The sequence below is a fragment of the Xenopus laevis genome, chromosome 4L (assembly GCF_017654675.1).
Source record: "Xenopus laevis strain J_2021 chromosome 4L, Xenopus_laevis_v10.1, whole genome shotgun sequence".
NCBI lineage: Eukaryota > Metazoa > Chordata > Amphibia > Anura > Pipidae > Xenopus > Xenopus laevis.
Window position 1 is genome coordinate 125,735,141 of NC_054377.1, and position 72,089 is coordinate 125,807,229.

The 72,089-nt window shown below is 41.5% G+C and overlaps 1 protein-coding gene across 1 annotated transcript; it reads left to right on the forward strand.

Annotated features, from left to right (window-relative positions):
* Positions 1–2,830: 2,830 nt before the first annotated feature.
* On the forward strand, positions 2,831–48,157 carry LOC108714594 (sodium-coupled neutral amino acid transporter 3). The gene is made up of 16 exons (XM_018258961.2): positions 2,831–3,098; positions 27,456–27,573; positions 28,705–28,783; positions 28,961–29,076; positions 34,613–34,686; positions 36,072–36,164; positions 36,558–36,639; positions 38,878–38,960; positions 40,163–40,221; positions 40,521–40,697; positions 40,846–40,925; positions 43,022–43,122; positions 44,371–44,495; positions 44,981–45,125; positions 45,363–45,466; positions 45,581–48,157. The coding sequence occupies exons 2-16, from the start codon at positions 27,491–27,493 to the stop codon at positions 45,683–45,685; spliced, it is 1,506 nt and encodes a 501-aa protein (XP_018114450.1). The 5' UTR covers positions 2,831–3,098; positions 27,456–27,490; the 3' UTR covers positions 45,686–48,157.
* The last annotated feature ends 23,932 nt before the right edge of the window (positions 48,158–72,089 follow it).

Consider the following 72,089-nt stretch of genomic DNA (forward strand, 5'->3'; position numbering starts at 1 on the left):
CACACAAGGCAACCTCCTTCTATTTTTGGAGGTGTATGATGTAAGGGCAAATACTTGTTCTTGACACTTGATGACCCCCTTTAAATATCTCAAACAATAACAAAACCTTTTCCATTCCATAACAGTGTTCCTCGGTCTCAGTCTGCAAATATTTCTATTTAAAGGTAAAAATACTCCCTTTATTCTCCCTTTATATTGGCTCTTGTGTTATCATAACCTTCTTTTTTTTGTTGCTCCATGTTCAGTAGGTCAGTGGGTGGATTTTAAAAAAAGGCTGGGGCCTCCCGAAGCCAATTAATTAAATAATAAATTAATTAATAAAAACACTATAAAAAACATGAGGGAGCATTTTACATACTGTATGGTACTGTTGTATATCCTGAGAAGAGAAAAATCACCGGCACAATAGGATATTTCTAGCAGGAAACCCTTGCTCGTTTATTTGCAGATGCAACGTTTCGGGGCGTAACCCCCCGAAACGTTGCATCCGCAAATAAACGAGCAAGGGTTTCCCTGCTAGAAATATCCTGTTGTGCTGGTGATTTTTCTCTTCCCTAACTGTTGTGGAGGCTGTCAATACCTTCTTCATCAAGCACCAGATGTCACGAGATTCGGATGGCCAGGGTGTGCAAGGTGACCCCCCTTTTTCTTCCTATTGTATATCCTACCACATGGTCTGGGACATTATATATGGAATTGCCACTGTATGTATATAGTGTTGCCACTTTTTCTGGAAAAAAATACTGGCCTTCCTATATATTTTTCCCCCCCTTTTAATAACATTGGAATCAACCATCACTTTTACCGCCCAGGCCGGTAAAATACCGGCTAGGTGGCAACCCTGTATGTATACAATATGGTCTGGAACATTATATATAGAATTGGCACTGTATTTATGCTACCACATGGTCTGGGACATTATATATAGAATTGGCACTGTATTTATGCTACCACCTGGTCTGGGAAATTATATATAGAATTGGCACTGTATTTATGCTAAAACCTGGTCTGGGACATTATATATAGAATTGACACTGTATTTATGCTACCACATGGTCTGGGACATTTTATATAGAATTGGCACTGTATTTATGCTACCACCCGGTCTGGGACATTATATATAGAATTGGTACTGTATTTATGCTACCACATGGTTTGGGACATTATATATAGAATTGATACTGTATTTATGCTACCACATGGTCTGGGACATTATATATAGAATTGGTACTGTATTTATGCTACCACATGGTCTGGGATGTATGAAATTAGCACTGAATTTATCCTGCCCTGTTGTCCACATACAGGGCCGGATTTCCTGCCTGGTCGCCCCTAGGCTGCACCCCTATGCCGCGCGCCCGCACTCCCCACAAGCACATGTGCCAGTGCACTGGGGAGTTGCACGTGTTACCACACCTGTTTTGCTGTATTTTTACTGTGATGTGTTCTTGGGCATTATTTATGAAACTGGTAATACATTTATCCTGCCTGTTATTCTGAGAAGCATTGCCACTGGCAATTTCATGGCTAAAGAGCACTGTCGGTTGGACATACTGACTGGGGAATGTGGGCATAATACACTCTGGAAGAAGCTGTGAGGAATAAAGGAATTTGTTTGGACCCCCAGGGCCGGTAATCAGAGTGGGCACGTGCCTAAGGTGTAAAGCTGGTGGGCGCCAGGCACATGCCTTCTTTGCCTCCCACCCCAGTCCGGTCCCCTCTCACCGATCTGGCCACACTTTCTCCACCTCACTTTAACCCCAACTTCTCCTTTGTGTAACCCCCCAATTTCTCTACCTTACTGTAATCCCAACATCTCCAGCATGTATCCCCCTCACTTGAACCCCAATTTCTACCTCATGCAGTCCCGGACTGGCAATCTGTGAGTTACGGCAAATGCCAGAGGAGCTGCTGTAAGTTGCCATAGACAGTCACTATTTATTGGGCTGGTGGGAGGCTACTTGGTCCTCTGTGTACTTGGAATGCCAGGGCCTATTGTGAATCCCAGTCCGGACCTGCCCTCATGTAACCCCTGACGTTAGCCCCAATTTTTCCCTCTCACATTAGCCACACTTTCTCCTCCTCACTTTAACCCCAACTTCTCCCCTATGTAACCCCTCACTTTAGCCCCAAGTTCTTTTTCACTTTAATCCCAACATTTTATTGATGGACTTTGTCTTTTTTCAACCCAATTTAATTATTTCCCTCATGCATCCCGACTTTAACCCCAATTTAACCCACTGCTGTTAGCCCCAATTTCCCCCCTCACTTTAGCCACATCTTCTCCCTCATGTAACTCCTGACATTAGCTACACTTTCTCCCCCTCACTTTAACCCCAACTTCTCCCTTATGTAACCCCTCAAGTTAGCCACACTTTCTCCACCTCACTTTAATCCCAACATTTTGCTCATGTCATGTAACCCCTCACTTTAGCCCCAATTTCTCACTTTAATCCCCACATTTCCCTCATGTTTCTCCAGACTTTAACCCCAATTTCTCCATCATGTAACCCCCTGAAGTTAGCCCCACCCCCAATTCTTCCCTCTCACTTTAGCCCCGACTTCTCCCTCATGTAACCCCCTCAGTTTAGCCCCAATTTCTCTCTCACTTTAATCCCAACATTTCCCTCATGTCATGTAGTATCCCCTCACTTTAACCCCAATTTCTCCTTCATTTAACCCACTGACGTTAGCCCCAACTTTCCCTCTCACTTTAGCCCCAACTTGTCCCTCATGTATGGCTCTCAGTTCTGAGCTTCGTCACCTCCCCCATCACCCGCCACCCCTGTCGGAGGGAGGGACCAGTCTTAGAGCAGCCTCAGACCTTATAACCCGATACACTAGGGAGAGAAGGATAGAGTGGAGTAGAAGAGAAAGCAGAGAAGGCCAGCAAGTAGTGGCACCGTGTCTGCTGCCGGATCATTAGAGCCAGTGGCCGCCTCACTTACACATCTCCCACTTACCCAAGGGCTGCTCCACCTGCCCTAAGTTGCCATCAGCTCTCTGTCCCCTGCTGTCTGCGACCCTCCGGCTGCTCGGTGCCCGGCCGCGTGGTGAAGAACAACTCTGCGCTCAGGATCCCCCACAAACACACAAACGTAAGTGCAAATCTGCGGGGAACATCCTTGTGTTTAATTACTAGCCATGTGCCGAATTACTAGCCATGTGCCCGGGGCTCCTAGAGAAGTGCCAACAAGTGTCTACCTGAAGGGGTTACACTGTATGTTTTACACGTGCCCTATTGCCCTATTTCAATGCCAGGGGTCTGCTCCTCCTACTCCCGAGTGTGTTTGGGCCACAAGGCTAGCACTCGAAGTTTGCTTAGAATTGTAAGTACTGGAGGGCTACACTGGTACCTTCCTACTCGCCTATGAGTCCTACTACTGCTGAGTCTGCCACTGGGACCCGGATGGTACCAGGATATTGTATGTTGTGGCACTTATTCACCCCTCCTGATCACTATATAGAATACACTAGTAGTTACACTATACAGTATTAAAAGACGGCACAATACATTATGTATAATACAGTGTGTACAGTATATAGTACAATATATATATAATACAGGCTGTATAATGGACCTTTGCAAACCTAGATCTCCATAAAGAGAACTCAGGTCCTGTAGATCAGATTGTATGGACCAGTTTCTTTGCGGCTGTTTGGGACCTCCCGTGTAGATTGCAAGCTCTGTTGAGCAGGGCCCTCTTTGCCTCTTGCATCCCTTAGTAGTATTTGTGTATGTTATCTGTATGTTTGACACATACACCCATCTCTGTTATAGATTTGGCACTTTATTAATATGTGTTAATAACAAAAATCAGTGGGGCCTGTGTTTCAGTGTGTCGCTGGCCAATAGTTGACGTCCATGGATTCCCTTTTTGGTTTTGCTGGGGCTCTTATTAAATGCCAAATCCTTTTCTTTTGTCCGTGTGCTCCATTGTCTTGAACAGATGCCACTAAATCGTTGAGTCAGGATCGTTGACCAATAGGAGATATTTGGTTTGTACCATTCATTTTATTCATGTACTTGAAATAATGACAACATCAGATACAATGGCATCTGTGCGTCCCAAAGTTCCCTGGGATATAACTTTTAGCATTATACAGCAGCAATGCCAACCCAAAGGCTCCCCACTGCTGGTAGACTCCAGCGGGCACTGTCTGGCTAAGGCTGCAGGGATGATAAATTGATTAAAGGTGTATTTGGAAACCAATTTTATCTGAATGTATTAGAATTTTATTTTGCTTTAAAAATGTGTTATTTAAAACCTAGCCAGCCAGGAATACAACATATAACAATATAAATACATAAAATGATTCAGGTAGGTGGTCAATTAAAATCACAGTACAGTAATAGGAATTTTCCAAATCTCTTAGGTTGTATTGAATGATTCCCCCAGTCTTGCAACAACAATTATGTAGAGCAAAATTGGTGTGAGTTACAGTTCTCCAACTTGGGAGTATTACAGTGTGAGTTATGGTTCTCAAATTTGATAATCAAGTAATCCAAATTGGTAATTTGGTAATCCAAATTGGAGAACTATAACTCCCACCGTAATAGTCCCAAATTGGAGAACTGTAACTCACACCAATTTTGCTCTACATAATTGTTGTTGCAAGACTGGGGGAATCATTTAATCTAAACCGCGTTCCCATTAACATTAATTAGAAATGTTCAATTGTTTGTGATATTCTTTGTAAATGTAATTGCGAATGCAAGCAGTAATCCATGCAGTTCTTTTCTGTTCACTGGTTCTGACTCTGGAAACAATGTAGCAGCAGTCTGGCTTCTGCTACATTGTTTCAAGAGTCAGATCCAGCAGTGCAGACAACAGACAAAGCCAGAGGGGTAATCCTTTCAGTAGCAACTGCTTTCATAAATAATTTTAGAACCATTTTAATTGTCCAAATTTAAGGGGCACATTTACTAAGGGTCGAAAAAAACATTGAAATTCGACCATCGAATTGCAGTAGTATGATATTCAAAGTTGAAGTCAAAGTTTTTTTTTTTTTTTGATATGGCCATATGCTATTGAAGTAAAATTTTCCAAAAAAAAACTTTGACTTCTAAAAACTTAGCCAAATGTTGGCTATGGGTTCTAGGAGGTCCCCCATAGGCTAACATAGCAATTCGGCAGGATTAAGGGGGCGAAGTGTCGAAGTCAAAGTTTTTTAAAGAGACAGTAATTAGATTTTCGAATGGTTGAATATTCTAAGTTTTTCAATTCGAATTGAAGTAGAATTTGGCCTATTCAAAGGTTGAAGTACCCAAAAATTACTTCGAAATTCTAAGTTTTTGTATTCGAAAATTCACTTTGACCCTTAGTAAATGTTCCACCAATTTTCTTATCAACTATATATTGGATTATATTAACCCTATAAATTTGTAACTGATATGCATTTAACATAGCCCCGTTCACTGCATTTTTATGTTTTTTTTCTGCTGATCTGCTAAGCTGACTTTATATGAAATCAGGGGGGAGCCAGGAAAAATATTTATTCATTACAACTATGTACTATAAAAAATGGCATTTTTTTCAATGACATAAATAGAAGCCCCTCTGCTTTTCCTTTTCATGTCAATCCCTTTTTATTTGCTCCAGATTAAAAAAAAAAAAAAAAAAAAAAAAAGAGTGGCAGTCATGTAAGGAATGCACAGGGCAATAGTCACACAAATTAATCCTGTAGGGATTAGGAAAGTAAGGGCTGTGCCAAGGTTCTCATCTTCTTTAATGTCTATATTTCTTTATGGCTGGTTATAAAAAAGATTCCACAAATTTATTTAAATGTATCATGATTTTGGTACCTGTTACGGGTATGGAAGCTGCTATCTAGAATGCTCGGGACCTGCGGTTTTCCGGATAAGGAATCTTTCTATAATTTTGATCTCCATACTTTTACTAAAAAAACATTTAAACAGTAATTAAACCCAATAGTATTGTTTTGCTCACAATAAGGATTAATTATATCTTAGTTTGGATCAAGTACAAGGTACTGTTTTATTATTACAGAGAAAAAAATCTTATTGACCCGTGTGTGGGGCTCTCCGACGGGCTTCCCCGATCGATATCTGGCCGAAAGTCGGACAGACGTAGATCGGACAGGACTAAAAATCCCGTTGGATCGCAGTTGCATCTGATCCGACCGCCCGCCACCCGTCATTATGATCCGATCGTTGGGCCCTAGGGCCCATGATCGGATCAGCCCAAAATCGCCCACCTCAAGTTGGGCATATCGGGGAGAGACATCGCCAAACGAGCGGATCTCTCAGTGTATGGCCACCTTAAAAATGTGAATTGCAGGTATGAGATCCGTTATCCGGAAACGCGTTATCCAGTAAACTCTGAATTACAGGGAGGCCGTCTCCCATAGACTCCATTTTATCCAAATGTTTAAAAATAATTTCCTTATTCACTGTAATAATAAAACAGTACCTTCTACTTGATCCAAACTAAGATATAATTAATATTTATTGGAAGCAAAACCAGCTTTGGGTTTATTTAATGTTAAAACGATTTTCTAGTAGATTTAAGGTACAAAGATCCAAATTACAGAAAGATCCGTTATCGGAAAACCCCAGGCCCCAAGCATTCTGGATAACAGGGTCCATACCTGTATTTGTTTAAAATGGACTGTAATTCAGATCTGTCTGGATCATGGGTCTGTATAGCGGATCCCATATCTGTACAATGTAAATACATGTGTCTATGCAGAATTGAATTTATTTTAAGTTAAATCAATATAGCAGTCCTTTTCTTGTTTGCCTGTATCTGCGAGGGGATGCTGGGAGTTGTAGTATGTACTGAAAGGCAATCCTGAACTACATCATACTGCAGTCCCTTCCCAGAATAGGGGTGAATGTGTGAGGTTCAATACAGATTCTTTACTTTCTGACTACATAGGCTGATACCCCCCAAAGAGCAGAGAGGCAGTCATCCCATGATCATTCTCCACCCCTGCACTAGGAGCATATAAACCTGCCTGCATATAGAGTATAGGAGGAAACTCACACAGGTAGAGCATTGCACACACACACACCTTGCAGATAGAGCTTAGGTTAGAACCAAACTCAGGACCCTAAGGGTTAGTTCACACGAGGAGATTCGGGGGAGACTAATCGCCTCTTCTTCTGGGTGACAATCTCCCCGAACTGCCTCCTCATGTCTTCCCATCCGCTATAATGAAAAGTCGCCTGCGATTAGTTGCCAGGCGACAAAATCTCCTCGAATCTCCTTGTGTGAACTAACCCTAACACTTTGGGGCAGATTTATTAAGGGTCAAATTGAAAAATCCAATTTTATATTTGTTTCTGGTCAAAACTGTCAAATTCGACTGGGGAATTTTAATTTAATTCTTAATTTAAAAAAAATGTAATTAGATTTTCGAGATTCGTCATACACTGGCCCTTTAAGAATTCGACTATTCACCACCTAAAACCCGTTGACTCGGATGTATAAGTCAATGCGAGAGCTCCAATTTGAAGATGTTTGTAGTCTTCCTGACATTCGAGTTTTTTTCGGAGAAAAAAATTGAATCGAGCTTGGTCGAATTCGAAACAAATTCGATTGGAGTTTTCGGGTCGGTAAAATTTGTCCGAGTTTTGGATATTACATTTTTTTATTAAATAAATAACCCCCCAATCGAATTTCGAGTAAAATATAATTCATGTGAACTCACATTAGATCGAACCTTGATAAATGTGCCTCTTCAAGTCAGCCGTACTAAACCACTGAGCCACCATAGTTGGACTACAAATCTCAGTATTTAAAAACGAAGGTTAGTGCTACTGCCACATAAAAATAAATAAATGTGGTACCACTTAATGAAAAAGTATTAAATCAAAAATGCCAATTGAAGTAAAGAATGAAGGAGAAAACACTCACAGTTCACCTCAGTCCCAAGGTGCAAAGTCAAATTTACTGTGTCCAAAACGGAATGTGAGGGTCTCCAAAAAAAACGAAAACAAATGTAAAAAAGTAGAAAATTTATTAGGACATGATACCTAACGCGTTTCGTGCCTATTGGGGCACTTACTTACTCAGTATTTGCCAACAAACTATAGCTGTCAGGGTTTGCTGGGAATGGTAGTGCAACAATTGCTGAAAGGCCACATGGTTCTACAGTAGATAAACAATGGGACTTTGTATAGCATGTTTGGTCCAAGAGCAAATTACTATTAATAGAGACTTACTGCGAGCTGTTTGTCCAAATTATTGTATTTCCATCAGTATATTCCTTTACTGTTAGAGGGTTGCTATGGCGTCTCTAATGGACTCCCTTCTTTCATAAAATAAACACTATTAGGTGCTCATCCACATAACATGAGCGATTATATTATCATCATTGATATATTTAACTTCCATTTACTTCTTTTAGCCTCTCGTCTAGGGCTGGGATATTACAGGCATGAACCATTTGTAAATAGGGGGGGGGAAGTCTAATCTTATTGAATTTCCCCCATAAATTGCAGCCATTATTCCACCATATTAATAAATACATACAATATAAATCTACAATTCTATAGCAATTTAAGTGCACCTTAGAAACCTATGCCCATATGCTTTCCGGAGCATTTCTACAAACAAAAGTCCAAGTTAAATCTCATTATAAAGGTGTTTGCTTGGGGAGCAGCTAGCCATTCATTTCTATTAAAGGAGCAGTGGTTAGATGGACTGGACTGACAGTGGGGCGGGATTACAATTTAACAGGGAAAAAGCATAATATTTGATTGAAAAAAAAATTGCCTAGAATCAATTTTTGGCCCGTGCGTTTTATTTTAAAACTATAAGACTAAAGTGAAAAGAAATTAAGTATGTTCTGGTTAAGAGGCTAACAGTTTATTTGATTGACAATCTACTGTGTTGTATGGGTATGCAAGGTACAGGTATGGGACCTGTTATCCAGATTTGTTGTGACCTGGGGTTTTCTGTCATTTGGATCTTCATACCTTAAGTCTACTACAAAATCATGTAAACATTAGATATCCCCAATAGGCTGGTTTTGCTTCCAATAAGGATTAATTATATCTTAGTTTGGATCAAGTACAAGCTGCTGTTTTATTATTACAGAGACAAAGGAAATCATTTTAGAAATGTGGATTATTTGTATTTGTTTTTCCAGCACTGGTTGCTGTGGGCCTTCCCTTGAAAGCTGGCCAAATATGTGGTGCTAATCAGGACACTCTTTATCAAATCTGAAGATTTTAATCTTTGGAGATAGAACAACCACTCGTTCAAATATTGTATGGAGATTGTTTGGAGACCGTCTGGATAGGAAACCTGCCCCCAGTGGAGGCCACATGACTGGTCTCCATTGTGATCTAATCATTGGCCCAAGGGCTGAAGATCTGTATCACTTAGTGGCAACTTGGCCACATAGAGATAGTGGCTAAAATTATTACTATTAAAGGACATCAAGAAGAACTGTGGCTTCTCCCACTTTCTCCATCTGCCGATATATCATTCACCCGCAAACAAGTCGTCGGTCACTTTTGTTTTGTTTTGCAAGATCACCATGGATCTGTGATGAAATTCCCAGCATTTGATAATCTCAGTTATTGTTGTTGTCGCTTTCTGCTTGTTAGAAGATGTTTGCCTCCTAATTAATAAACAACCTGGTACTTTAGAAAATGCTACTGTTTAGCAAACCTGATAACTCAGTTCTTGCTTGCCATACCTCTGAACCGCTTTATGCACTCATTCCATATAAATTGTCGCTGATGACTTTTAGTGCATGACTTTTTTCATTACTTTATTTTTCATAAAAATGTTAATTTCTAGATTAATGTCCTAGTGAAAAAAGAATAACGACTTCCGCATCAGTTAGAGTTCTGAATGGGGTATGACGTCTCTTTAACCACTGCAAGATTGTGAGTCGGCTCATTAGGCTACAGTCGCTTTGCCCTTCTTGGTTGAATGGTACATATTGGAAGCAATTGGGCAGGTTGGATTAAAGCAGAGTAGCAATTCTGTAAGTACTAAAACGGTGTGAGTCCTTCTGTGTCATGTGTAAGAGATTATTTTAAGGGAGAGCTAGTTGTATTGGAAGTCATAGATCAACAAATCATTATGGAGCTTCTCTGGAAAGTCCTTCTTGATTTGGACAGAACCCATGTGATGGTAATTGTCATGTCATGGGGTTCCATTACTATTGGATCTGACCCTCCAGACTGCCTAGGCAGTTTCCTTGTGACTCCATGCAATATATAGACGATGGTGGTGACTGCACTTTTCTTGAGGTCATTTGTGGTCATTCATTTCTATAGACCAGGGGTCCCCAACCCTTTTTTACCCATGAGCAGCATTCAAACGTAAAAGGATTTGGAGAGCAATGCAAGCAGGAAACATGTTACTGGGTGGTGCAAAATAAGGTCTGTGATTGCCCATTTGGTATCCCCTATGTGGACTGTCAACCTAAAACCTACATTTTGGTAGTACACCTGTTTTTTATACAACCAAAACTTGCCTCCAAGCCTAGAACTCAAAAATAAGCACCTGCTTTGAGACCACTGGGAGCAACATCCAAGAGATCGGAGGGCGACATGTTGCTCACGAGCCACTGGTTGGGGATCATTGCTATAGACCAACTATTTGGATCAGTACTGCTGCCATGTACTTGGTACTTGTTACTTTTAGATCTGTAGTTCCTAAATTATGTGGCGGACCCTATTCCCAGTTGACCTGGTGCAGTGGCATTGGGACTTAGCTTTCAATATTTAGGGTGAATGCCACTTTGCTCTCCTAGATATACCTGAAATCCCAGGGAGAAGATAAGGTAGGATAATAAATGGGGTGAAAACATATTTGGTGTCCTAGATATTCCTTGAACTATGCTAAATGATTGATACACCAATGTTTTCCTGCATCCAGAGCAATTTTCCAACCCCTACATAAAGGTTGAATCTCCAAGGAGGGCTTAAATTGAAAACAAACATTGCCTTTAGAAGTTTGATCACTGACCACTGCATAGAGAGTTTAGGTTACAGAAAACCCCTCATTACATGTGTATGTGAATTAGCAACCCCATTTCTACATGTCTATACTGCATGCATGAAAGGTATTAATACCCCTGCTGGGTAGAGTAATATTAATCCTGCTGCAGGTTGTTAAGTGGTTCTGTTAATTTTGCTTTTGTTGGGGGTGGGGGCTTATGTTCAGGGCCTTTGAAAAGTTTAATTTATTTTAAATCCATAGGAATTGCTAAACCAGAACAGTATGTGACTCCTGCAGAGGTGGAATGGGCCACTATATAATCCAAAATTCAGTGCAAAAGAGCAGTATTCGTACATTCTATACCGGCTTGGAATCTGTCAGATCATGATTATATATATTGACAGCTGTTTGGGTGGGTTACGCACAGCCCCCCTACAGTCCGTGCCACAGCATGCCGAGCAATGGGAGGCATCTCCTCCTCTTCAGAGAAATAAATGCTGATCTCTCTGGTACTATAGGGACATGTTCTTTTCAGAACCATAATATTACTTATTATTATTTCAAGATCATTAGAACTGACCCTGACATGTAAAAGCAATACTTACGGTACCTTAGGCTCCAGCATAAATAGGGCTTTATTTTATGTACAGGGCCACCCTCTGTTTATATGCGGTGGGACACAAGTTAAACATACAGAAGAGAAGGCGATACTTTTAAAAATAAATATCGCTTGGAGGGAAGTCCTGCAGTTCTGACTGCGAAGGAATGATGGGCCTTAACTCCATGGACTGAGTGAAACACTCTGAAATAAATTATATGGGCTGAAGGTTAGTGGGAGATTATCTAATGCTCATTATTATTGTCCACAAAAGGGATTAACAAGAGATAAGTGCTGATTAAGCTTCACCTCTATGCAAACATATGATTTCTGCCTATGTCTGCTCCTGGCACTTGATTTATGACACATGTAGTTGATCAGCTGGTAGCAGATTATACTGCTACATCTATAGTCACTTTGTGACATAAGCAAATATGCAGCTTTAGGCCAGGAATAAATCCTTTGTGGTTCTTCACATGTTTTTGACCAATATCATGAGCTAGGATGGTGGAAGTTGGAGTTTGGCCTAAATGCTGTGACCTTGTACTTAGCCACAATGTCTGTGTGGCCAAGGGAAAGACTGAAACACTTGTTGAAGAACGCAACTGCTTTCCCAGAAAGACTTGATAGTTGATGAGAAGATGTCTCCTAAGCCATTAGGGACTGCAGCCCCTTGTCCTTGATCCATCTTCCCAGCAATTATAAATTTAGCTTTGAGTCTGCCTGGGGAGTCAGAAGGTGCTGCCCTTGCCTTCCTTCTGCAGATGCCTCCTGCTTACCACCATCAGCTTTGACTGGTGTCTCACCAAACAAGCATCTAGGGAACAGAGTCATCTGTGTGACTCTAGACTAAAACAACTGCTATCCCAAAACCCAGAATAAACCCCAAGGTCCCGGACACGGCTCACACTTCTGCCTATAGCAGCTGCCTTTGGCTTCGGGAGGAGCCCTCCGCTACTCAGACGCCGCCAGGATTTAACGTGAGAGGACCAAGGGGGAAGCTATAGGCAGGCGAGGGAACCATAATGTATAACTGAAACTGAGAACAAGGAGCAGGGTCAAGGGACAGGTCAATACCAAACAGACAATACGGTACCAAATCAGGAGCAGAAGCGTAGTCGAGGTCACAGGCCGGGGTCAAACCAAACAGGAATGCGGTACACAATCAGAATCCAAAGAGTGGTCAAGAACAGACTATTTTCAGTACAGGTAATGGTCAGAAACAGGCAGGATTATAACACCGAAGACCTATATTGGGCAATGATTCAGTACAGAGCAGGGGTTTTTATAGGGAGCCTAATGGCTTACACTGATCACACGGGGCCAGATTGATAACAAGTGAACCAAGCCATGCCTATTTGCAATTACTAGTATACTATATATGGGAGTGAACCAGTGACTTAGCTGTCTACTCACATAGAGCAGTGGTAAAGCCCAAAAAACACCAGGTCCCTGGTTCAACTCCAGGCAGGTTATTACACACACATAGGCTGACCAGTGGTCAATAATATCAAGGCCTAAGGAGAACATTCTCTTCCCTTTTGGCAGGAATTATTTAAGGTGTGTATCATAATAAACATGCCACAGTTTATAGCCTTACAGGCTTCAGATATTTCTTTGTCACCCACAGTAGCAATTTCTGACATGTAGATAACTGATTACGCATTAAACAGTAGAAGAAGTAGAAGTTGACAGCAGATATGCGACACAGGAATTCTATTCAGCCTACTTTCTTTACCTGTCACCCATGCCATTGTATACTCATCTTATGTACAACAGGTTCTCTTATCAGGCAAGGTGAATACATTCTTACAGGGCAGGAGACTCCAAACATATAATGGTAGTGTCCAGCTTGTAGCCCTCCAAATGGGAGATGTGGGAGTTATAATTCAGTATCAGGTAGGGGGACAGGCCTGACAGTCTGGGGTACAGGTAGTCGCTTTTACTAATGGCAGACAAAGAAAAAATTGCAAATATTCCAGAATTATATAATTATTGGATACAGTGCAAATATTTGCTCCCACACTAAGGCTGAAGGGTTGAAGTAATCTTGGCTGGAAGTAGGGGCAGGCAGCAGAGACGCCTACAAAGGGGATTCATTAAGTGGAAGTACAATGCACAGATTGGCACCCTTTCTTTGGGTGCCAGTTCCATGGCCACCTCTGAAGATTATTCAGGCAAAGTACTTGAACCTGTTTGTTTTGTGCAAGTGCATTTGTGTCATTATGGGCACCACGTGGCTGTGGCATTCACTTACACAGGGCCGTATGCATGCAATTAGTTGCAGTTAAACCCATGCAGAAACAGCTTTTAAAGAGAACCATGAATTATAGCCTTGATCTGAGGGTGTTAAATAAAGAAGTCCCTTAGCCGAGAGGGTTGCACACTGGGCCTTGCCCATGATTACAAGTATAGGTATGGGATCTGTTATCCAGAATGTTTGGGACCTGGGGTTTTCTAGATTACAGAACTTTCATAATTTGGATCTTCAGATATTAAAGGAGAACCAAACCCTTAATTTTAAAAACCCCTACCCTACATGGACCCCCCTCCCTGCTCCCCCCTAGCCTAGGTGTTACCCCCAGTAATTGCCCCTTCCTCTTTACTTACCCATCTGTGCAGATTCTGTGCATCGGAGTTCATGTTAGCCATCTTCTTCTCTTCGGTAATCTTCGGGTCTTCTTCCGGTGCTTCAGCAATTTCCATCGCTTTTGGCGTATGTGCAGTTGTCGCAAACTGGAAGATTGCTCTAACTGCACATGTGCCGATACGCCGATCTCTTCCCGAAGATTACCTAAGAGAAGAAGATGGCGCCTGTGAACTCCGCTGCACAGAAGTAAGTAAAGAGGTATGGGCATTTCCCGGGGGTAACACCTAGGCTGGGGGAGCAGGGAGGGGGTCTATGTAGAGTAGGGTTTTTTTTATAATTAAGGGTTTGGTTCTCCTTTAAGACTACTAGAATATCATGTAAACATTAAATAAACCCAATAGGCTGGTTTTGCTTCCAATAAGGATTAATTATAGCTTAGTTTGGATCAAGTACAAGGTACTGTTTTATTACTACAGAGAAAAAGGAAATCGTTTTTAAAAATATGGATTATTTGCTTATAATGGAGTCTATGGGAGACAGCCATCTGTAATTCTGAGCTTTCCGCATAATGGCTCCCATACTGTATTAGACACAAGGATACAATGCTAATAGACACTAGAGTGACAAGGCATAAGCGATGTCCGTCACTGAGCCTGACTTCTGAAAATGAGGCCCATGATCCTTAGTGATGTATAGTCCCGCTCCATAGCCTGTCTAGTTCCCTTTTGTAGCTGCTGAAGATTCTGAAAGTGCTTTTCAGCTTCAGCAGAGCAGGACACTTGCTCTTTTTAAACTTTAGTTCCAGCATTAGGCTTGCCAGCTGGCGTCCAGTTCGGCACACACTTCTCTGTACAGGTATTTCTGCGGCACAGCTTCCCTAATCCCATCACTCCCGGCATCATAACAGGTGGACTGGAACAGAGGGTGGAAAATTTTAATGTATTGCTATAGAGGCTGAACTCAGAGCTCCCTGCATAACTGGTTTATTAAGAACACGTGAGTTTCTGTTAGAGCCAGACTGCTCTGTATTAGCAGTACCTGGTGCAAACTAGATTTTGTGCTGAAACATTTATTATGTAACATAAGACTGTGCAACCTGTTGCCCTGCAGCAGTCGGTGAGAAGTGGGACTTTAATAAAGTTGAAGGGTTACAAATTGGGTAGTACTGATATACAGTAATAGTAGGCAATGATTACAAATTGTACAAATTCCCCACAGTCAGTTACGCAAAAAATCCAATGCATACAAGGAACTTCCATTAAAATTCACTCCTTCAACCTCCATATAGTTGCACTTGCCACCTTCTGCATTCTGTACCAAATCGGGTTCTGCTGTGTCTATTAATACAGGGAAAGCTGGAGCTTCCAAACCAGGCCGTAGCTCCAGGGTTCCTTCAGCACCCTGTATCAATAGGGGTGACACAGAGGTGCCAAAATATAGGGTGCATACTTCACTGTCATGCTGAGAGCTGGAAATGACACCAACTGCACTTAGAACATTTTCTGTGCATTTGCAGCTGAAGCAGTGCATCAACTGTAATTCTGGGGAAAACACTGCTTTGTAGGTAAAAAAAATTGGCAATTGCACATCAGAAAATTGCACTATACACTCTGCGGGTATGGAGTTGAATGTGTTCATGTCCTACTGCCCCCATCTTGTCCCCACTTTCCCTCACCCATTCCTCCTATAACCGCTGCTCTGCGGGCCCTTGGACAGTTGGACTGTATGAACCCATTGAACCCAGCTTCTGATCTCTCCCAGGCCAGCTAAGAGTTTGGAGTTGGGTAACCTTCTCACACTCAACATTCCTAAAACGTGTTATCTTTAATGCAAATATTGTGATACTATCTGTGCTCTCCCTGCAGAAGGGGCTTCGCTAGTGAAAGCAGCGGGATGTTCTGTGCCCTGTGGCTTGAGCTTGGGCTCCTTGCCATGACGTTTGCACGTGTTCAGTGCACAATGTAGTGTCATGCTGTGTCACCACTCTCGGCATCCAGAGACATGAATATTAATGAGTCACAGGAGGTTCTGCAACACGGACACGACTAACCGATGCATGCTTTTTAAGTTAAATGGCACTTTTCTCCCATGTGAAAGAGTATTTTTTTTATATTATTAGAGATTTTTAAAATTTTTATGTCTTAGATCACGTGCAGCTGAGTTCTTGCACTGGGAAGTCAGAGCTTGGCTACTCTACAGTAGCCTGACATCAGGACACTCTGAGCAGCTTCTTTTTCTGCAGAACAGGGAGTGACATGGGGCACAGGCAGAGTCAATCAGAACCCAATGCAAAGCATATACAGTATACAGTGTCGGACTGGGACACCAGGGGCCCACCAAAAACCCTTAGACCAGGAGCCCACCCAAAAACCTTTAGACCAGGGGCCTACTCTTAAGTATTATTTTCTTCCTTTCCTTACTCAACCTCTATTGCCCTATTCTCTTTTCTTTACATACTATAACCTATTATTCCATCTATTTAGCCTCTTTGTTTTCATAGAAATAGGGAATGGCCATGAAATAAGCCAAATGTTTAGAATAGAAGCAGGAGGGCCCACTGACACTTGGGCCCACCGGGAGTTTTCCTGGTATCCCAGTGGGCCAGTCCGACACTGCATGTATAGTCAGCGAAAACCCCTCTGCGACTCCTAATATCCTTATAATAGGGTTCATCTGAATAATCAGCTGCACATCTAGAAAGACCATTATTTAAATGCAGTCAGTGCTGAGTACTTGTATTAGTAATGTGAGCTGAGTTCAGAGTGAGGATACATCATCAGCAAAGGGGGTTTAACAGGTGCAGGGCAGACAAGGCTTAGCCAGGTCTACATGTTTCTAGAAGATGGAATTTGCTGTATTATAAGGAATGGAAGCTGTTGGTCATTATTAAGTTCTTGCAAGGACAGGCCATGCACACTGTGATTCCCCTGTTCTATACATGCTGCACCCCAAAAGTTCAGGCAGTATATATAAAGAAACAGTACTAGTGCTCTCATGTGTAGTACTGGAAAATGCCTACACAGTGTTCTGGCCACAAACTGATTTTTGATGAATACACCCCTCTCTCCAGACTGGCTTGATGAATAGGTTATAGATGAGATTCTGTGTAGGGTTCCCATCATTTCTCATAGACTCGGTCTATGTTACTATCACTCCTTAGTGGAAAAAGCCAAGTATTCCCATAAACAGAGGGGACATTATAGCATGAGAAGCATTAACTCCATCCACCTTGATCCCTGTGTACCGACATGTAGTACTGGATAATGGACTGATAAAGGAACAGTTCAGTGTACAAATAAAAAACTGGGTAAATTGTATGCTCAAAATAAAAACTGTTTCTAATATATAAAAATAAAATGTATAAAGGTGGAAGAGACTATTTTGTTTTGTGACAAAAAGTCACGCAGTTTCGCTCCCCGTCCCTAATTTGCAGATGATTCAGTTTGGTTGGGCAGAAGGATTCGGCCGAATCCTGCTGAAAAAGGCCAAATCCTGGCCGAATCCCGAACCGAATCTTGGATTCGATGCATCCCTAAACAGAACATAACACAACTTGGTTTTCAACTCTCTAACTCTGAGTTAGTCAGCGACTTGAAGGGGGGACCCCATGGGACATAACTGTTGTTTTGCAATTTATCCTCAGCATTCAGCTCAGATTCAAAAGAAACAGATATGAACCATGTGCCCTCCCCTCAAGTCTCTAATTGGTTACTGCCTGGTAGTGGAAACCAAGAGAGCTGCAAAGCAGGAAGTAGTGTTCTGTTATGTTAGACATCCAGTCACTGCAATCTTTATACATTACAATTTTGGCTAACTATATTGAAAACATTTTCTATTTACCCAGTTTTTAACTTTACACTGAACAATTCCTTTAATGCATTCTCGGGATTAGTTGTGGATACCTGCCCAAATCAGGCTAAACTTTCATGGGCTTAACGGGACAGTTATACTAAAATATGGGTTACTTCTTAAGTAAGTGCGCATAGTAAAAATTCTGTGGATCCCCAAGGAAGCTGTAGCCCCCCTAGATGGACGGCCCTCCTTTAGAGAAGTCACTGCTCTTGGCAGGGGAGGTAAATATGATTTGTTTTCATAAATGACCAAGGAAATATAAAGGTATATTTAGAAATGCATACATAGAATAGAGGCTACACATATCTGTGAGCAGAACACTCCTCTATACTCTGGTTACAATGCTTCACTGCAGACTTGTGTGTGTGGGGGTGTGTGGAAAGGGACGTTCCAACCTTTATCCTATAAATACATAATGGGGCTAGCACTGGGCAGAGAAACCAGAATTCCACTCCCACCTATAGTCATGCAGGGGGTTAAGCTAGATCACCGACTGTGTGTGCTGTGGGGGTAGGGGCCCGGATTGTATCCTAAGGATATTGTGTGTCTGTGCACATGAACCTGCGTCGCTGCGTCATTGCAGGGAAATGGCAACAGATACTTTCTTTTATGCTTCTGTTTATATATAACTACACACTGCTAGTTGCTGGATTAAATATGTTCCTGGGTTACACGCCCTCTTTCCACAGCACTCAACTAACTAAATGCCTGTAAGGGCAAGCAATGCAGATGGAAAGAACTCCCCCAGTTAAGGTTGCCACAGACTTTCTGAAGGAAAATAAGTGCAATATTTTATAAATATGATGTATGGCAAATAGGTAAAGATCGGGGTATGAGCAAATGCATTTGATCTGGGCTACCATTACCATACATGGGTGGTGACACAGGCTAAGATTCGGGGGGGTTAGTCGCCCAGCGACTAATCACCTCTTCTTCGGGCGACTAATCTCCCCTAAATGCCTTCCCGCCGGCTAGAATGTAAATCGCCTGTGGGATGGCACACTGAACGCTTCATTTTCCGAAGTTTCCTCATGAGGTAACTTCAGGTGACTTCGGAAAATGAAGTGCTCCGAGTGCCATCCCACTGGCGATTTACATTCTAGCCAGCGGGAAGGAAATTAGTGGCCCGAAGAAGAGGAGATTTGTTGCTGGGCAACTAATCTCCCCGGAACCTTAGCGTGTGTCACCACCCTAAACGGGTGCTTCAACTTTTAATAAGTAATAGAATGACCAGTTCTAAGCAACTTTTCAACTGAAGTTTTTTTATAGGGATGCACAGACTCCAGGATTCGGCCAGGATTCGTCCTTTTTCAGCAGGATTCGGATGAATCCTTGTGCCTGACTGAACTGAATCTGAATCCCAATTTGCGTTTTCCGAAGTCGTCCGAATCTTCCGGCGACAATGGAAAACGCATCTCCTTGGATCTGCTCATGTGGCCTGACCCTAACGGATCCCATACCTGTAGTTAATTTTATCAAAGCATCAGTAGCTGTATTTTTTTTTAACCTGGTGTCTGTGCTTCTTGAGTCCCTAACCTACTAAATCCACTTAATTGCTCCCTAGTGTCCTCTCATCGTAAATCCCTGTGCTGTTACTAATACAATGTTTCTGACTGCGCACTGATTGGAGGAAATGTTTGCTGTCTGGCCACAGTGGGAATCATTCTGTAAACTCAGTGCGGCTATATCACAGCTATATTTGCTTTTATTATTTACACAAAAGGAAGCAAAACATTGTGGTGTGCAAAGAACATGATACATATATGCCAATAACAAATACAGGTATTCCTGTAGATGGCTGACGTTAGACCTGCACGTGCTAATGCGTATTTTAGCTTTTCTTGTGTTTAAGTGATAACAGACAGTGCAGGCAGGGTGTCAGGGTTCACTCATTTCTCACAGGAGAGACTTATGAGCTTATTAAGTTCCAGTAACAGGTAAAGAACTGGCAGGACCTGGTGTTACAGGTAGCAAGGAGTAGTCATGCGGAGCCAGTAGCAGCTCCGTGTTGGCGAGTTTTCCGGATACAATAGGATTTTTATCTGATCACACGGCTTCTATGTACAAACAGGTTTAAGAGGAGGAGAAGGTCAGCATTAGTTCAGGGGCGCAGGGTGATAACTGTCGCAACTGGCCAGAGGCTGGAACATGGCGTTCTCTTGGCAAAAGTAACATTGCAACGGTTTTGCTTTTAGATGAAATTTTTCCAGTTCCATTATCAGTATGATGTCAAGTCCAGCCACAGACTGAACAAAGACTGGCGCAACACCGTCTGTGTGTACTCACAACGATGTAACCGCACAAGATCATGTGCTTAGGAACGGAGAAATTAAATACAAAATGTGAAATAATTCAAGTTCAGTTCAACATCGGGCACCTATAATAAAAAATAAATAAATAAACCAGACACAAATGATAAGCTGTTGGTAAAGGCACCACTTCTGTTATTTAACTAGGGATGCACCACTATTTTGGATTCGGCTGAATCCCTCCTGAAAGATTCAGCCGAACCTAATCCTAATTTGCATATAATTAGGGGTGGGCCGAATCGTAATTTGCATATGCAAATTAGAGGTGGAAACTTCTTACTTCCTTGTTTTGGGACAAAAAGTAACTCGATTTCCCTTGTCACCCCTAATTTGCATATGCAAATTAGGAATTGCATTTGGTTCGGCCGGGCAGAATGATTTTCAACACTCGGATGAAAAGGATCGACCTGAAAACTCGAATCTAGTTCGAATTCAATTTGATTTTTTTCTCTTGAAAAAAACTTGAACGTCAGGAAAGCTGCAAACAACTCCAAATTGATCCCAGGACGTCTTCCATAGACGAGAGCATGATAAATCTTGAAAATCAAATTACATTTTTTTAAAAAAACTTTAATCAAATTTTTACAATTCCCTAGTCGAATTTGACAGTTTTGGCCATAAAAAAGCTCGAGAATTCGGAATTTGAGATTTGAATTTTCACTTCAACCCTTGATAAATCTGCCCCTCAGTTTCCAAGGGCTACGGATATGAAAAGTGACAAGTGGGCTCTGCGTGACTGACAGTCGTGTCACTTTATATCTTGCTGGCAGAGTTGAAGCTGGAAAGAGAGGGATCAGTTCAACATAATATTACTGCCCCGCTCATAGAGAAAGAAAGAAATGTTACCTGCTGCATCACCATTAAAGATACATACGCAGAATGGCCATGGAATTTGATTAAATTACCCAGGGGGAACCCAAACAGCTTGTCTGCCTGATGATGGGCACACACATGCGTCAGAATTTCCATTACATATGATGAGTATCTATATGACTCCAGGGACTGTGCTGGGCACACTTACATACAGCCAGCTGATGCATCTTGCACCCAGGGCATGACAGTTATTGTGCTAGTATTATTATTACTACATTTATTTATAAAGTATTCCACAGTGCTGTATATAAGGGTACATAATTAAAAAACAGACAGATAGAGGTCCGAATTTATCTCATTATCTTCTGAAAACGACTCAGATGAATCCGCATGGGTTTTTTCCCCTTATTTATCAATACATCTTCCCAAAAATTTCCTGTGCGGGAAAAAGCCCTAAAAATTCGGATTGTCTGAATTTTTCGAATTTTCCGCACTAAAACAGATTTTTGCTCAAAAACCACAACATCTTTGGATTATAGCACGAAACCCAATGCAGATCAAGATATCTTCGGGATTCTCCCATTGACTTATATGCAACCTCAGCAGCTCTGAGATGCCAGATTTTCAGATTCAGACTTTTTCCATCCTCAGGGTATAATAAATCCCAAAAAATTCAAGGGTTTTTTTCCACAAAAAATTTGAATTTTATGGTAAAAAAAATCCCAAGTTTTTCGGGTTTTTACAATCTATTGTATAGCTGTACCCCCCCCCCCCCTTATTCCTGGGGCCCTAAAAAGCAATAATAGCAGCTATTGAGTAAATGACAGAGACTCCCAAAAGTCTGTTTATTCAAGACTCCAGAGGAACAAGTGGCTCTGCTGAATTGCTTCACAAGTATTCTATACTTTTTTGGGTTTAAATGCATTCAATAAACTTTAACCATTAGAATGAATGGAATAGGAAGCAAGATTAAGGACAATGGCACAGAGTGTATTGATCACTAATTGGGTAGAACTTTGGTGTTACTAAGGGTCGGTTTGCTCTCGTGATACTCGCCTTACTCGTGCATACAAGGAAAAAATGCCAAGGGCACTAGCAAAAAGTTGAAGGTATGTTCGCCTGTTTCATCTCACACTCCAAAAACATAGTTGCAAGTTAATTGGCTCCTGATAAACTGACTGTGTGTGAAAGTGGGACCTTAGATTGTAAACTCCACTGAAGCAGGGACTGATGTGTAATCTCTGTAAAGAATATGTTGGTGCCATGTAAGGAAATACAAGCAAGCACACCCATATGTTTAACCTTCTGTACAGGCTTAAAATCAGAGCAAATAACACAAAGATGCAGTGACCCCATAATTATAGGCTCAGAAACTATGTGCTAACAAAGGGGGTGCATGTTAGTCACGTTCGGAGCAGAGGGAGTGGATAATGGGGGAGGGAGACAGAGGAGCTTTGTCCGTTCTGCCAAGCCTTTCAGTGGATTAAGTATGTGGTGGGGGTGAGAAGCTCACCCCATTCTTTGTATCAGTTTAGGAGCAGATTTAATCTTCTGGAGGTAACAATGCAAAAAAGGCAACGGAAAGCAAACATGGCTGTTAATTGAGGAAATGATTGGCGATGGTTCTGACAGTTGGGGTTGTGGTACCCACAGTCAGGGATAATTGCAGGGGGTCCACAAACTAGTGTGTCTGAATTGGCAAATAGCTGTATCTTCATTTATATAGCACTAAAGTGTAAGCAGCATTTTTACAATACTGTACAAGTGTGAACAACATAGATGAAAATAAATATACACAGTAACAAAGGTTAAGTAACACATACTAAGAGACACAGGAGGAAGGAGGTCACTGTCCCGTAGAGCTTACAATCTTAACTTATGCACCTGGCACATTTCCTGGCATTTGCCCTGCTATGGAAGAGCCCTGACAATTCTGCTAGACAAGGGTTATAAACAGTCCCCGTTTGCACAAGTAAGATTCAGTACACATTGATATCCGCATGTAACCTCTGCCCACAAACATTTGCCCCAATTTCTGGTACTGCTCCACTTCAATAATCCAATGAAATCAGCAGCACTCCGGTATTGTTTAAAAAGTGAAGAACTTTACTTAAAGTGTTCATCAGTACATACCCAAACATTGTACTGTGCTAAAGAACTGAACTAAAGAAAGCGTAGATGAACCGGTGCCCATTACCTCTTCTCTGTATTTATATTGTACATGGCAAATTAGGGATTTGTAAAATTTGAACACCGGTTGTCATTGTACCATTAGTTGCATGAACAGGCGTATAATGCCATGTCTCCATGATTAATTATTGCTGTGTGACATTAACATTTGAGATGTTATCTTATTAGTATATTTGGTTTGGTGACTCTTATCAGTCCTATCCCAAACCCTTTCCAAAAAACCTTTATTATTAAGGTGTGCCTGCATGGATGGGCCGGTATAGAACTAATCACAACAGGAATCAAACTTAGGTCTCTGAGCTTCCTTATGTCACGGTCGGCACCCAACACCAGAACAAAACACCAGGCACCCTGGTCTCGGCTCGTGCTTCACCAGTAGTGTGACCGCCTTTGGGCCTCGGGAGGAGCCCTCGGCTTACTTGGATGTCACCTGGACTTAAACGAGAGGTGCAAGATGAGGGTTCTGGATAAGCAGAGGGGCACGACAGTAAAGCAAAGTCTTTGGACAGAAGATCGTAGTACAAGGCGTTTAGGCAAAAGAGTAGTCAGATCAGGCTGGGTCGAGGCAGGCAGAGAATAAACGTTATCAGGCAGGCAAGGGTCAAACCAGGAAGTCAATCAGAGGGTTAATCAGAGGAGGTAGTCGGTAATCAGGCAAGGGTCAGAATCCAGAAGTCAGAATAGTCAAATAGCCAGGCAGGGGTCAAAAACAGGAATCAAACAGGTTCAGAAAATAGCACAAGGCTCAGAAGCACCAGGAAACAAAATCCTATCACGGGCAATGTGAAAAATCCAAACTGTGCCTTTAATACTTTTAAATTTCGCGCCACTGCGCGCTGACGTCACACGATTCACCATTTGCGGCCCAGAGGAGCAACGTGGCGGGCGTCCCTGCCGAGGGGGCTGCAGGCGTCCCTGCAGACCCCCTCCCGCTAGACCACCAGGTAAGGTTGTTACACCTTACCTCAAAGCTTCTTACCTGCCTAAATCAGCAGCGGTGGCAAAGTTCTGTTTGCACTTCCCAACACATTCTCGCCATGAAGTAGGACAGTTCACAGTTTGCTGTCAGAAGGATCAGTTGATAGATTATATAGATTATAGTACACACCCAAGGGCTGGGATACAGTAAAACATTTGGTTCTCTAGTTAAATAAATTCTGTGCAAAATAAACACAATATCACATCAGTGCCATACAGTACATATAATTGATAAACCTCTTAGATCTTTTTTGTTTTCGTAAGAAACATACGCTACATTTTCGGTGTTAGGGCAGGCTAATGTGCCATGACTCAAAGGTAAAACATTAATTAAAACAAAACGAACTACCCAAATAAACCATCCAAAGCCGGAATTGCAAGGGGTGAGGGGAAGTTAGATCACGTTTCATGACATGTCCCACACACTGTATAGTAAAGCTGGCCATAGATGTTGAGATTTTTAAAAGATCCGATCGTCATCGTGAGACCACGATTATCTCAGAACGATCGTACGAATTGTCGATCAACTAAAAAGACCAATTTGCCAGGAAAACAAAGGGGAGCTGCCTGCTTGGCCCTGCAAACATAGATAGATTGCACTGGGACCGACAAAGATTTTTTAACCTGGCCGATCAATTTCCTGACAGATGTCGGACGAAAAATCGTAAGATGTTCGATCGTTGGTATCCCACTAAACGCACGATAATTTCGAAGGATTGGTCGGACTTCGCTAAAATCGGTCATTCGGCAAGCGAAATCTTTCATTACTAATTGCAAATGCCCAAAGTTCAGGCCATAGGCTCTGCTTTGGCTGTCAAATTTACTTTTTTTTTTTTTTTACTTTAACATTTACAGCCAGAACTGGAAGACGAGACACAAAGGGGTTGGGAATGCAGGGTGGCACATATCAACATTCAAATTTTTGCCACGATTAGAACAGATTAAACATGGTCTGATCCTAGCCTAAAGGCCCCCATACACAGGCCAATGAAAGCTGCCGACAGACCGAGTCCGTAGTTTATTGGCTCATGTGTGGGGCCGTTCGACAGGCTTCCCCGATCGATATCTGGCCAAAAGTTATAAAAAATCCCGTCAGGACCTCGGCCACATCTGTTCGATAATGCAGACCCGCGATCTGACCTCCTGTATCGCCTCCATTCTGATCCGATCATTGGGCCCTCAATGTGGGTAGAGTGGCCACCTGACTGGTATTTTACTGCCTTGGCCGGTAATGATGGCTGAACCCAATGTTGTTAATAGGGAACAAAGATAAATATATAGGAAGGTCTGTATTTTTTTCCAGAAAAGGTGGCAATGCTAAATGTGGGCATATGAGGGAGAGATCTGCTCGTTTGACGACATCACCAAACAAGAGGATCTCCCTGTGTATGGACACCTTAAAGGGAGCCACGTAATCTACTAGTTAGGTAACTAGCTTTCTACTCTTCTGAACTCCTTATACTGCCACCCGTATGTCTTACCCTGAGCTGTGTGCCCAGGTGCTGCCAGTCAAGAACAAGAGTTGTAAGAAAAAAAAGAGGACTAAGGAATGGTGGTGACTAAAGACCAGCGTTTTCTCAAGATTCAAAACCTGTTGAATGTGATTTTACCAAGGGGAAGCAGAAGACCATATATTGAAAACTAAGTTGTAAATATTCACAGACCCCACAAAAAGCGTCTGGCAACCACTGGTGGACTGGAACTAGGTACATCATGTGCTAAATTCGATGTATACATGTCATCAGTTTTCCTTTCAGTCAACTTGACAGAGTGACAGAACAAAAAAATATTGTTCACAGAAAAAAAGGATGTTTATTGGGAATGTAGCCTGTAATGCTGATTTTGCCATTTGGGTTACGAGGTGAGAATAGCCCTGTAAAGTCTTATTGCCCCTGGGTGAGAGTTCCTGGCTACTGAATGGTTTTCTTTACAATAGGGCAAAGTCTACTTCCTACCTCTAACCTACACACAAACCCACACTGTGCTCAAAGGAATATGGGAGCAATATTCACCCGGAAAGGCAACACATAGATTACATTATATTAGCACATGTAATATGCCTGTAATAAAGCAGATATATATATATATATATATATATATATATTATAAGTGATGTGCGGGTCAGGGTTTCCCTGACCCGCACCCGACCCTAACCCTCCCTGCTACAGCCTGCCCGCACCAGCGCTTCCAGGGTCCTTTTATAGACCCACCAATGACTTCACAATGACGTCACAAAAGGGGAGGGGCGAGCAGACGCGAGACTAAAAAAACGGAACCCTGAAGTCGGATGCCGGCATTTGAAGGTGGCGGTCAGGGAGAGCTCAACCTGCACCCACCCGCGAGGAGCACTGTGAGGTTGACCCGAACCCGCCCCACCCACGGGTCCCACGGGTATCGGGTCAGCCCGCACATCACTAATATATATATATATTTTTATTGTGAGATTCAGGTAAGCAGGGTTCATAAGCACAGCACTGTTTTAGCACATAAACGATAGTTGAATGCCACCTTTATGAGGTTTTATGCAGCTTGGCTGGATTTATTACAAACAAAATGAGCAGCCCTCAACATAGGAATAGCAGTTCCGCTTTAATCCCAGAATGGTGTAATAGAAAACAAAAAAATGCTCAGCACTTATAGCATTAGGAGAACTATATCCCCAAAGTCCTCTGTTAAAGTTTCAACACTCAGTCTGGCCATAGACGTGCAAATATATCGTTATGTCCGACAAACAGTCGGATTCTCTAAATGTGTAACTGTTTTAAAAAAAGCGACTGCCTATGACACATGAAACACGTCAGGATTTTAATATGGGAAATACCGGTTTTATCACTACACTTGGCTCTGTGGAGTGCGCACTTTTGATGGTGTCCGTCTCACATTAACTTGCTATCTTCCTAGCTCAATTCAATCCTCCCTTCTCCCACTCAGTTTACTTACTTTATCTTATTTATTTTCTGGGATTGGGACAAAAAGCAGCAAAGGCACAGAGCTTGGATAGAAATGTCTACTCATTTGCAGCATATTCATAAATGGCACAAATACAGACATGGGGTCCATGCCATACTTTTAGACTATAAACTCTTACAAGAGCCAGTTCTTATATGTGTATGTACCTTGTCTTTCATGCTCTTGCTTGTTTGCTTCTGAATACTGAAAATGAATTAATTTGTTTTTGTACATTTTTATTGCAGTGAGGGGAGTCTGATTGTGCTGTAGTACCATAGCGATGGAATTTCCTAAACAAACAGAAATGGTAGATATGGGTCTGAATGGAAAAAGGGGTTTAGGAACAGAAACCCCAGAACCCAGGTAAAGACAAAGTGCTGAAACTCATGATCCTGCTTTGTTTTTGTTTTTCACCCCAGTTCCATGTTTGTGACTCCATCATATTTATATGGTTTAAATACTTTACACTCCCATGTTGGTAAATTAGTTTTTTCGTAACTGCTTAAATACAACTGTCCCATATATGTGCCACCCTGCATTCCCATGTTTGTATCCACCAACTGTCCCATATATGTGCCACCCTACATTCCCTACATCCTCCAGCTGTCCCATATATGTGCAACCCTACATTCCCATGTTTGCATCCTCCTACTGTCCCATATATGTGCCACCCTACATTCCCTACATCCTCCAGCTGTCCGCATATATGTGCCACCTTGCATTTCCATGTTTGCATCCTCCTACTGTCCCATATGTGCCACCCTACATTCCCATGCTTGTATCCACCAACTGTCCCATATGTGCCACCCTACATTCCCATGTTTGTATCCACCAACTGTCCCATATATGTGCCACCCTACATTCCCTACATCCTCCAGCTGTCCTATATATGTGCCACCCTACATTCCCATGTTTGCATCCTCCTACTGACCCATATATGTGCCACCCTACATTCCCATGTTTGTATCCACCAACTGTCCCATATGTGCCACCCTACATTCCCATGTTTGTATCCACCAACTGTCCCATATGTGCCACCCTACATTGCCATGTTTGTATCCACCAACTGTCCCATATGTGCCACCCTACATTCCCATGTTTGTATCCACCAACTGTCCCATATGTGCCACCCTACATTCCCATGTTTGTATCCACCAACTGTCCCATATATGTGCCACCCTACATTCCCATCTTTGCATCCTCCTACTGACCCATATATGTGCCACCCTACATTCCCATGTTTGTGTCCACCAACTGTCCTATATGTGCCACCCATGTTTGCATCCTCCTACTTTGTGCCACCCTACATTCCCTGCATCCTCCAGCTGTCCCCATATATGTTCCACCCTAAAATCCAATGTTTGCGAGTTGTGAGTTTCTACACTCCATATGTAATCCCATTTACCCTTCCATTATGGAATTCTAATGCCAGTTGCCCGCTCTGTGTTTTCATGTGCTGCCCATTTCCATAATAATTATTATTATTTTCCACAGTTTTGGCGGAAATGACAATCAAGAACTGGAGGAGTTCTTGCCGCACGCCCCGGGGAAAGAGAAGCCTCGATTCACCGACGTAAGTGAAATATATATGACTAATTACAAGAGGTACAATAATTACTGTGCCCACAATAAATATCTCCATGCCATTAAATGCTTTTTGGGTGAGGGATACCTTATTGCACCCATAAACCTGGGACAACTCTGGATTGGGGATTTGTGTGGCATTCATTGTTTTTTTATGTCTTTGCAGTTCGAGGGAACAACATCCTTTGGAATGTCAGTGTTTAACCTCAGCAATGCAATCATGGGCAGCGGCATCCTGGGACTGGCATATGCTATGGCCAATACTGGGGTTGTCCTTTTCCTGTGAGTACCAGTAAATCATGGATGTATGCCAGAAAGAATGAGGAAGAGTGGGGTAAAAGAAAGTCTGTCCCCGATGTAATATCTCTGCCATCCAAAATCTCCAAGGCCAGTGAGCATCCTCCTAGAAGCGCTGCACCCCTTTAATCTGTAATAGCAGATGTAATAACACCGATCTCTTTCACTAACCGATACTGGTTCTTCAGCTGTCTTTCCCCAGAATAACAACTTCCTCACACTGCTTTACCAAGTACTACTGTTACCATTCATAAGTAGCGCGTAAAGCACAAAAATAGTTTTGCTACACATGGACACACAGCTATCCCTTTCTTTCATCTTCCAGAAACATTCCAATGCCTTATAACTTATAATTTAAGCAGTAATGTAGCAACAGGAGACAAGGCTTGCATTGTGTAATAATTCATATCAACCAATCAACAGGTGGTATTTACCTGTTTGCCAGAAAGCAAACAACTGATGGTTGCTATGGACTACTATGCACCATGTGACGTTTCAGAGTTAGGTCTCTTGCCATGTTGATGTATAAATATTTATTTTATCTAATTTATCTGTTGCCAGAATTTGAGTATCTTCAGTTAGTAAGAACAATGTGTAACAGTTAGTTGTTGCTACCAGCCATTTTTAACTACAGTATCGTGAGCGCTATATCACTTACTCCCCCTGATCTAGAAATTCTTTTGTCTCTGATGGGTTTCTCCTTTATGCTCTGGAGGCTGGACCTGTAGTACATTAACCCACCACACCTTCTTGTTAGCTTCTGACCTATTTAACACCACTCGAAATTCCATCAATATGCTGTTAAATTTTGCCTCCTCAGTCAAGCAGAGCCTCTAATCTTCCAACATGTGGCTTGCGGAAGAGTGTTTCAGATACCATATGCAGAGTAGGAAGATAATAAAGTGGGTACACTGCATTTTTTAAAAACCATAATAAAGGGGTGGTTCATCTTTACATTAACTTATAGTAGGAATGCACCGAATTTACTATTTTGGATTCGGCTGAATACCAAATCCTAATTTGCATATGCAAATTAAGGGTTGGAAGGGGAAAACATTTTTTACTTCCTTGTTTTGTGATGAAAAGTCATGCGATTTCCCTCCCGCCCCTAGTTTGCATATGCAAATTAGGATTCGGTTCAGCTGGGCAGAAGGATCTATCCGAATCCTGCTGAAAAAAGGTTGAATCCCGAACTGAATCCTGGATTCGGTGCATCCCTAATGAATATAGAATGGTCAGTTCTAAGCAACTTTTCAATTGACCTTCATTTTTTCTTTTTCATAGGTTTTTTTTTTAATTATTTGCCTTATTCTACATTTTCCCAGCTTTCAAATGGGGGTCACTGACCCCATCTAAAAACAAATGCTCTGTAAAGCTACAAATGTATTGCTATAGCTACCTTTGATTGCTCGTTTTTCTTTCAGGTCCTCTTCTATTCATATTCCAGTCTCTTAATCAAATCAATGCATGGTTGCTAGGGTAATTTGGCAACCAAATTGCTGAAACTGGAAACTGCTGAATAAAAAGCTGAATGACTCTTAACCACATATAATAAAAAAGGAAAACCAATTGCAAATTGTCTCAGAAGATCACTCTCTACATCATACTAAAAGTTTATTTAAAGTTGAACAACTCCGGCATGTATCAAGCTGTTCATTGTAACTTGTGTTTATAAGGTAGGTTGTAAAGAACTGCCAGCCAAGGAAGGAGGAACCTGAGCCATTGAGTAGCTAATGATTATGGTTAGAGTAGAGCAGCACCAAGCCATTGATATGTAGAAGGTCATGTTACACTACTGAGAATGGAAGGTGGCACCTCTGTTTGAGAAATTGATAGTTTTGCTATTATTGGGTTTGATGAAGGATGTAGTATAATGATGTTTGTGCTGAGTAAGAGGTTGAATATTGCCAATTTAGGGGCTACCAGGACTATAGGCTTGTATTTCCATTTCTCTGGAAGAGACCGGCTCTGGTTATTTATAATCAGGGGACACTAACCTTTCTGATGACAGAGCTGAGTAAATTAGAAACAACTGGCTCAGTCATGAACATTAGAATAGGTCAGACATTAGTATGCATGAGAGGGCTGGCACTGCCACCAAGCATTAGGGACAAGCTGCTAGTTGTGTGTATCCAAGGGGGCTTGGCACGTCTCTCGAGTATAATAAAGTTTCATTGCTGATTATTCAGGTGGCCTCACACTGCCGCTTATAAACAAGGGCCTTGGCTCTAATGTCCCATGGGTGAAACATTGCCCTGCTTCTGAGTATAAAGGGAAATTCGGATGCTTAAAGGGGTTGTTCACCTTTGAGTTAACTGTTAGTATGATGCAGAGAGTGGTATTCTGAGACAATTTGCAATTGGTTTTCATTTTTTATTATTTGTGGTTTTTGAGTTATTTAGCTTTTAATTCAGCAGCTCTTCAGTTTGCAGTGTCATCAGTCTGGTTGCTAGGGTCCAAATGACCCTAGCAACCATGCATTCATGTGAATAGGAGACTGGAATATAATAAGGAGAGACCTGAATAGAAAGAGGAGTAAAAAAAAAAGTAGCAATAACAATACATTTGTAGCCTTACAGAGCATTTGCAGACTTGCCCCAGTCCATTATGAGTAGCTCCCACCTAACTTTGATTGGTCTAGAGCAGGGATCCCCAACCTTTTGAACGCGTGAGCAACTTTCAGAAAGGAGTTGGGGAGCAACGCTAGCATGAAATGTTCTTGGGGTGCCAAATAAGGGCTGTGATTGGCCATTTGGTAGCCCCTATGTGGATTGGCAACCTAAATTGAGGCTCTGTTTAGCAGTACACCTGGTTTTAATACAACCAAAACTTTCCTCCAATCCTGAAATTCAAAAATAAGCTCCTGCTTTGAGGCCACTGGGAGCAACATCCAAGGGGTTGGAGAGCAACATGTTACTCACAAGCTACTGGTTGGGGATCACTGGTCTAGAGTGTTTAGAATACTATATACAGGTATGAAACCTATTATGCAGACTGCTTTGGACCTGCAGTTTTCTGGATATCCGATCTTTCCGTACTTTGGATCTTTATCCCTTAAGTGTATTAAAAATCATTTAAACATTAAATAAACCCAATAGGTTGCTCTTAGTTTGGATCAAATACAAGGTATGGCTTTATTATTACAGGTATGGGATTCGTTATCCGGAAACCTGTTATCCAGAAAGCTCTGAATTATGTAAAGGCTCCCATATGCTCCAAATTTTTTAAAATTATTTCCTTTTTCTCTGCAAAAATAAAAAGTACCTTGTACTTGATCCAAACTAAGGTAGAATTAATCCTAATTGGAAGCAAAACAATCCTATTGGGTTTATTTAATGTTTGCATGATTTTATAGTAGAGTTAAAGTATGACGATCCAAATTACAGAAAGATCTGTTATCCAGCTTACCACAGGTCCCGAGCATTCTGGATAACAGGTCCGATACCTGTACAGAGAAAAAGGACATCATTTTAAAAAAATTTGGATAAAGTGGAGTTTATGGGAGGTGTCCTTTCCTTATTTCAGAGCTGTCTGGATGACGGGTTTCCAGATAACAGATTCCCTACCTGTACTTTATGCAGCAGATTAGGTATAACAGGCAGCAAGCATGTGTGCAGCAGTTTTGCATGTGCTCTTTAAAATTTACTTGCATTAGTAAATGCACCATTTAGTTAGCAGGTTCACATACAAATGGTGTCAATAGTGTCCTTTTCTTTTTCCAGAGTTACTTCAAGCGGAAATACAGTGGGTCTAATTACTAACCCCTATATGTAATAAAAGATATGAAGTTTGCCCAGGTGCAGTAAATTATAGTAACCAATAAGATTTTTGCTTTTAAACAGGTGACCAGTAAATTCTACCTGCTGATTGGTTGCTATGGGTTACTGCTCCTGGGCAGCCTTTTATTACATATGGAGGTTATGTATGTATTTGTGGTCGAAGAATTCAGTCATTTGACATACAGTGATGTAGTGTTTATCGATGCAGCTCTTTCATATACTGTAGAATGGTGGGAACCACAGTAACTGGTTTTGTTTACTAGGTTTCTTTATGTCTGTGAGTGTTACATGTGGCCTGTAGAAAGGGATTGGCTGGCCTGTGGGGTGGGCACAGATAATTCTTTGTATACTTGTCCTCCCCTTACATCCCAGCTGTCTGTTCCCAGGCCTTAGGTGAAAATAACTGTATTTGTCTGCAGCCTGTACATACTGTGTTAACATAATGTGACTTCTTAAGTTTAATATATACGCACAAACAGATGAAGTGCACAACCAAAAGTCCATGAAGAAACCTGGATGCCTGAAAATTATAATAAATATTCAAGTGACGACACTCCCAATGAATTTTGCAACGAGTCAGCAAGATGAAGCAAAGTGAAGATTTATTAATCCTACGTTTCGGTTCCTAACTGGAACCTTCATCAGGGAGAACCAAAACGTAGTATTAATAAATCTTCATCTTGCTGACTCGTTGCAAAATTCATTGGAGTGCCGTCCTGAATATATATATATATATATATATATATATATATATATATATATATATATATATATATATATATATATATATAGAGAGAGAGAGAGAGATATATATATATATATATATATATATATATATATATATATATATATATATATATATATATATATATAAAAAACAAGGGAAAGTTGTGCTCACCACTAGTTTTTAAAATCATTAGGCGGGGGTGCAATGAGGCTGTGACCACAAAATACATATAGACAAATACAAGAGTCCTCTGCACTCAACCCATTATCAATATATTTAAGACAGCGACATTTTGTGCATACAGCTACTGAAAAATGCCTTACTCTTTAAACAAAACAGGGATTGTTTAGCTTTTTGTTAAGATGGCCAACTATGTCAAAGTCATCCCATATCTGGCCAGTCCTATGCTCAATTTTCATCTGATTCATTAAGAATTCTATTGCTTCATTATACATTTTACAAAGGGACTAAGTTTTACCTGCAACTTACTTGCTGCTTTCAAAGTAAAACTCCCAAACTTGGCTGCCCTTTTATTAGACACCAGTGGGATCACCTGACTATAGCTGGGAAGGGTGGGAGCAACAACATGGAGCTGGTCACTGCTCCTGTATAAACTATAACAAACTCTTGTATTTGACTATGTATTTTGTGGTCACAGCCTCATTGCACCCCAGCCTAATGGTTTTAAAAATTAGGTGGGGGCAGTGACCCCATTTGAAAAGCTGGAAAGAGTCAGAAAATTAAGTCAAATAATTTAGAAAATATAAAAAATGTAAAGCCAATTGAAAAGTTGCTTAGAATTAGCCCCTGTAGAGAGGATGTGCGGGTGCAGCAGGGGCCCCTTGAGGGGTGCAGGTGGGCCATGCATCCACCAGTCTTACCCTGGTGCAGAAAGAAGGATGTGAGGGTTACCTTACAGCACGAATATCAAACTTGCATCCTTTCAGCTGCTGTGAACTACAACTGCTTTGTCTGCAGGGAGTTTTCATATGTGACATCTCTCTTATTCCCACAGTTTCCTCCTGACTGCTGTGGCACTGCTGTCCAGCTACTCCATCCACCTACTGCTGAAATCATCCGGAATTGTGGGTAAGTGGGACAGAGAGACCCAGGCAGCACTCACAGATCATCCCCATTATAAATTGGCACAGTATTTCCAAAATACAATGATGACAATCACACTCAAACAACACACACTGGGATCAGTGTCATCAGTGGCCAGTATATTTTTTGGAATATGGAAGGAAAACCAGGTTACATTTATGAAAACCATATAGACAATGCTCTGCAAGGATAACAATTTATTGTTATTGCTACTTTATATTACTCATTTTTCTTTTGGGGCCCTCTCCTATTCATATTCTAGTCTCTTATTAAAATCAGTTCATAGTTGCTAGGATAATTTGTAGGGATGCACCAAATCCAGTATTCGGTTCGGGATTCGGCCAGGATTCTGCCTTTTTCAGCAGGATTCGGCCAAATCCTTGTGCCTGGCTGAACCGAATCCTAATTTGCATATGTAAATTGTGGGCAGGTCCCGTGACTTTTTGTCACAAAACAAGGAAGTAAACCAATTTTTTTCCACTTTTTCCTTTCCCGCCCCCGATTTTAAAATAGTGGATTCGGTGCATCCTTAATAATTTGGACCCTAGTAACCAGATTGCTGAAATTGCAAACTGGAGAGCTGCTGAATAAAAAGCTAAATAACTCAAAAACCACAATTAATAGAAAATGAAAACCAATTGCAAATTGTCTCAGAATATCACTCTCTACATATACTAAAAGTTAATTTAAAGGTGACCAACTGCTTTAAAGGAAAACTTAAACTTAACAGAACAAGAACACAAAAAAATGAAAGTGATTTAAAAGAATGACAATATAATGCAGTGAGACCTGCACTGGTACAACTGGTGTGTTTGCTTTAGAAACACGACTATAATTTATATAAACAAGCTGCTGTGTGCCATTCAAGCACAGGAGACATAGATGATGTTCTGAAGAATCTCATTATATACTACAGAACTCACCTGTCATTTGCTGGGTACCCTTTTCTCCTTTCTTCCAGCTTGAATGGCTGCCCCCATGGCTATACAGCGTTTTTTTATATAAAATATAGTAGTCTTTATGAAACAAATATTATTTTTATTTCTTTAAAAACATTTTAATTTTTTGGTGGTACTATTCCTTTAACAAAGAAGTAGGTTGGAAATGCTACACGTTGGGATTCTGTTTCAGCCCAAAGGTTTTAGGGTTAAGTTATAATTTAAAAGGTATTCGAGTGATAATGGCACTGGCTTTATTATGCCAGTAGATTCCCTTTTTCATGATCATAATGTATTAGAATGGCACAGACAGAGATTTTCCTTCAAGAAAGGAATTGCCAGTCTTTTGCTACTAATTCAGTGCCCAGGTGCATACGATATTCAGCTGTGCCAATTTGTTCTGTCTGTTCACCTAGCGTCTGTCTCTTGTAGGTATCCGTGCCTATGAGCAGCTGGGGCATAAGGCGTTTGGGACTCCAGGAAAGATGGCTGCTGGTATTGCTATAACACTGCAGAATATTGGAGGTGAATATAGTCTCTTATTGCTATGAAGCAGTGATCCCCAACAAGTAGCTCGTGGGCAACATGTTGCTCAGCAACCCCTTGGATGTTGCTCTCGGTGTCCTCAAAGCAAGTGCTTATTTTTAAATTCCTGGCTTGGAAGCAAGTTTTATTTGCATAAAAACTAAGTATAGTGCCAAGTAGAGCCTGTAGGTTGTCAGTCCACATAGGGTCTAACAAATAGCCAATCACAGCCCCTATTTGGCAACACAAGCAACCCATGCTTTGTGTTGCTCCCCAACTCTTATTACACTTCAATGTGGCTCACGGGTAAAAAAAAGGTTGGGGACCCCTGTTATTAAGTGGTTAGTTAGAAGCCGTGAACATCTAACCCATACATTTCTCTATTCTCTACAGCCATGTCTAGTTATCTGTACATTGTGAAGTCAGAGCTTCCTCTTGTCATCCAGACATTCCTCAATCTCTCCGAGAAAACCTTGTAAGTTAAAGTGGAGCCTTGAATGTTCTTTCATCTCATCTCTTCAGTTACTGTGATGTGGGTCATCTGATTTTAGATCTAAAAGCCCAACTTGAAGGACAAATAGGATGTGATTTGGGGGTGAACTTTTTTTTGCAGCTGTTGATGCAGGGGGGGGGGTCGCAAAATTGTAGGTGCTCACATTGCGGATCACCTGCGATTTGGGGATGGGGGGGTTGAAAAAATGTTGCAGTGTTGGGAAAAAGAGACATGGCATGCTGAACCAATGCTTGCCCCCACAATGAAACATGGAAACTTACAGCTCGTCTACTGAAATCTGCACATTCTTCCACTCCAGTGGCCAAGTGAGAGCGCTATTATAGGCATCTCTCTGTAAGTCCCTTGAGTCCTGGGCTATTTGTCCTGGCACAGACCCTAGCCCAGTTTTGGATATGTATTAAAGGCTGTATATTACTGGCTATCTCATAGAACACCCTCTGTCTGCTTGAGCAACCGAGAGCTGAAATGTATAAACTGAGTGTATGTGAAGCTCTTCCCTCCCAGCAAGCACGTCGGCACTTCCAGGCTCCCTTATTGGAAGTGACGGGTTCTGCCCCCTTCAGCTTCTTCTCTGCATTTCTCTTCTTTCTATTAATTTTCACATTCCTTCCTCCCTCACCCACTCATTCTCATTGTAGGCTATTGGGACATAAAGAAAGGACAAAGTTGTAGGTCCTCAGCTGAGGACAATGCAATCATATTAGCGTATGATTGCATTGTACTAGTGCTTGGGTGGGGGCAGGATCTGCATCCCTGAATTAGCTGCTTGCATCTCTCCAGATGTTGCTGAACTACAACTGCTAGTATTCTACCTCAAGCAAGTAGTGGCAAGAGCAATGAGAGCTGTGCAGGCAATTCAGATGTGTTTAGGGAGCAGTCCGTTATGCTTTGGGGCTTTAGTTAGCCAAACTTCATTTTTCTCCCACTCTCAGCCCCTTTATTACCCTTGGATAGAAAGAACAGAAACAACTCTTTGGGTTAAAATAATACCTACACGCAAGTGTTCTTCAAAGATATTTAAATGCTGTCCAGTCTGGTTTAGGCAATCATATTCAATACAATGCTCCTATTGATCACAACCTTACCCACTGCACACACCTCATGCCAGATGTTTCCATAAATAAGCCCCTGCCTGTGGTCCATCATATAGCCAGGCCTGTAGCACTGTTATAATATGGAAGCTTCCTGCTATAATTCCACAGGTACCTTGGGCAGTAAATAAGGTTCTAACTTGGGATGCACTGAACTATTTGGGATTCGTCGGAATCCCCAAATCCTTTGTGAAAGATTCGGCTGAATACCGAATCCTCATTGCATATGCAAATTAGCGACAGGAAGGTAAAAAGTGGAAAAAAACATTTTTTTACTTCCTTGTTTTGTATAAATGAATATGCAAATTCGGATTCGTTCGGACAGGCACAAGGATTCGGCCAAAACCAAATCCTGCTGGAAAAGGCCGAATCCTGGATTCGTTGCATCCCTACTTCTAACCCTACTTTGCCATTAGGCTGCACCAATCATGCTCTCATTCTCTGGTCTGGAAAGCTCTTCCTTAAACCCATGTTTATAACTGACTGATTTTCACTACTTCTTATTTTGTGCATTTTTTCTGCTGCCTTTTTGCCCCTTTCTTGTTTCCACCTCTCATTCCCCGCTTTGTCTCTTTTGCCTCTTGTTATTGTTATTGTTGCCTGTGATAGGCATGGACAGGTCGGGTTACTACACAATACGTGCCCTGCTCTCTTGTTACCCCTTACACTTTCTGTTCCCTGCACAGCCCCTCGACTCCTATGTCTCCTTATTGAGAGATAGCAGAGCCGTCCAGCTATGTATTCACTCCGAGCACTAAAAATAACACAGTATGGGGAGAGGACAGAGAGCAGTGGAAAAATACAGCAAGCCTGCCAGGCTCCTATGGGGGATGGTGTAAAAAATGTATCCTCTTACATCCCCAAGCAGAGCGTGTGCCTTCAGCCCAGTAATAAATACTGTATAGTATGTTTCCATGTGTTCTACTGAGGCCCTATTACATACGGCCTGGGCTGCTGCTGCTCGTCTCTTCCTTCAACATTGTCCTTTCGTCACCATCGTTCAAATTCCATTGGTCCATCCTTAGAGTGTTCAACCTATCATATGTGCATTCATTCTATAATGGACACTTCCCACTCCTTTATTAATTGATATTTATCCCTGTTCTAGAGACTGGTACATGAATGGCAACTATTTGGTAGTCATGGTCTCCATCGCCGTCATCCTACCCCTGGCATTAATGAAACAGCTGGGTGAGTATTGTGGCATTCTCATTGGCAGAATGATAACACTGTGTTGGCAGATGCTGACATTACATTGAAGGGAATATGTGCTCCATTCATACACAGGTTATTGTCTGATACATGATGTATAAAGGGAAACCATTCTTAGACATATAGGCCTTAGGTTCCAGCAGAAGTATTTTTAAGAACAACAAAACCTCTGTATACCAGCCACCCTTCCATAATACTGCCACCTTTAAATACGAACTAAACCCTAAAAATGGCATATTTTATATACTGAACTTATTGCACCGGCATAAAGTTTCAGCTTGTCAATAGCAGCAATGATCCAGGACTTCAAACTTGTCACAGGGGGTCACCATCTTGGAAAGTGTCTGTGACACTCACATGCTCAGTGGGCTCTGAGCAGCTGTTGAGAAGCTCAGCTTAGGGCTCGTCACAAATTATCAAGCAGAAAATGGGGTTGGTCTGTATTATAAGCTGATGCTACAGGGCTGATTATTAAATTCTGATGCTAATTGCACTGCTTTCTGTGCTGCCATGTAGTAATTATCTGTATTAATTACTAATCAGCCTTATATTGTGACATTTATATTCTATGTGTACAGTATATTGTGAGTGGGTCCCTAAGCTCAGTAAGTGACAGCAGCACAGAGCATGTGCAGTGAATCAGCAGAAAAGAAGATGGGGAGCTACTGGGGCATCTTTGGAGGCACAGATCTTTACTGCTAAAGGGCTTGGCCCAGGACAGAAGCCTGAAACATAATATACAATATTTCTAGCTATTTCTTTATTTAAGCTTTAGTTCCCCTTTAACACCCCAATAAAGTCTTCTCCCCAGTACCTGATGATAAAAGGCAGAGTAGTACAAGGGGTTGCTGTCCACCGTCTCTTGACAATTGATTTCTTCAACTGGCTGTCTAGCAGTGACCAGGAGCAGAACCCTTTTTATTTCATTTTAAAGCCTCTCACTTTAAGGCAGTGCTATGGGATGTAGCATGAGGCATATGAATAACTTCTGTGTTAAAAAGGTTTTCACGCCTCCACTTGCTCTTCGGCTCCATGTCGCCCTAACTGTGATGGTCTCTTTGCTATGGTGTCTAGGGGCCACCAGAAGGAATTTTCCCAGAACCCCCCTAATGGTAGATGTGAGCAAAAAACATCTCTAGACAAAGCCATTTATAAAGTGATCTTCTGATTTCTCTCTGCAGGGTACCTCGGATATGCCAGCGGCTTTTCTCTCAGCTGTATGGTTTTCTTTCTGTGCTCGGTGAGTGTTGTGCATTCAGCAGCTCCAAACTCCATAATGTTCTATTGTCCTGAGCCCAACATAGGACTTTCCTGCTTCCAATGATCCATATTCCACCCCTGTTTTATAGATTTCCACTTTGTGCTCATATCTCCCACTCTCCATGCCCCTCACAAACATAACACATTCCTTTTAAGTTCTTCTTCATTACCATGGACGCCCTGTGAATTGGGCAAGCTTTCCCTTTCTCACCCTTCATGTTACATTTCTTACATAGGATTGTGTCGATCTTTGACTGCTACCATCTTCCTCTGTTTCAGGTTATCTATAAGAGGTTTCAGATTCCCTGCCCTCTCGATTGGGCTAATGCCAATGGCACAGTGTTGGGAAACATGAGCCTGGCGGCAGTAGGCCATGCATATCAGAATGGCCACATTGAAATCACAGAAGCTGAGCCAGGTGAATGCGAACCCAAGATGTTCACATTAAACTCACAGGTAAGAATAGAGATGGACTGAGTGGCACCACGGATGCCCACTCAATATGCACCTCCCTCTTGTTAATGCAGACACACACTAGCAAGTTTCACACACCCACTTGGCTGCAGGTGCATCCCTTCATGATGTTGTTTTACTCTCTCTGTAGACGGCATATACAATCCCCATTATGGCCTTTGCCTTTGTGTGCCACCCAGAGGTTCTGCCCATATATACTGAGCTGAAAGAGTAAGTATACAGAAAAGAGAAGTTCCTGGGTGGGAGGGTCATGTTTTTATTCTGTTCAATGGCAGGGATGCCTGTATGTGACCTTTCAGGCAATGATCCATGGTACTGTGCCGCCTGTTGGAATGAGACTGGTTGGAATGGTGGCTGTGTGTAGTATTTCATGTGGTGGTGAACAGTGGGAATATAAATTGCGGTCCAGTGAAATCTGTGCAGCGCCGTACAGTGTTATTTATACATTGAGCCTAAAGGCACGTGGAGTGGTTTGACCAGAAAACAGCGGCAGTCACTATACCCAGGCCTGTGTCCTGAGATGGAGGCAGATTTACTAAAGGGTGAAGTGGCCGTCGCTAGCGAAAATTCTCCAGAAATCCCATCCGCAGGCATAGAGGACAATTCACTAGTGAAAGAGACCATCGCTTGCGCAGTTTAGCGCCCTATTGCCGTGCTCAGTCGAACAATCTTTACTCCGCAAATTTTACTAAACGTTACCTCTTTCGCCAGAGTTTCCATCGCCACCTTAGACCTTGGGAACTGATAAAACACTAGATCCTCCTCAGTCTTATGTCAGTGACATCATATCCTGTATGCCGGAAATTCATAAAAGTTCTAAAAAAAACGCTGGTGTTTTTTTCATATTTTAAAGCAGGATTGCCTTTGAAACTCCTAACTAGTAAAGATGTTAACATTTTTTTCCATCCATTTGAGGGGCATGCCACATTTGTTTTAGGGTGGACTCATGTGTAGGGCATTATATGATCTCTTTTGTCTTTATTAAGTTCCTTGGACATGTGTAATAATAAGTGGCCACTTCAAGCATTTGCAGCAACATCTCTAATAAAGACATATATATATATATATATATATATATATATATATATATATATATATATATATATATATATATATATATATATATATATATATATATATATATATATATATATTGTATGTATGTATGTGTATATATAAATATATATATATATAATGTTCAAAGTGGACCAGCACACCAAATCTTCAATCAAAAAAGGTTTATTTCAACATCACTCAAGTGTCCAACGTTTCGGCCCACATTAGGGCCTTTATCAAGGATGTGGGCCGAAACGTTGGACACTTGAGTGATGTTGAAATAAACCTTTTTTGATTGAAGATATGGTGTGCTGGTCCACTTTGAACATTGTATACTCTGATTAACCAAGCGCCCACTTTCGACCAACAAGGAAGGAGTGCAGGTACTTTGTGAATGTCTATATATATATATATGACATATATGTACCCGCTCTATTCAAATTGACCTAAGTGTAAGAGTACTAACGCTAGGCAGCAATGAACGCTAGCGAAACGTCACTATTAAAAGCTTGCACTGATGAATTAACGCTAGCGAAACTTCGCCGACGTTTGGCTACAGAGACAAAACTTTCCATTTTAGTGAATTAGCGTAGTGGTAACGAATTTGCACCTGACGAAGTGGCGCAAAGTGTGCCGGAGCTTTTGTGGTCGATAATTCGCCCTAGTGAATTTGTCCCGTGTTGATGGGAATCTTTGGAAAAACAGCTTGGGGCTCATTTATCAACAATGGGCAGTTACCTATAGCAACCAATCAGTAATCAGCTTTTTGAAGCCAGCTGCAAGTAGAACAATGAATGCAGCCATTTGATTGGTTGCCATGGGTTACTGCTCATGGGCAAATTTGCCCAGTGTTGATAAATGACCCCCCCTGAGCGATAGGTGAAGAGAGACATTTTGTTTGCCTTATTTTCCCCCAGGGGGCAGTAGTGGTCAAAATGCCCCTTGTTCCATCAGCTAGTGTTTTTATACAGTACTAGTGTTTTTATACAGTACTAGTGTTTTTATACAGTACTAGTGTTTTTATACAGTACTAGTGCTTTTATACATTACTAGTGTTTTTATACAGTACTAGTGTTTTTATACAGTACTAGTGTTTTTATACAGTATTAGTGCTTTTATACAGTACTAGTGTTTTTATACAGTACTAGTGTTTTTATACAGTACTAGTGTTTTTATACAGTACTAGTGTTTTTATACAGTACTGTTGCTTTTATTCAGTGCTTCCGTTTCATTGTGCTATTTTTTTCCAGCCCCTCCAAGAAGAAGATGCAGCGTATATCTAATATCTCCATTGCTGTCATGTACTGCATGTATTTCCTCGCTGCTCTCTTTGGATACCTCACCTTCTATGGTAAGATATTGGTGCTAATTGTATTATATCTAAATATATATATATATATATATCTATATATAATTCAATCTCAAGCAGTCACACTCTGATCTGGATCTTTTCATGGACCTGCACTCCAATATGTGATAAATCAATTTGCTTTTATTGTGTACATGTCATACATCCGATGTTTCAGCCCACTTATTCTTTGGGCTGAAACATTGAAATGTACACAATAAAAGCAAATTGATTTATCACATATTGGAGTGCAGATCCATGAGATGATTTTTATATATATATATATATATATATATATATGTATAGGGCAAAGAACTGGCACTCACAAAATTGAGGTCAAGTGTGCCTGGGTGCAGTCCTCGATCGGTAACATCAAATGGAAATAGTAGAGATCGCACTCGCAGGCCTTAAATGTAGTAAGAAGAATTTTTATTGTGGACAATCGCTGACGTTTCGGCTGATACAACAGCCTTTTCTTTGAGAAAGGCTGTTGTATCAGCCAAAACGTCAGCGATTGTCCACAATAAAAATTCTTCTTACTACATTTAAGACCTGCGAGTGCGATCTCTACTATTTCCATTTTATATATATATATATAAATACCGGCCACCCAATGCGGCCTGGTAATAAAATACATTCAATAAAAATACCATATAAAAGGATACACAGACCACTGTATTAATGCTAACCTAATACTAAAATAACACTGATTCTGAAAAGAGAATTGGAGGTTCCATTAAGCAGGGTTTTTCTTTATCTTTTCTGGATTTTCTAGCAGACATAATATATATATAATACACAAAAGCCATGAATATCTGGTAAATTATATCCTTATAAACGGTGAGTTCTGATGTCATCAGTTATAAACGGTGAGTTCTGATGTCACATGACTCACTGAAACTTGTGTATTATAATAAATAAAGTACCCCCAGTTGCAAAATATGAGGATATTAGAAGTTACCTCGGAGTTCCATGACCTTCGGCCTCGTGTTTTTATATGGTCATGAAACTCCTCAGTAACTTATAATATCCTTATATTTTACAAGAGGGGGTACTTTATTCACTATATACTGCCTCCTCCAACATTATCACTGCAAGTATGTGTATGTTTTAAGTAGGTTAAGGGCAGTCACAATTTGTTAGGGTGGATCTTTAATGGGATCTTTACCAAGGGCCCATCAGTACTATATAAGTATCAGCTTCTATTTCTCTCCTATTTGTTAACCCCTGTGTATCTGATTTATTTTGCAGATCATGTGGAATCAGAGCTCCTGCACACATACAGCTATGTAGATCCCTTCGATGTCCTGATTCTGTGTGTGAGAGTGGCAGTACTCATAGCCGTCACGCTCACTGTGCCCATAGTGTTGTTCCCGGTAAGTAGGAAGAATCCATTTTATTGACAGGTGCAGGGGAAAATAAAAGTGGTATTCTATAGAATTGTATATTGGTGTTTTGGGATCGTTTACTTGATGGTGCAGAACATTTGTGCCAAGTGAACATATTGACTAAAGCAGGGCTGTCCAAATGGCGGCCCGCGGGCCAGCTCTCTGCATGTCTCTGCCACCCAACACATCAGTGAAGTCATTGACACGAATACTCACAATGTAATGGACAGTAGGGAGTGTTTAAATGCAGAAATGATATGGAGCAAGAGGATATATATTTAAGTATACACAGAGATCTTTGTAGCAGTGTTTGGTACAATAAAGGACTTTGATATCATACCACCTGTATCAGGATAGACCACAGATAAAGGACCTGGCACTACCCAACATGCCAGTTGATTTGAGTGCAAGTGAGATGTTACTTATCTTATACTTTCCATCGAGTTTATTTCATTGCTTTTGTGCCTCTTTAGGTGAGACGCGCCATTCAGCACATGCTGTTCCAGAACAAGGAGTTTAGTTGGATCAGACACACCATCATTGCAGTGGTGCTGCTTACCATGATTAATCTTCTGGTTATTTTTGCACCAACTATACTTGGAATCTTTGGCATAATTGGTAAATTGGCATATATTTTCTTTCATCTGTCATGGAATATTATTTTCTGTGTTCCTCCCAATGCTCCATGCCTCACCTACCCCCCATATTTAACAGTACTGTAATAACAGGTCTTATTATGAGAGTGCATGTTAGCACTGCTGTCTTAAGATATTGGATTTAGACCGGGAACCATGAGCCTTAGCCTTTATTCCCAATATCTTTGACGTCACATATGTGCCTTTCATCTCTTTCCAGGTGCTACATCTGCTCCGTGCCTCATTTTCATTTTCCCAGCCATCTTCTATATTCGAATTGTGCCGAAAGACAGGGAACCTACAAAATCCACACCCAAAATATTGGTAGGTAGCGTAATACTGCATTGCTTTAATGTGCCAACCCTGTTTAAACCATATATAAGGCTTTATTCTTTAGCCTCCATTTCAACTCTTCACTCTGTTTTTGGTCTACCATAGGCTGCGTGCTTTGCCGTCCTGGGGATCCTGTTTATGATCATGAGCCTGAGCTTTATCATCATCGACTGGGCAACTGGAAGCAGTAAAAGCAGCGGAGGCCACTAACCCTTGAAACATCACTGCATACTCCCCCCATTCCTTCCCCAACATGGGACTTCACCATTCATGGTGATTTCACTACTGGCACATCATAGTCATGGTTGCCATGTGAGCATAGACTTTTTAATGGAAGGACCTGTTGTGGTGGCATTAAAGTGTCTGCTATTAACTGTAGATGGCAAAACAGAAGCTACGTATCCCTGTACTAATAAGAGAGGGACTTGCTTTCTTCATGTGTCATCCTGTAGCATTAGGAGACATACCCAAGAGTAGCAGGCACCTCCATCTGTATCTTTAGAACTGAACAAGCCTATACCACATTTCATCTGGACATTTGAAAGATGCAGGATAGACGGGATATCAATCTGTGTCTTGTGTGTTTTAACATACGTTGGATTAATATGGTACTTGGAGTTCAAGAACCGAGCACTTTATTGCCCTGCTGTTAAAAAGAAGCTACAGTACGAGCCAGTATCAGGATCTGTGTGCAGTCTTGCAATACAATCTCAGTCTTCACAATCACAGAGTGTGGCATGTAAATAGAATTTTGGAACTGAATCCCTATACAGGATTTTTTTTTTGTCAAATATAGCTGGACAATGTAAGTGTCATAATGGCCCCAAAATCTGCATACGTTTTGGATATAAGAAATGTTAAAGGAACAGGATGATTGTACAGTAGAAAGGGTAGCATGTTTGGTGGGATGGAGCAGCAGAGGGAGCAACAGATTTGGTGTAGAAGAGAAGTGTGGGAGGACAGAGTCATAGAGACATGGTAGATATCCTAGTGGGAGGAATAAGTTACATATAGTCATAAGCAAGTCCAGGGGTGTAATAATGGTGGCGGCAGACCCAGTTAGGTAAAGGGATCAGTAGGAATTCTGAATGATAGTCATGCCTAGGTTTGGAGGCTAGACAACATTTTTGCTGCAGGGCTAGTGAGGCATAACATATAGCTAGCGTTTGTGGATTCTCTGTATCATTCGTGAAATCTAAAGGATTGCTCTCCATGGGATGGTAAATGGACAAAGTCACACTGCATGTTCATTGTATTATGTAACTCTCAATGTTTCATTATGCTGAATTGAATAATGAAGAGCTCTGCCCAATACCAGCCCCTTGTGTTGTCCCCTTATGGACGGCTCAAACTTGCACAAATCACAACATTTGCCAAACTGGTGCTGGGGAGCCATAAAAAAGCCCCGGGTTGGTGTTACAGACAGAACAAAACCTCTAACTATCAATCAAGTCACGTCTAGAGTGAAAGCCACCTAAAGAGCTTTGTCACACTCTGCACCCCTCTAAGCTCGGCTCTGTCTCGCTGGGACACTCTCACACCTCTCAACTGGAATTCAGCTCTACACTTGGACTCTATTTCCTAACTAATTAATATTCTGCACAATATATGCCTAAGTGTAAAGGGAGAAGAAGCAGGAGACTGTGTGACAGCAGGAGAAAAGAGCTTGGTGAAGCCAGAGGGCAACAAAAAGGCAAAATCTTGTAAACATCCCGTCACTGGCTCATTGCCCTTTGCTAGAGAGGATCAAGGGGCACCAGAAGAACTAAAGGAATCATTGGCCCCAACAAAAGATCCTGTAAATGATAAACACGAAAGAACATGGCTGTACACAAACAAAAGCCTTGGATGGGCAGAGAGAGGGACTCACTTCATAAATCTCTGCAGCTCCTTAATTAAACCTGCCCATCTGAGATCAGGGAGGCTGTAAACATATTGATTTTCTGTTGCATCGGCGACATTGGACACCCTTAATCTCAACTTAAATCAAACAGCCTGTTAGATAAATATATATATATATAGGGCAGTCACAGGGCTGGGAAAGGAAGGAAGTCTAAAGGGAATATAAGCAAAGCCTGTCTGTCTTTCTTTCTTTTATTTCCTTAAATAGACAATAAGGAACGAGGGAATATTCTATTATAACATCTCATCTCTGCATATTTGCTGTCGCCAGGGCCATATTGGCTTAGGGAATACTAAACAGGCAGCAATAGAACAGCGCCACCACCTGATCATAAACAAACAATGCTGCTTCCATGTTGTTCTCACATAAACACAAATGACTGCATATAGTAAATGAATATTCTGTGAGCATTAAACTATGCCTTTATATATTACAACCTATTTAAGGAAAAAAAATACATGAAAACATTGCTTTTTTTTCCCCACTCACTTAACTGCTCAACAACCTGTAGCTGATGATCTCCTTGTGAACCAGATGTGTTTAAATCACTAAATTATTGTCATATTTGTACTTTTGTAACCGTAAATAGAAAGTTGTAATTCGCAGCCCTGTTCCATGCGGAAATGTGGAAGTGGGCCGTTATGTGTTAGGTAGATTTGTAGAACATAATCCGTTTTTAAATTATCTTAAAATAGTTGTTGTTTTTTTCTTTTTGGGAAACATGAACTGTTTGATGAAATTAATCTTTGTAAGAGGTAATTAAAAGAAAAATCACCAAAGTGCGATTTGTTGTTTTATGTGGGAGTTTATTGTTTTGTCTTTAGTTTTTAGGTGTTGGGTCCATTACTTACTTGTATGGATGAATCCTAAAAATAAGTAAAATAGTACATTAGGTTGAAAAAAGACACACTTCCATCAAGTTTAACCTTTAATGTCGATATATAACCTGCCTAACGGCCAGAGGAAGGCAAAAAGTCCCATTTGAAGCCTCTCCAATTTGCCTATGACATCACAAAACAAGTGAGCAGGCGCGTGGCTATGAAGTCGCCAGTGTAAGGTGTCGGGCGGAGACAGCAGGAAGAAGAACTAGACCCGGACCCGCCTGAAGGCCCGGATTTGTGGAAAGGCCACCCAGGCCTAGGGCGGCAGGATTTTAGGGGCCAGCATGAAGCCCAACCACATCCACATTAGTTTGAAAGATATGGGGCCGATCAATAGTTTTTTCAACTTCCCATGCACCAATCACCAGTGCTCCCGATATGATGATGAAAATTTGTGCATGTTCACAAATGAAGGGGTGCAGCAGCGGGCCTAGGGGTGCCCACTATGTAAATCCGACCCTGCCTGCCCACCACCCGCAAATGGGGGTACGAGGTCAGCCCAAACCCCGGGTATCGTGCCGGCCCACACATCACTATTCCTGACTCCAAAATGGCAATGGGACCAGTCCCTGGATCAACTTGTACTATGAGCTATTTCCCATAACCCTGTATTCCCTCACTTGCTAAAAAGCCATCCAACCCCTTCTTAAAGCTATCTAATGTATCAGCCTGTACAACTGATTCAGGGAGAGAATTCCACAACTTCACAGCTCTCACTGTAAAAAAACCCTTTTCCAAATATTTTTGGAAATCATTTCAGAAATAATTGAGATCCTCTATTAGTCTTTTAAACTAAGATAATTTATGTGTATTTGATACCAAATCTGCACAGGATATTCTCGGCTAGAGCTCAGCAGCATGTTATAAGGAGACAGCAAGATTTTTCTGCCATTATATTCTTCTATCCCTTTAAGAAAAGCAAATACTTTGGTGCTGAAGACAACTCTACTGAGTACAAGCAAACTTAGTCCATACCTCCCAACTGTCCCGTTTTTAGCGGGACAGTCCCGATTTTGACAGCTCAGCCTGCAGTCTCAGATTATTAGTGAAATGTCCAGTTTGTCCTGCACTAGACAGCCATAAAAATATACAAAGTTTCTGAAATGTAATTAAATAAGGCTTTTTGGAATAGAGCCAAAAACACTCCGCTCCTGCACATTGATACAGTATATTTGTAACTATTTAAGATCAGCAGTAGTGACGTGCAGATTGAGTTTCCCTCAACCTGCAGTGACCCTAACCCGCCCCCTCCAGAACCGGTTTGTCCCCTCTATTTATAGACCCGCACCTGCCCCACAGTGACGTCACAAAAGATGCAGGGCTGACAAGCGTCTATTAATTCAGGGAATGGAAGCTGGCAGTGTGAGGTCATGGGCGGGGGAAGTGGACCCGAAGATTTTTCGTGGTAGAAGGCCTGAACCTACCCAATCCACGGGTCCTGTGGGTTTTCGGCTGGCCCGCACATCACTAAGCACGTCTCTTGGAGAAACTATTTTGTATACTAATCATAAATATGAACTTACTGCACCACAAGCCTAATTAAACAAATAATTTATGCTTTCAAAGTTGGCTACAGGGAGTCACCATCTTGTAACTTTGTTAAACATCTTTGTAAGACCAGGACTGTGCACATGCTCAGTGTGGTCTGAGCTGCTTAGGGATTGTCATAAATTATGAAAACAGCACAAGTCAAATAATATCTGCCAGAAGCTGATACAGCAAGACTGATTAATAATCAGAATATACAGAATGCACTGGGTCTTGTGTTGTCATGTAATCTAATGTGGATTTTACAGCTTTTGTATTGTTTAATATGAACGTTCTAATCTGTTGCAGTGGCTGCAGCAAAATAATCCTCCAAATAGAATCCCAGTTTATCTGTTTAAATCTGGCCCATGATCTTCATCCCTGCAGCTGGAGTTGGAAACAGTAAAGGGGATTTAAAGGCAAAAATAAAATCCAATACAAATCTCTACACATTCGCCGACTGCTCTACCGGGAAACAAACAAAGCTGCTTGAGTTCTGCATGGCTGGGAAGTAAGGCGGGGGCTCCCCCTGCTGTTCATAAGTATGATTGTTTCCCTGCTCAGCAGTTAGGGACCATCTGACAATTCCTATCCACAGCAGTAAATGAAGGGAGAATTTCACTGCATACAGTCAGGTTTCTTATAAAAACGGTACACATTTTTTAAATAAAATATATTGGAGATAGGTTTCTTTTTCAGAAACCCCCAGAAATGTGTTCAAACGTATTCAAACCGAGGAGTGCGGCCTCGGCAGATCTTTTTGACCCTCTTTTTTCAAATGTTGTGGGTATGCTTAGTCTTTTCCCATCTTGCACTTGTCTACATTAAATATTCAACACATGTTGAATAGATTCTGTTTATCTTTGGATCTGTGTAGTCAGCAACCACTGAAACACTCTTGTAGAAAGCATTAATACATTAAGGGGCAGATTTACTTCGAAGTGCTAAAAAAAAATTTGGAAAAAAATTTGATAGTCAAAGTTTTTTTGGATTAAATTTAGCAGTTTTCAATCGAATTAAAATCCTTCGATCAATCATAGAAATAGTTCAAATCAAATGATTTAATTGATCGAACGATTTTCAAAAAAAAGACTTTGACTTCTAAAAACTTAGCTAAATGTTGGCTATAGGTTCTAAGAGGTCCCCTTAGGCTAACATAGCAATTCGGCAGGTTTAAGGTGGCGAAGTGTCGAAGTCGAAGTTTTTTAAAGAGACAGTACTTCGATTTTCGAATGGTTGAATATTCAAAGTATTTTCAATTTGAATCGAAGTCGAATTTGGCCTATTCGATGGTCGAAGTACCCAAAAATTACTTTGAAATTCGAAGTTTTTGAATTCTTCTTTTTGAATGTGCCTCTTAATGAAAGTGGTCCCAATGCAGAATTCCAGGGAACACAACTTATAGCTGGAATCACTGACAAAACATTATCACATAATCCCAAGTGGTTCATATAGCACAATACCAGACAAGACATTAGAAATCAATAGCCTAATAACACTGGGCACAAATACCCGGCAGGAGATCACCATCATACAATACAGGTATGGAATCTGGAAACACGTTATCCAGACAGCTTTAAATTATGCAGACTCCATTTTAATCAAACAAATCAAAATTTTTCTCTGTAATAATAAAACAGTACCTTGTACTTGCTCCCAACTAAGATCATGAATCCTTATTGAAGGCAAACCAATCCTATTGGGTTTATTTAATATTTAAATAATTTATTAGAAGATTTAAGGTATGGAGATCTAAATTATGGAAATTCTCTCATCTGGAGAACCCCAAGTCCTGAGCATTCTGGATAACAGGTTCCATACCTGCATTGTACAATAGTTCTCACTTGTTCTCTATATTATCAGATATCTCCCAAAAACATTTTTAACGATTGACCTTTGGTAGGTAGAGTTGGATTTGCAAATGAATTCATCATTTTTTATCTGAGATAACTCGATTGTTGCTGGATTGTCTGGGCCCTATGACTTCTAGATCTTAAATGCCCTTTCCTCCTTTTCTGTTTGATTAATGGACTTTGAGTTTTGCCTTATAGGTCACCATTGTACCTTTCAGCATCTATTCTCTACAATTCCATTAAGAACTTTAATCAAGTAATATGATTTTAAAGGAGAACAAACCTTCAGGAAAGAATTAGGCCAACCCTTATCTTTCTGATAATACACAGCACACAGTGTGGGTTGCAGTCAGTTACCCGTTATTAAGGCCCTACACACAATATACAGTATATAAGCAATATACAATTCATGATAGAAGGCTGGTCAGTAATTAATATTTACATTAGGTCAGCATTCTGCATCACAATGAAATAATCAGCCCTATAACATTTTTTTTACCATTGCTGAGCTTAGTTTCTCATCAGAAGCCCAAAGTTCACTGGAGTGCCACTCAATGGATAGCCTAGCAAAATCAGAAGATGTGGAGCAACATTTTGGACTTGGATACAGGCAATGAAAGTTTTACTCCCCCAGCCCCACTCCTTTTCATCTCTGAAATTTTCACTCCTCTTCTACTATGGGTTCCTACAATGTCAAAGCATGTCTCAAGTCATATACAGGTATAGGATCCCTTATCCGGAAACCCAATATCCAGAAAGCTCCGAATTACGGAATGGCTGTCTCCCATAGACTCCATTTTATCCAAATAATCCAAATTTTTAAAAATGATTTCCTTTTTCTCTGTAATAATAAAACAGTAGCTTGTACTTGATCCCAACTAAGATATAATTAATTCTTATTGAAAACCAGCCTATTGGGTTTATTTAATGTTTAAATTAATTTCTAATAGACATAAGGCATGAAGACCCAAATTACAGAAAGATCCATTATCCGGAAAACCCTAGGTTCCGAGCATTCTGGATATCAGGTCCCATACCTGTATGTGCACTGGCCTCTATCCACTACAATCATTTTCATTATTTTGTTTTAAAGATTCAATTCTTTGACTTTGGGTCCCCCTTAGATCCTGGTGCCAAGGTTCAGTTGCAGACTGGGGACCTCTAGTAGCCATGTTACTCGATACTAAGATCTGCGAGAGACGCTGGCTGCCTCCTATGTTACCACTCCATTAATGAAACTACTTGCTCCAGTGAAGACTAGTATGGCAGCTCCCAGGTATACATAAACTAAATATACATGTAAATAAGGTTCCTTTGGAAAAATAGTAAAAGGCATTTCTGGGAGATTAGTTGGCCGGAGTAGTGAAGATTTATCGCAGGCGACCCTTAGTAGCAGCTATTTGTTATGGCTTCAAAATACCCTTCCATAGACAATACTGAGAATTGCCTCTGCTAAAACACATATGGGAGCAGATTTACTAAATGGCGAAGTGGCTAACGCTAGCGACAGCTAATTTAATACTGAGTTTCTCAGTATGATAAGATGTTTGGAGAATCATGTCCAGATGCCAAACATAAACATACAATATGACACTTGCACTACACCACGTGCTGCCTAAACCTGCCCCAACCACTACATGCAATATGGTCAGATTCAGGCTGAGCTGTATGATTACCTGTGCATGCCTATCCTATCTAAAGGTGGCCATACATGGGCAGATTTGCTCGTTTGGAGAGCTTGCCAAATCCCAGTGGGCAATAGTGGGCTCATATTATTATGGGCCCTAGGGCTCAACGATCAGATCACAAGGCCAGGAATACCGGTGGTGGGATTGAGGGCCGCATCAATGAACCAATGTGGTTCTCGATAAGATGGGAAGTTTAAGTCTGACGATCAACATCCGATATCAGATATCAATTGTGGAAGCCCATCTGAGGGCCCCATATATTGGCCAATAAGCTGCCACTGTCTGTCGGTGGTGATGGGCATATCTGTGATGGCAAAAAATTCACGAAATGCATTGAAGTCAATGGGGGTCAAATTAATTTTGACGCGAGTGACAATTTTTATATGCCACATGAATTAAAGTCAATGGATGTCAGAATAATTTTTATGTGCACGACAACTTTAACGTGCAAATTTTTTTTTGACACAACAGATTTTTTGACGGTGAAATGTAGGCACAGTTTCACTAATGAATTCCTTTGCGCGAAGTGCAGAAATTTGCCGCAAATTTGTGTCGGGTGAAAGGCACCTGCATTAACATGGGCTCCTTGAACCATCATATAGTTGAGTCCTCAGAACTGCTGCCTTCCTTCTGCCTCCAGTTCTAAACTGAGTGCGGTTTTGACACAGCGGAATCCTGGAGCAATAGCCGCAACAAAGATGCACCAATGGAATACGGCGCACGACACTCTCATGCCAGAAATGACACATGCTGGACGTTTAAAAATTATGATTGTGACGGGGACCGCAACCCTGGAATTCTTGGGAAAATACTGCACGGAGGGTTAAAAACATGTAGTGTTCGGAAGTGCGCCTGCGTTAAAAAAATTACCCCTCATTTATTTCAACAGAAAATGAATAGACAACAGTCTAATTCAACACACACATATAGGCAAGCTGGGGGATCAGCTATATGACAGGTCTTTCCTCTATTATACCCATATTCTTTGGTACACAAAAGGCGTAAGGGTAGGGGCACACGGCGCGATTTCGCCGCGATTCTGCGCTAAGCGAGTTGTCGCTGCGTTTTTTAAGCCGAAATAGCTTTGCTAACTTTGGCGCTGGCGTCAATGCAAATCGCGGCGAAATCGCTGCGCTAATTCACACGCGGCGATTCGTTTTCTATTGTCGTCCGAAGTTGCCTCGCTGGGCGTTTCCGGGCGACAGTAGAAAAAGAATCGCCGCGTGTGAATTAGCGCAGCGATTTCGCCGCGATTTGCATTGACGCCAGCGCCAAAGTTAGCAAAGCTATTTCGGCTTAAAAAACGCAGCGACAACTCGCTTAGCGCAGAATCGCGGCGAAATCGCGCCGTGTGCCCCTACCCTAAGGCTGTGGATGCAATAAACTACCTTTCACTTTGAAAACCTTTGCCTGCTGGAAGTCTGCCTTTCTGAGTACCTGCTTTAAAGAATTTTCAGTCTAATCCACAACACACAAATAGGCAAACTGGGGGACCAGCTGTATGACAGGGCTTTCCTTTATTATACCTATATTCTTTGGTGTTTGGTGCACCCTAGTGGGCATCACAAGTAAATATTAATGAGGGAACTTGTTGGGTGAGCAGAGCCCAGGAGCACGCATATGGTACTGTTTCACATTCAAAACTTCCCAAGAATGGATGCATTTCTCTTTCATACACTCTATTTCCCTATACAATCCTGCAATCTGCAGAAAAAACACCCAATACAGACCCCCAGTTTCTCTCTTCCCATCTTTATTTTTCTTTAATTGTAAGGCCACACTCGGCGTTTTTGGGAGATTCGGTCGCCTGGCGAACAAGAAAGCCCAATTGATGAATATCTGAGAATAGCTTCCCTGGGCGTTTTGGGGAGATTTGGTCGCCTGCACCAGCTAAAATGAAAAAACGCCGGCGCGACTAATCGCCTCGTCTGTGCGGCGACCAATCTCCCCAAACGCCTTCCCTCACTCTGCGCCGGCTAAAATGAGGCAACTTCGGAAAACGAACCGCCGCATGTGATTAGCACCGGGAGTGAGGGAAGTCGTTTGGGGAGATTGGTCGCCATACAGCCGAGATTAGTCGCGCCGGCGTTTTTCCATTTTACCCCAAAACGCCCAGGGAAGCTATTCTCAGATATTCATCAATTGGGCTTCCTTGTTCTGATGTTGTTTTGTTTTTATTAGTTTGTCTTTCAGTTCTGCCTGCAGTAATCAGAGATTATAAAAGAACCACTGTTTGTAGTTACCAGGGAACCACTCCCAAATAATCCTATAGTCCTATCAACAAGTACAACCAGCAGATCACTTCCCTGAGTCTAGGAAAGGTCTACCAAATACAAATACACAGTGGTCTCAGGCACTGCATTGTCTTGTGGAGCCGTACATCTTGGAGCAGCGCCACCTTAAAAATGGTTTCCCCTTGGTATGTCTGTATAGATCTAAGGCATCTTGTCCTACCCTCCTGTGTGTAACAGTGGCAGTGCCACATACAGAGTTGCACACACAGGTGGGAATTCCTCACCCTCCAATTTGTAAATGAGCCTTTTTGGGCAGAACTACCCAGTAGAGTTTGTTGGATGACAGATCACAAGAAACTATTAAGGAACTATTAAGACTACTGTATATCTGATCAGATCTTGAGCAAACCCTTTATTATGGCTGCCCTATTGCTTCCTCTAACCATTTGTTATTGCCATTTTCTGGCCAAGAACATTATATATATATATATATATATATATATATATATATATATATATATATATATATATATATAGATATATATATATATATATATATATATATAGATATATATATATGAACAGTAGCTGCACATTTCATTTAATTTATTTTAAAGATCTTGCAAGTGCACATGTACCAAGCCTGACCTGGCAGGGAGTATTACTGGGAACAAGGAGGAAGCCGGCAGCCGTCCCACATGAACCACCAGGACCAATGAGATTTTTCCTTGTCCTTTAAGAGGAGGCTATGGAGGGTACAATAATAGATAAGGTTACTGTTAGCTTTATGTATATGAATGTGTCTATCTACCATCTCTAGAGTGTTGCGTGGAACCAATTAGTTAATCCCGACCCCCAACCCGCATACTTACCCGCTTGGACTTGCTACCCGACCCGCAAGTACCTTATCCGCGACCCGCTGACCATCAAGAAACAGGAAGTGCTGTCATCGTAAACCAGAAGTGACATCATTGGAAGTATGCGTGATCAGAAAAAAAGGAGTGAAACTCGCTATTGAGAAGACCCATGACCCGAACCACGACCCGCAAACCTGGAGAACCACCGACCTGCATCTATACCCACTCCCCAAACTTTTACCTGCAACTCGCATGGTTTTGTGGGTACCCCACCCGCTGCAGGACTCTACCTCCAGGTACTACAAATGTTACCCATAATGCAAAAACATAGGGCAGGTTATTTGGCACTTGATTAAACTGACCATTGAGTGTGTATGTAATAGAGACTTTAGATTGTAAGCTCCACTGGGGCAGTATAACCTCTGTAATGTACTGTGGAATATGTTTCTGCTATGTACCCTCCCATTTAGAATGTAAGCCCTACGGGGTAGGGTCCTCCATCCTTTTGTCTCCTTGACACTGAGCACTTAATCTGTATTGTAATTATATTTTATATTTATGTGAATTGTATTTCTAATAATGCACTTATTGTTACTTATTAATGCAGTGACCTCTTGTTTGTTACTACCAATTTATTGTTTTGCTGTACAGTGCTTTGCACATACATATCAATAAGGAACAATAATATAAATGATGAGACTAACATACCGCTGCCAGTAATAGTGCACTGCATGTGGGAATGATAGATTGCTGTAGGCAATTGCTCTGAGTGTGTGGGGCTGAAATAATAATGGTGGCAATGTATTGTCTGTGGGGCAGATACGCTGATGGAGGCAATTACTTACCACTTGTTCAACAGCTTGAAATAAAAACTGTGTCTCAAAAACGGTAAGTAAATGTCCTTCAGGTAATAAGCATGGGGATTCTGAAGTTTGTTCTACCCTCAGGACTTAAGGTGGCCATACACGGGCCGATAAAAGCTGCCGACAGACCGAGTCGGCAGCTTATTGGCCGTGTATGGGGCCCCCCGACGGGCTTCCCTGATCGAGATCTGGCCGAAAGTCGGGCAGATCTCGATCGGATGGGACTAAAAATCCCTTCGGATCGTGGAAACATCTGTTCGTTGATGCGGTCCCGCGATCCGACCGCCCGTTCCCATTTGTTAGGATCCGATCATTGGGCCCTAGGGCCCACGATCGGATCAGCCCGATATTGCCCACCTCAAGGTGGCCACATCGGAGAGAGATCCGCTCGTTTGGTGACATCGTCAAACGAGCGGATCTCTCCGTGTATGGCCACCTTAGTTAGTGACACCAATGACACTGTGATCCCAAAAACAACAGCCAGACATACCAGCACTGAGAGTCCCAGTAATCTCCAGAATAAATGACACTGTAACCCCCAGCAACGTGCCAACATCTACTGTAACAGCACCATGACAACCAACAGAAAACGGCAATGCAGCCAAATAGCTGCTCAAATACCAAACTGGAGAGCTGCCAAACAAAAACCACAAAAAATTAAGAACGAATGAAGATCAGTTACTAATTGTCTTAGAATAGCAATGTCTATATCATACGAAAACATAATTTAAAGGTGAACTGTCCCTTTAAATACACCTTCCTGAAAACATGAAGGATACTGAAGTCACAGTTAGATACTATCACCAACTGTTTAGATAATCTCTGCTCTACTTTCTCAAGACCCAGAGATTAGTGTGGGGTGTGTCGTCAGCTTCGCTCCAAACACAACATTTATTATTCAGCCGGTGAGGGAATTGGGATGGCACTGGGCCGCTCTGTAACACAGCTGTTTGCTCATTTCAAGAGTTGCCAATTCAAACCACTGCAGGGGGCACTGTGTGTGCACAAGTCAAATCTCCAGGAAGTTCTTGCAAAAAGCAGAAGGGAAGATCTGGGAGTGGAAAATAGATTGCAAAGAAATGCCCTGAAAAATTGAAGAAGACCAACACAATAAAGCTCATGTATGCAGCCAGGAAGAATCTTAAAAGAATCCATACAGTGAAAGTCTCTTTCTGGGAAAAAATAAGGGCGATCCAGCAGCACAGGACAAAGAAAGCCATGTATAATTGTGCAGCATCCAGAGTGAATGGTATACATGGGGTGAATGTGATAGGACAGATGCACAGTTGGGTAAGGGACAGGGCAGGGGATAGGGTTGCCACCTGGCCTGTAAAAATGATGGCTGATTCCAATGTTATTAATAGGGAAAAAAGATAAATATATAGGAAGGCTGGTATTTCTTTCCAGAAAAGGTGGCAACCCTAGCAAGGGATAGGGGAATAGATGTGATATGAATGTCCACTGTTTGTGCCAAAGGGATGTGGCTGAAGATGATGAAGGGGTTAAAGGACAGGGAAGGAGAGGTAAATGGTTAAAGGAAAGGGAAAAAGATGAGGCAGCAAAGCCTTGAAAAGAAAAGCTAGGGATAAGATGATTTGTCTGGGTGGCCCTGAAAAAATGGAAAAAGCAAATGGGAACACAGAGAGTGTCTGACTTATAGTCCACAGGCCTTTTCCATCTACTTGGACCAAGGCTGCCATCAGAAGGCTACATGAGCCCCAAAGCAGAAGGGGCCCCAAAAGACATAAATGTGTGTTTTACAGGTCATGACAGGGGCAGGGCTTTGGGAGAGTGGGTGTGGATCTGGAGGGCTGATGGGTTGGGTTTGGGTGGATTGCGGTTAGGTTTTAGTATAATGGTGTGGCTGGGTGGATCAGGGCATATCTATGGATCAGGGCATATCTGTGATCCTTTTTTTTCATTCAGGCCACATTCTACTTGTTAACAGGAATCTCCTCCATGGGGCCCAGTTTATAATATGTAAATAAATGCTAACTTAGTAGTATGGGGCCCTGTGATTCCATGTGCACAATAGTCTTCCATGATTCAGAGCAGAAATGGTTTATTGTAGGTCGGGAGGATTTGGCCTGACTCCCTGACTACACGAGCAGGTGCCACAGGCAAAACTACAGGCTATGATCCAAACAAGTCACTACTCATCCGGCTTACACATTCCCCTGCTTCCCTAACCTTCTAGCTTTTCTCACATCTTTCCTAACCAGAAGAATATCAGACCAGCCCTCTTTCCTTTCTCCTGACAATTTTCTCTACTACTTAGTGGTCAGAATGGTCAGAAACTGACCAGCAGGTGGTGCTGTTGTAACAAAATTAGAAAATGAATTTATATTACCAGCCCATGTATCCCTTAATATCTTTGAATTATAAAAAATAAAGACTCTAAATTGTAAAAGTGCTTAGAATAACACAATTTTACATTCACTTTTTTTAAAAGTTCATTATCCTTTAACATACAGATTACATACAAAAAAATAACAACTGATAACTGAGGCAAGAGGTATAGAGGGCCCTTCCCAATAATTAATATATTTATGTATAAATATACAGACATGAAGTGCTGTGTAGTAAGAGACACAGTAGGAAGGAGGTCACTGCCCATAGAGTTTTATTGCACATGTTCTAATCTAAGCCCAGGGCACCCCCTGCATGAAAGTGTTGTAAAGTAATATCATGTACTGCAGCAGGCCGAGTAGGAGTCGCTATGCGCCAGGCCGAGTAGGAGTCGCTATGCGCCAGGCCAAGTAGGAGTCGCTATGCGCCAGGCCGAGTAGGAGTCGCTATGCGCCAGGCTCTCTATAGATTTTCTTGCAGGGAGCCTGGTGCCAACTACTAGCCACTGCTGAGGGCCATGGTAATAATACAGAGACTTTTGGGAAAAGGTGGGTAGTGAGGACTTAGATAAACTCAGATATGGAGAATTATGTTAATGAAGAGCAAAAGACTAAAAGGGAAGCAGTATCAGCCTCAGGGGCAAAGGCAGCACAATCAAACAAGCAGAGCAGGGTGGGGAAGAAGGATCCTTTTAAAAGAGAAGGAAAGTTATTTGCCACTTTGGGGTGCCAAAAGTTAGGCACCCCAAGTGATTGTTAGAGCAAAACAGGAGCAAAACAGGAGTTCTGTTTTTAGCATCCCTTGGCGCTCGTGTCTTGTGCACCCTGAATCATATTAAGGAAGGGGCAACCCAGGACCATGTGCCAACATGTTGTATGCAGCAGTTTGAACCTGGCCCACCCACCTTATATCTTTTTCAGACATAACATAAACCAGTTTTTTACTGAACAGTGACACTTCATAAAATATTACAGATATTCTTTTCAGGTACGAGCAAACATCCAGACAAACAGGCTCATTTACTAAGACGGGTAAATTTGCCCCCAAGCACTAAGGGCTGTGGCACATGGGAAGATTTGTCACCCACATGTTCAGCGGCGGGCAATAAATCTCCCAAAAACACCTCTCCATTGCCAATAATTGAAATAGTTGGCAGTATGCCTAACTTATTGCAAAATCACCCGAAGTTGCCTCTGGTGGCTGTCATTGTTCTACCTAAGAGCACAAAGCTTACTACTGACTGGTAGGGTTGCCACCTGGCCGGTATTTTACTGGCCTGGCCGGTAAAAATGATGGCTGATCCCAATGTTATTAATAGGGAAAAAAGATAAATATATAGGAAGACCAGTATTTTTTTCCGGAAAAGGTGGCAACTCTACTGACTGGTTGCTACAAATTACTGCTGCTCGGGTGTAAATTTAGTATCTCTTCACTTTATAAGTTCCTCTGATCCTGTCCTCTGATTCTGTTCCTTACAGTAGTTTAAATAGCAAACGGACCAGCAAATAGATTGAATCTAATATCTTTCTAGACTGCTACTAAAATACTCATCCTCTTTTTCACTATTCCTGATTTGTACAGAATCTGTATGACTTGTACCAAAGCTGTATACTCAGACCACTGGGTGGCAGCAACATTCTGCTGTGGGTTGGCAGCCAGTTAGTCCAACTACAATTGTCCTGGAATAATCTGAACCTCTCACTTAGAATTAATTTTGCATTTTTGCAAAGTCCATACAAATCTATCCCCCATTTAAAGCATTTCTCCCAGAGAATTAGGATACGGTTGCTATTTTAGAAATTAGTCCCCTTTGCAGCTCTCTGCATAATGACCAGCAGATGAATGTGTTAGTATAGCCGTCATGGTTTCTAAACAAATAATCTTCTCCTTCCTTTTTTCCACTGCACTATATCATGCAAATTGCAGCTGAACCATTCGGCTGCCAACCCTATGCTTATACCATCTCCAGCTGGTAGCGTGGTTACTGTAGCACGTAACATAATTGTGGGCTATATTTTACACAGTGTTGTGTTTCATTGTTAGAGCCAAACAACAATGAATAGCCGAATATATTCAAAATGAGACAATCGTTTAAAATGCAGGAGATTAAAATCTGCCACACCGGTCTCCTAAAAAACGACCATCTTTGTTCCTGCAACTGCCATATTCTGCTTCAGTAAATGGTAAGCAGAGGGCTCATTTACTGTACAACATGAGATCAAGGTGCAAAGAGTGACAGAATACACACAAAATGCTGTGATTTAGCCTACAATGCAATACCTCCTAGTTGTGCCTGCTGTACAGTCTGATGGGTTTTGATGTTTTTTTCTAATTTGGAAGTAATGCCAAGCAGGCCTGGGGCTGATGTAAGATGCCACTGACACTCAGTATTTATTGGGCCGGTGGGATGCTGTTTGGGCCTCTGTATACTGAAATGCAAAGGCATATATTGAATCCCAGTACTGCCCTTTAAACACAATAGGTGCAAAAAGCATCTTGATAAATATGAAAAGCCAACTAATGACTATATTTTAATTGACTTTCAGGTTTTTTAAACAAATCACCTTACAAAAAGAGGGTATTGATTATTTCTTTCTTTTCAGCAAAATGTCATACTAAACTGGCATGTGCCCAAAGTCAGCATCATGATGGCTTTATATATTATATGTGACTTTTTCACGCCATACAACAGTTTTGTGGTTTCAGTGGCGTAACTAGATGTTACAGGGCCCCACAAAAAATACATTTTAGGGCCGACAACATATACAGAAGATGTCCTGTTTTACCGATATATGTTGAAATTGCTCATTAATTAGGGCCTCATGGGGCCCCCTGCAGCCACAGGGTCTGCTTCCTCTGTAGTTACGCCCTGACAGTAATGTGTATTAGATGTTCCTGTCTAGTGCCTGCATCCAAAGGAAATTAATTTAGCTCTATCTTGTGCCAATTTCTTGGGACTTGCAACCTAAACATAAGGAGAGATTGGGGCCAGACACATTTGTGTTCTGCCTTAGCAACTAAGCATCAGCTTTATAATAAGACAGGTAGGGAGAATAAACAAATTCACTTGGAATGTGCACTTTATGGTTACACCCACATCATGTTTTTCTTTCTTTTTTTATATCAATATATTTTTATTAACTATCATTGATTGTACAGATTGTTTCTGAAAAGATACATTGACAGCATCATGATATGGAGACAATTTGTACCAATTTAGCTGTATATGCCGAGAAACACCTTGTATGTCAGGTGAGAAAACATAAGTAGAGTTAGAACCGGCTATTACAGAAGCCGTCTGGAGTTATGGGGCTAACAAGAAAGAAACAGTCAGCCTAAGTTGGTCTGTAAAGTAAGGGTTACATGTATATCATCAAGTTAACTAAAAAGGAACAATAGCAAGAACCAAAAAAAAAAGAATAAAAAGAAAAACATGGAACCCTGTCGTCACTCAATTGTGCCAAACCCCGTAAGTATAACTATGATTGCTATAGTAGAACGGTCATAGCAATCAAGAACTGTGATCAATACTGAAGAACACTATCACAGGGAGCAATTGTATGTTTCACTACAGTCATGATAATGATGAATAGTTACAATTTTGTCAGAGTGAGTTTGTCAGGGTTTTTTTTGCATAATAGAGAGTTAATAGGGTGCTTGAAGATACCAAAATAGAGCACAAGCCCTTTCTTACTATCATAGTGGTCCCATGTATTGAGAACCAAAAAGGGAACTAGGTAATGTGTGAAGTATCTAAGGTGTAATGTACTACAGGGACTTTGAAGTAGAGTCATGCAAGTATTTTGAGTCAACAAAGCCAGTGGCACAAGTCCCCGGCATTTAGCAGAAGCAGAAGAGGCACAAAGGGCTCGGGATCAAAAAACACCTAAGCAACGTTTCTTATTCTGTACCTAAAAATGTTTGATGCATGTCAATTATTCATTATATGAGCGAATATGAGGATATTATACAGTATAGTCCTACTGTAAAAGGAAAGGATATTATGAAGTGGACGAGCATATAAAGAAGCGGCAGGCCAAGTCTGTTCTTTTATACAACACACTATCAGGCATTATCACAGGTGTGTCTTAACAAAGAACAAAGGCACCATTTATAACAGTGTTCATTATATATTTGTTATGTATTATAAATTAGGGATACATCAAATCAGTGATTCAGCGGAACCTGAGCCTTTTTCAACAGGATTCTGCCGAATCCAAGAGCTTGGCCTAACCATATCCAAAAAAGTGAAAGATTTGGTCAGAGTACTGGCACAGAATTTTTCTTTCATTTGATATTTGTCTCACAGTCAGGGTTCTAGACGTCATTTATGAGCTGAAGCTGATATGACAGAGGGCTTGCTTCAGCGGTGCACTGTATTTGCTGATGAAACAGGAAACATACTTGTGAAACTCTGTATGACACATCATGGACTCTCTTCAAGGACCCAGGCAACCAAATGAGCACATATCAATATCATTTAGGGGAAAGAAAGGGCAAAATCACTTTGGGGGTCATGTAATATAACTTTGCTACACTTCTTACCATCTATAGCAACCAATCAGCAGGTGGCCTTTCCTGGTTACCTGTTTAAAAGCAAACATCTTATTGGTTAATATGTGTTACTGCTCCTTGTGCCTTTTTTTTTACATATCAGGTTTTGACTTTAATCAGAAAGGACTGGTAAAGGGGAACTAAGGTCAAATAATAACTAGAGCAAATTTGTTTGTCTGAGCACCTTTACTTTCTACTACTAGTTGTTTTTTAAGATACTACTAGTTTTATAGGAGCGTAGTAGCACCTACTCAGAGGTGCATGTTGGCAGCCGAATGGTTAACTGAATTTGCAGGCCCAATTTGGCCCCAATTTGACGCTGCTCTGCAAGGTGCTCGCTTGGTTTCATTGAGGTTTCATAGTGGTGCTAACAGCTGAAGGGAATCAGCTGCACCCCTGCAGCCCAGCACAGCTTTCTGAATCCTCGGCTCATTAAATATCAGGTCCTTGCAGAAATCTGCTTTCCTCGAAACTAACTGAATGAGTGCAACTGCCTCCCTCCTGCTGTCAGCACTTTTTTTAAGTCCCAACGGGAGGCAGAGAGATCACTACATACAGCAGTGTTTCACTGACTCTAGGGGTCATTACAAAGTGCAGGACAGGGTGCAAAGGCAAAATTAGAAGTGCAAACCCCCATTTTTTTGTACATTTGTAACCGGCCCCACAATTTTTTGAACTGTTGCAGTGTCCTGCGTTGCCCAATGAGTACAGTGCTGCATTCATGCTATAAGCCAGAGCACAGGCACAATAATACCTAAGGGGGAGGTACATTTACACCTTGGGCCTGTGTCAGAACCACTCCTAAATCTAAATATGACAGTGAGACCACTGTGGTCTTATTGGAGATATCAATTCAACTGGCCCGCCAAAACAGCATCTTTCAATAACTGAAATACAGTATATTAGCAGTATAAAACCAATAACAAAAACTATCAATTGGAAGTCATTTGCAAAAGCACTCCAAAGAGCGCACTAAGAGATTTGTTTAGCTTCTAATTAGACCTTAGCTCTTTTTAATCTAGAGATATTGCTTTTATTTTACTCATCCTATTTAAACTTAAGGTAGGTTTCTTACATGAATACAGTCTGGTATGTTCCGTATGTGTTTTAAAGGAGAACTAAGCTTAACTAGAGAAGTAGCTAGAAATGTCGCACATTATGTTTTGGGCTTCTGTGCCAGCCCAAGGCAACCACAACCCTTTATCAGTGAAGATCGGTGTCTCCAAAGATGCCCCAGTAGCTCCCCATCTTCTTTTCTGCTGATATACTGCACATGCTCTGTGCTGCTGTCACTTACTGAGCTTAGGGTCCCACTCACAATATACAGTACATATAGGTGCATATTTATCAAGGATCAAATTTCGAAGTAAAAAAACTTCGAAATTCAACCATCGAATTTGAGAAATGGAAGAGACAGATAAGGAAGCTGATGAGAAAGGGAAGAGAACAGATCTGTATCCAGATTCAAGTGCTACCTCCTCTACACATGCACTTAATGAATCCCAAAATGGATTGTTGATAAGCTAATCCTCTGCATTACACAAAGCATGAATTCTGATGTTACTAGTTCTATTCTTTCCTGGGGAGGCGATGAACATTTTTTAGAGCAACAATGTTTGCAGAAGCATTTAGCTGTCACGTTGGAAGTAATGTTTCTCATGGGTGAGGCATGGGTGTTGACTATGACGACAACTTGTGGCCTTGCTGTAAAAGGTTTGAGAACCACTGTGTTACCATTCTGTGACTGAGAGGTGGCTACTTCATTCATTTATATAACAGGGAAAAGTAGAGTCAATCCCGAGTCATCTTGAAATGAGCATATTTGTCGTAGAACATACAATCCATATAGCCCTTTTTGCATTCTTTTACTGTTCTACTCTTTCTGAAAGCCACATGCTATATATAAACTGAAACACAAATAATCCAGACAAATGCCAAAATTAATCTTAACCCTAATTTACATTTTCAGATTTGAGGAAGTGTATTTTAATAAAAGCATGATATTTGTCAGCTTCAGTTATTTAGTACAATAAAGTCACACGGTCTGAAGGGTTCCTATGAGGTCTGGTTAAGCATTAAGGCTATTAATAACGCTTGCTGTACATGGTGAGATTCAGTCATTAAGCAAGGTCACCAAAACGATTTGGTGCAATTCAGTCACCGTTGTGCTGGTCCAAATTGGGTTGATTCCATTTTTGTGGTTTACAACTGGATCATAAAGTGGCCCTCCAGAGGCTCCTTGGACGAGGGCTGAATCAATGCACCAATGTGGCTTTTAAAATCTACTCTGCCCATTTTTCAGACAGACATAGTCAGTATTTATTGGGCTCTGTGAGAGAATGTTTAGGCCTCTATGTATCTAAAATGCCAGGACATTTCTAACTGTAAAGGTGGCCATAGACGTAAAGATCCGCTTGTTTGGCAACATCGTAAAACGAGCGGATCTTTCCCTGATATACCATTAACGAGCATGGCTATATCGGGGGTAATCTGATTGTTCGGCCGTATGGCCGAACGATCCGATTATGATATGCCGTGTCAAAATCAAACCTGACCGATCGACCAAACGATCGATCTCCGCCGGACGAAAGATGACGCCACACACAATCCGAAAATTGTACGAATCCTCGATCTATAGGATTCTGTGTGTCTATTGCCACCTTAAGACAGGCAGGCCCTTGCAAGGGCCCAAACCACACGGCAATAAGTTGCTGACTCGGTTTACAGCTTAAGGTCCCTAATACTGTAAAAGCTGGGATCACCTGAATCCCAAACTGAATCCTGGATTCCATGCTCCCTAGCCATTAGCCTAATGAATCAGGCTAAACGCACAAAGTAATTACAATGCTGAGGTCTGAACTGGCATTAAATTCAAAACAATGGCAAATAAAAAGTCACTACAGAGAGATGTTTCTGCTTATTGTACATTCTGAGTTTGAGATCAGTGTACAGATAAAACCTATAACACAGTTACTGTGGTTGAAAGAAGACAAACATCTGTCACCTTAATTGACTTCTACTTTTCTACTTGTTTTTGTTCCAAAGCAATGGAGAAATCATAAGGAAGAAATTTACTGCTAAAGGGGAAAAATAGTTTGACTCTAATAGCAGCACAGCCCTAATGAGCAACATTTACTAAATTGCTCTCACTAAAAAGCCATTCAGCTGTTTCCTGAAAAGATTTCACTCCAAAGTGAGAAGCTCTAAATGACTCATTTACTAAAGTGGCACAGACTGCAAAAACAGTCACAGAGTGTCATGATTTGTGCCTGAAATGCACTGTTTTCCCCAAAGTTCCCCAACTCCTGTAACAGTGCCTGCTAGCTTTAGGGGTACATCTTTGCACCACATACCAGAGATGTAAAGATTTGTGCCTGTGAAAGGTGAACTTGTGGGAGAAAGTTGCACAACCAGGCAAGGGGTGGCACATCCCTCCTTGGATACCTTTGTTTATTTTTTATAGTTTTTTTAAATTTGCTTTTCAGCTTTAAAATGGGGGTCTGTAATTGAGTGCGTCTACTCTTGCGCTCCCCTGCAGTCGAACAGAAGAAAGCACAACGCATGGGAGCGCAGGAAAAAACGGCCATGTGTAAGAGCCCTAAGGCTACAATGTATTGTTATTGCGAATTTGTATGACATATCTTTCTATTCAGACCCTCTCCTATTCATATTCCAGTCTCTTATTCAAATCAGTGTATGGTTGCTAGGGTAATTTGGATCCTAGAAACCAGAATGCGGAAATTGAACTGGAGAGCTGCTGACTAAAAAGCTAAATAACTCAAAAATCACAAATAATAAAAAATGACAACCAATTGCAAATAGAATATTACCTTATACATCATAATAAAAGTAGGGATGCACCGAATCCAGGATTCGGTTTGGGATTCGGCCAGGATTCTGCCTTTTTCAGCAGGATTCGGATTCGGCCAAATCCTTCTGCCTGGCCGAACTGAATCCGAATCCTAATTTGCATTTGCAAATTAGGAGTGGGGAGGGAAATCAGGCGACTTTTTTGTCACAAAACAAGGAAGTAAAAAATGATTTCCCACCCCTAATTTGCATATGCAAATTAAGGTTCGGATTCGGTATTCGCCTGAATCCTTCGTGAAGGATTCAGGGGTTCGGCCAAATCCAAAATAGTGGATTCGGTGCATCCCTAAATAAAAGATAACTCAAAAGTGAACAACCCATTTAAGAACATGGTTCTCTTGTGCACAAGGTAGCTGAGTGCAGAATACTGGACTTAGGGATTTATTGAAAATAAAAAATCCTCCATCTTGTGCACTGCTGTTCTCTTCCTCAGGGACCAACAAGCCATTTAAACATATCCATATATTGACTGGTTATTCCTGTTAAAATGAAACCTTTTAGTTTCTATGTTGTGTTCTGTGGAAAGATCGAAGGGTGATTAACCATCCAGAAGGATTATTGTATAGACTGCTTATATTAATATATTTTATAGTATGTTTTTTTTTTTATTTAAATATATTTATATATTATATATAAATTTTACCACAAGTACATCTGGGCAAAATGGGGCATGCTTGGGCAGAACAGTGGCAAGGCCAAATATGCCTGGGTTTATACGTGTTTATATAGGCAGGGCCGGATTTGCCCTGAGGGCGCCCAGAGGCTGGCGTCCTCCGTCGACCCCTCCATCTCTAAAGATAGTGCGCATGCGTATCCTGTTCACTTTGTTTCGGAGCACTAGCTGTTTGGCGCTAGTGCTCCGGCAAGAAAACTGCTTGTGCGGCTGGGTGGCATGCCGCCCCTTAATTGATGCCGCTCTAGGCCCGGGCCTATTTGGGCCTGTATATAGGAGTTTAATGTCTCTGTGAATTCTGGCTTATTCCCTCCCTGTTTAATGACTCTGGAAGTCCAGTGTTATAAGTGAAAGGCATTTATCTGACAGACACTATTTTGGAGTAATAAGGAGGATGATTGTGAGGTTGAAGCAACAGCTGTCTTTCAGGGTGGAACTGGGGGGTCAAGCATTGTTTTCCTTCTTTGACTCTCAATTAAAAATAAACCCACATTACCAAACCAGTAACTGTATGATAAAATGTATTATAACATTCACAGATTGCGGACACGGCAGGAGTTAACAGTTCACAATATAAAATAAAATCTCACCATAATCTTTTTCACCCTAATAATCTTTTTGTTTACTTTTAAACAAACATTGGTCTTCTCTGTAGCAATAAAACATGTCACAAGAGCAGGATAATTGACAGTAAAGTGCCCTTTAACTTTGCCTTATGGTTACTGCTCTTCTAAGGAGCACAAGGAAATAAACAAAAACATTTATATATAAATACTTGCTGAGGTATGCAGTTTGCTGACTTTCTAATTAAAGGGATGGACCCTGGGCGAATTGTTGAGTTTCCTAACCTTGTGGGAAAACGAACAGAGGATTTGGATCCTCCATCAGAATGACACTATTGCAGTGAGGCAGCCGCATTTGTGAAACACACTTGCAAATTTGGTGTGTGTGGGGGGGGGGTGAGACACTTTCTATCCCCTTGTAGTCACAAATGAAAGCTTCTCTGTGTGCACTGCATTCCTTTGCTCTGCCTTGGCTAGCACTGGCCTTGGTTTGCTAATTTGGAGAGGACACTATGTAGACCTGGTGTGTGGAGTCATTCCAATTGGCTGCCAAAGCAATGTTTCACATGTAAAATTTGAATAGCACAAGTTACACTTAAAGGGAGCGTATACCCCCTTTTTCAACATTTGATCAATAGGGTTTGTGCTGGACTTCATTTTTGCCTATTCTCTTAATTAGGAAATATCTGTGGTTTGTGTGATTTCAAGCTCTGAACAGGGCAAAATTTGAAATGAAACTAAAGTCACATTCTACTATCCCAAAGAACTGTAACGGTTGGCACCCAGAATCTAGAACCAATGCCAAGCACCTTGGTCTTGGCTCGTGCTTCTGCCTGTAGCAGCCGCCTTTGGCCTCGGGAGGAGCCCTCAGCTACTCAGATGCCGCCAGGTCTTAAAACGAGAGGTGCAAGGCGAAAGGTTCTAAACAAGCGAAGGGGCACAACTGTAGGTAAAGTCTTTGGGCAGAAGGTCGTGGTACAAGACGTTTAGGCAATAGAGTAGTCAGATCAGGCCGGGTCGGGGCAGGCAGAGAATAAACGTAGTCAGGCAGGCAAGGGTCAAACCAGGAAGTCAATCAGAGGGGTTAAGCAGAAGAGGTAGTCGGTATTCAGGCAAGGGTCAGGATCCAGAGGTCAGAATAGTCAAAAGCCAGGCAAGGGTCACAATCAAAAAGGTTCAAAACAGATTTAGCAAAAGCTCAGATAGCACCAGGAACAAACTCCTATAACGGGCAATGCAAATCTGAATGAAGCCCCTTTAAATACCCTTTGAATTTCGCACCATTGCACGCCTTTGCGCGCTGACGTCATCACGCCAGCGCGTCCGCATCCATAAAGGGGACGAGACGCGGGCACCCTAAGGATCAGTAATGGCGCAGGAAAAAGAGCGGCGCAGCGAGCATCCCCGCCGCACCACTAGACCACCAGGGTAAGTCGTTTTCGTCACAAGAACAAAGTCAAACAAACCAGCAGCCCACTGAGAAACATTTGTATAAAAAACCCTTCCATCCCCAGCTACTGCCTGTTACCTTTTTAGATAAAGAACAACTCATTTTATATGCTCAGTGGACTGCTGGTTTGTTTGACTTTGCTCTTTGGGATCAGGAAGTAAAATGTGATTAGTTTAATTTTCAAGTGTTACCCTGTTTAGCGCAAGATGCAATATAACTTAAGATATTTCCTAATTAAAGGAGAAGGAAATTCATTTAGCACTTGGGGGTGCCAAATGTTAGGCACCCCCAAGTGATTGTATCGGAAAACCCGGGTGCTCATATCAGCAGAAAACTGCACCGGCCCACGGTTCTTCCAGTGAGCACCACGGAGTGTTCCTCTTCCGTCTTCCTCTTTCTTCTCGAGGCTGCGCATTAGAGGGAAAAGCCAAACTTTAACTAAAAAGTCGGCTTTTTCATTTTACTGCGCATGCGTCTGCCCTGGGAAATTTTAAGAAAGAAGAAGCCAGAAGAGGAGTGCTCCGTGGTGCTCACTGGAATAACCCCGGGCTAGTGCAGTTTTCTGCTGATTGGAGCACCGGCCCAGGGTTTCAGGTAAGTAAATACATTCACTTGGGGGTGCCTAACATTTGGCACCCCCAAGTGCTAAACGACTTTCCTTCTCCTTTAAAAGAATATGTGATATTATGTTCAGCACAAGCCTGACTCATTGCACCACTGTTGCATATGAATTATATTAATTGGGAATTACCCTTGCTGCTCATATTAATCGAGAATGAAACAAATGATCTAAGCGGGTTGGCCATGCCCTTTCCCAAAGCCAGTTAATTGTTGCAGAGGGAGAGTACAACTGGTGGTATAATTCTAATTGATCAGTCATGCATCCCAAATCCTCAGTGGCCCCTTATTCCAATCACACTCACTTCCAAACCAGTCATTCATAAGCAAACAAAGGCACCCTTAGCACTGCTGCTTCTGCACACATATCTTTAGGTAAATATAAAAGGAGAATGATGATAAATAATGCAGTTACAAAGATACTGAGGATCGTTGCACATTTTTTGCTTCTTTCCTTACTGGGAGGCATAAGAGGCTATAAGTGCCAGGCAAGTGTCAATGCATCAGTAAAGAGAGAAGGCCTGGTATAATAAAGGCTGCAGATTCAGAGATACAAAGAGAGCTTGAAAACAGAACTGGCAGGGCCCCCCAAAGGACAAAGGGATGATTTACAAACATGGGGTCTAAATTGCACAAGTGCCGTTACCCATAGCAACCAATCAGATTTTTGCTTTCATCCTCTAACTTGTAGAAGAGCAAGAGAGATTGTAGGTAAATAAAGCAATGTCCCC

What these genes read in the sequence shown, in the direction of transcription:
- LOC108714594 (XM_018258961.2), top strand. Translation starts at nt 27,491, where the DNA reads ATGGAATTTCCTAAACAAACAGAAATGGTAGATATGGGTCTGAATGGA. An exon ending in AATCTCTCCGAGAAAACCTT is followed by an intron (nt 36,640 to 38,877) that starts GTAAGTTAAAGT and finishes TCCCTGTTCTAG; the next exon opens with AGACTGGTACATGAATGGCA. An exon ending in ATATATACTGAGCTGAAAGA is followed by an intron (nt 40,926 to 43,021) that starts GTAAGTATACAG and finishes ATTTTTTTCCAG; the next exon opens with CCCCTCCAAGAAGAAGATGC.